A 69,757-nucleotide genomic window follows, 5' to 3' on the forward strand; every position below is an offset into this window, starting at 1 on the left:
GGCCGAATCAAGTTCAGAGATGTGCTTACAACTGGCCTGGACTACTGTCGGCTGCGAGACCGAATTCCGGACTCCAGTACGATTAATTTGAATGACTGGCTATTATATCCATTTGCCATCCAACCGTTCAAACTTTGGTGGGCCGAATGGAAGCAATTTCTATTCTGCAACTCAGCATCGGCATACTGCAACCTTCTAAATCCGGCCAACATTGATCCCAATGCCGAGGTATTTCTGATTACCGATTTTATTCTTTCCAACATGATTGAGCACTAATGATTTCATTGTTTCTTTAGGCTGAGAATCGGGCCCCTCCAACGCACAGTCGCAGCGGTCGGCTAATAGAGAGCTACCCGTACACCACCTATCCTCTTATCGGCTACGACGCTCCGTCAGTTGACATGATTGCTGGCCGATCGAAGAAGGTTCATAAGAAGGTCGTCAAGAAAACCAGTCGCCGAGTCCGGGCTCGTACGGAATCGGCGGATCCTCCTGTGCTCGTATCGGCAGAAACCTTGACTGCACCACCCCAGGCCACACAAAGTGCCGATACTCAAGCCATCACACAAGCTGGAGTGGCTGCCGCGTCATTATTGTTGGAAGCTATGCAGGTAAGTCCAAATTTTGCCATCTCCGATCGTCATTTAAATATTAACCTTTTCTTAACTCTGTATTTCCCAGAGCGCCGCTACGGAAATACCACAATCGGCGACAACTCGACAGGACGCCGACGCACCCTTGCCCTCATCCATTGAGGTACAGTACTTATCTTACGGATTTCTTTCAGGTATCCGTGTAATGTATTTGACCGATTTTTTGACGCAGGCCATCGGCACGCCGAGCGCTTCCCGACAACCGATTTCTTCCCAGGGAGTTGGTCCGAGCACCGCGCCGATTATTGTGGAGTCCTTTTCATCAGATGAACCCATGGCACAGGCCACTGAGCGAGACACAACGGCCTTACAAGCGCAGCGTGAAGAAATTCGTTTTAAAATGGTAAATTCCTAAACCAGCTTTCAACCAGCCGATTTACTCTGATCCCCTGCCGATTCACCCTTTTTCTTTATTTTCTCAGGAACAAGATTCCCCCAACAACAGCCTTTTCTCCTTCGCGGTCGCTCTTTCTGATGATGAGGAAATCGCATCCCGCCAAGTCGCTTTAAGCTCCGTTCCTGACGACGTCCGGGCTAAACTTACCAACATCCGATCCCTCCTACAAGGGGACATCGGCCGATTGGTAGAAGACGCTTCGCCGATTCGGCAGCTCTTTAGTGACGTCAGCGGACGAGTACCAGAGGAAGCGGAAGAGGCCTTGGTCCCGGCGGCCTTTATCGAGTCCATGAGGATTCCAGTTTTTAGGGCCCTTCGTCATATGGCCGATCGCACGAAGCTGGCCAAGACCCGTGAAGATGAAAATGCTTTTAAGCGTCAGGCTCAAGAAGCGAATCGACGTATCCATGTCCTGGAAGATTCACGGCCGGCGATCATTAGTGAAATAGATCGCCTCAAACGACGGAGGGCGGACCTTGCCAAAGAGATGGAGCAAGTGACCAAGGCAATCAGCGCCGAAGAGAATAAACTTCAAGAGTTACCCTCTGCTATCGCCGATTTGACACGGGAGAGGCAGCGTTTTGCTCAAGAGGCTCTGAGACTCCACCGCAACGCATCGGAGGTCCCTGGATCGGCAGAAAAAGACCAACGGATTCTTGACTCCGCCGATCAGATCCGGCGTCGGGCCATCACGGCTATCGATACCCTTTTGGGTAATCTGTAAAACACTGACCGTTTTGTACGAACATTTACTGCCTTCTTTGACCGACCCTTCGCGACGCCCTCTATTTACTGCCTTCCTTATTACCGATGGGACGTGGCCTCATCAGATTTCCACGTATTTCCCCCATAAATATCGACCTCGGCGCTTACTCCCGATAGCATCGATCTGGCTCCCATTTCGCCTTTCCTCTTCTTCTCATCGGCGCGACTGTTTCGTCATGGCCTCATCGTCATCCTCTTCTGTCAACCAGGTGAAACCCCGCCCTCTCCTTTCAGATCTTAGGAAACGAATGCTTCACCTTATTCATTCTTTGTTTCAGCCCCAACGCCTTGGTCCGGAGCTCGTGCGTGCCATCGAGTGCATCCATTCCGAAGACCCGTTGACCCCGGGGGACAAGGCTCTGATTCTGGCCCACCAAGAGGAGCTCCAAGACCACATTACTGCAGAGGCTCGTGCAGTCTTAGATGCCGTGGTGAATGAAAGCCGTCGCCGATCTCCAGTCATGAGGGGTCGTCATCGTGACGTTCCCGGAGATGACGTCACTTCGACAGCCCGCACGATCCTGGACTTCTTGGAAAGGAACGGCGGCCCGCGGCCTCCCGCCGATAGGGTCCGTCTGCTTCCTCGGCCCGTCATCCTGGCGGCGGCAGAGGTCTCGCGCCTTCGTGCTTTGGAGCGGAATGGGGGGGTCATCTCAGAAGAAGGATAATTAGTTTGTTTTTGTAATTTTTTGTTCTAAGGGCGACTTAATGTTTTGTCGGCCATGTAAGCTGTCACCCGTACCGAATGAATGTAATCGGCCACTCCGGTCGACTTTATGTGCTTGTTAAAACCGACTTGTATCGGCCATGTAGGATTGTGTTACGGCTGATTTCTTAGGCTCCAACCCATATACTTGGGTAATATCTTTTTAAGTACCTCCCATTCAGAGCTCTAGTGAATTCTTCTCCTTCTATTGTTTCCAAAATATAGGCATTCCCTGGAGCGCATCTGCCGATTTTATACGGCCCTTCCCAGGTAGGAGACCATTTGCCGAATTTAGGATCTTTCGACCCGATCGGTAGTACCAACTTCCATACCAAGTCTCCGGGGGAAAACTGCTTGACTTTGACCTTTTTATCGTACCACCTGGCCACTCTCTTTTTATTCTCTTCGATACTTATTAGGGCCCTCAGTCGTTGGCCGGCCAAATCATCAAGTTCTCCCTTCATCAGAGATGAGTAATCATCGGCTGACAACTGGTCCTGAAGTGAAATGCGCCTTGATCCTGCCCTCGACTCCCATGGCAGTACTGCATCGTGACCGTATACCAACTGATAGGGAGATAACTTGGTAGCCCCATGACAGGCCATTCTGTATGCCCACAGGGCTTCGGTCAAACATAGGTGCCACTTCTTCGGGTATTCTTCAATCTTTCTTTTGATCAACTTGATTATTCCTTTGTTGGAAGATTCTGCTTGACCATTGGCTTGAGCGTAATACGGAGAAGAATTTAACAATTTGATGCCCATATCGGTCGTAAATTCCTCAAATTTCCCCGATGTGAACATTGTTCCTTGATCGGTTGTTATAGTTTGAGGGATACCGAATCGGTAGACGATATGGTCTCTTACGAAATCGGCCATGATAGCCGAAGTCACAGTCCTTAATGGGATTGCCTCTACCCATTTGGTGAAGTAATCAGTAGCCACCAGAATAAACTTGTGCCCCTTGCTCGATGGTGGATAAATTTGGCCGATAAGGTCTATTCCCCACCCTCTGAACGGCCATGGTTTGATGATGAGATTCATGGCCGACGCGGGTGCACGTTGGACATTTCCAAACTTTTGACACTCCTGACAACCCTTATAATATTTGAAACAGTCTTCGAGGATCGTAGGCCAATAGTACCCGTTGTTTCTGATCATCCACTTCATCTTATGTGCCGATTGGTGAGCTCCGCATACCCCTTCATGGATTTCTCCCATTAGAGTCTTGGCTTCTTCTGTCCCAAGGCATTTAAGAAGAACACCGTCGATCGTCCGGTAGAACAGATCATCTTCGAGCAATACGTACTTGGTAGCGTGAAAGCGCACTCGTCGCTCCACCTTTTTAGACGGATCCTTCAAGTAATCGGCAATTTCTTTACGCCAATCGTCGGTTGCAAGTTCTAAGGCCATGGCGCCCGGAATCGGCCGATACCCAGATGCGTGTTGAGCGAGTTTGTTTGCTTCCTCATTACGGTCTCTTGGGACATGCTCGATTACTGCCGATCTGAATTCTTTTAAAAGCTGTAAGCAATCTTCGTGATGAATTCGTAATATGTCATCTTTGCACTCAGCCCTTCCGGTTAGTTGATCCACAATTAGCATCGAATCTCCGAAGACCTCAACAGAATCGGCCTTGACTTCTCTCAATAATCGTAAGCCTTTTAATACAGCTCTGTACTCCGCTTGATTGTTCGTGGCGGCGGTTTCTAACGGCAGAGAAAAATCATATCTTGCCCCCCGAGGCGATATGAGAACGATGCCGATTCCTGATCCGACCCCGCATGATGACCCATCAAAAAATAACTGCCAAGGCGCTAGTTCCACGAAGGCGATCTCCGGTCCACAGTGCTGGGCGACGAAATCGGCCATGACTTGACCCTTGACGGCTTTTGCCGATTCATACCGTAGGTCAAATTCTGATAAAGCTAAGATCCATTTACCGATTCATCCTTTCAATATCGGCAGTGACAGCATGTATTTCACTACATCATCTTTGCATACGACTATACATTCTGCCGACAGTAGATAGTGCCTGAGTTTGGTGCACGAGAAGTAAAGACACAAACACAAACGCTCCACCAGAGGATATCTTGTTTCGGCATCCAGGAGTCTCCTACTGACGTAATAAATGACCCGCTCCTTGCCTTCAAACTCTTGGACTAAAGCCGACCCAATAGCTTTTTCATCTGCTAATAAATACAGTTTAAACGGCTTACCAGTTTGAGGGGGAACCAAGACTGGGGGTGAGACCAAGTATCGCTTGATATCTTCTAACGCCTTGCGCTGTTCTTCTCCCCATATAACTTCCTGGTCTGGCTTCAACTTCAGAAGTGGCGTGAACGCCTGAATCCGTCCAGATAGATTAGATATGAACCTTCTGATGAAGTTTACCTTGCCGATTAGAGACTGTAGCTCAGTTTTGTTCTGTGGGGCGACGACTTTGTTGATGGCCGCTATGGTCTTCTGATTGACTTCTATACCTCGTTCGTGCACCATGAATCCTAAGAACTATCCAGCGGAGACGCCGAAAGCGCATTTGTTGGGATTCATCTTAAGACCATGCTTCTTGGTACACTCTAGCACCCTTCGCAAATCGGCTAGGTGTTCCTCGTGGCTTTTGGACTTGACCACAACGTCATCGATGTAGATCTCCACCAGGAGGCCAATGAGTTTGTGAAAAATGTAGTTCATGGCTCTCTGATATGTAGCACCAGCATTCTTCAAGCCGAAAGTCATCACCACCCACTCGAATAGACCAAGATGGCCTGGACATCTGAAAGACGTTTTGGGTATGTCTTCCTCGGCCATAAGTATTTGATTGTATCCAGCGTTCCCATCCATGAAGCTAATAATCTTGTGTCCCGCGGTGGCGTCGATCAGTACATCGGCCGTAGGCATGGGGTAACCATCCATCGGTGTGGCCTGATTAAGATTCCTGAAATCAACGCAAACGCGCAGCTTCCCGTTTTTCTTGTATACTGGCACGATATTAGAAATCCACCGGCATAACGGCATTGCCGAATAAATTTTGCTTCAATTAGCCGAGTTATTTCGGCTTTTATATCTGGTAAAATTTTAGGATTGCATCGCCGTGCGGGTTGTTGGTACGGCCGATACCCTGGCTTTATGGGCAGCCGATGTTCAACAATGGATCGATCTAAACCGGGCATCTCGTGATACTCCCAAGCAAAACAATCCTTGAATTCTCTTAATAAATTTGTCAATTTACACTTATACTCTGGATCTAATTTGCACTAATAAAAGTCGGCCTTGGTTTGGTCCCGTCACCTAAGTCTATCATCTCTAATGAATCGGTCGACGTGAATCCGTGTCCCAGCTTCCCGTCTTCTCGGGCGAACTGATCCATCTATTGCGCTTCTTCGGAGCCGACTGCTCGGATCGACTGTAGGCCAAAATCGGTGACCTTCAGGAAGTCGGTTTCCCACACCCTACCTGATATGCATCTGACGGTTTCGCAGCTCCATTGCTGTGCGTCGGCTGCTGCGATGTTGTACGCGGAGTCGGCTCTGACCACCTCGATGTTATCGCCGACCCATTGTACGAGGCACTGATGCATAGTTGACGGGATGCAGCAGTTTGCGTGTATCCAGTCTCGGCCAAGAAGCATATTATAGGACCCTTTGCCATTAATGACGAAAAACGTGGTAGGAAGGGTCTTACTGCCGATGGTGAGGTCAACGCAGAGAGCACCACGAGCGTTTGACACCTTGCCTTCGAAGTCCTTGAGCATCATGTCCGTCCTGGTTAGGTCGTCGTCGCTCTTTCCCAGCTTCCGGAGTACGGCGTACGGCATGATATTGACAGCAGCTCCTCCGTCGACCATCAGTCTAGTGAGGGGGCGACCGTCAACATGTCCTTTAAGGAACAACGCCTTCATGTGTTGTCGTTCGTCGTCTTCGGGTTTTTCGAACGTGGCCATCATTGGTTCTAAAGCCAACCGCGCTGTTTGTTCCTCTATTGCCGATACGTCCTGTTGATCGGCGGGGGTCATGAACTCCATCGGCAATATGAAAACCATACCGATTTCGGCTGCCGATTCATCACCCGCCGACTCATTGTTGCCCTTGTCGTTTCTTTTGGGGCGCCACACCCGAGGCCTCCCTTCCTTCTTGTCCATCGCGCTCTCTTCTTCTTGCTGTTCCCATTGGCCGAGGCGTTGGATTCTCCGTTTTTGTGATTTGGTTAAACCATCGGGGCACCACCTGGGGTTTATTGGCCTCCCTTCTTTCCCGGCGCGTTCCCATTCCGGTTCGCGTCCTAACGGGTTCTCGTCCGTCACCCGAGCATCGGCCATGTCTTCGAGCCGGCTATGAACGCTAGCTTTGTTATTTGACTGATCATGTCGATCAGCCCTGCCCCCCTGCCTATTATGGCTTCTATCTTCTGACCGATCATATCGGTCACTTCTGCCCCCCAGCCGATCACGTACGGGAGGGCGCTGGTCATCTGGGTTGCGCCAGTTCCTGCTGATCGGTTCTGGCCTTCCGTCTCTGGAGCGAGACCTGGTGAACGGCCGATTGCGTCGATAAGGACCGTTGCACTCTGGGCAGGTATCGGCCGATGGTAGCCTGAGGTTGTTTTCCCAACAATGAATGAAGAACGGGCATCTCCATTGTTCCTCGTGCCGACGCATCGCTTCCTCTCAGGACCTTGACCGTTCATGTTGGCGTTGGTACTTTTGGAGCAGGAACTGGGAAGTAATACGTGGTCCATCTGACTCACCATCATCGTCCTCCATTCGCCGCTTCCCCTTGACATCTTCAGGCGTAGCTTGATTCCTGGGATCGACAGAGCCACTCTTTTTGGCCGATTCGGATGTCAGCACTTTTGTTTGGAGCGAACTCTTCCCCGTATCAACCATGTTGGTAGGAAAGGGGTGTTGGTCGATCTTCATTGGTTTGGCCGATTTCGCCGGCACTTCGAATTTGAGTCTGCCTTGCTCAATGGCCGACTGTATTTGTTGCCTGAAGATTTTGCACTCGTTGGTATCATGTGATGTGGCATTGTGCCACTTGCAATACTTCATCTTCTTCAATTGTTCGGCAGAGGGTATTGTATGGTAAGGCGAGAGTTTAATCTGCCCTTCCTGGAGTAGCAGATCGAAGATTTTGTCAGCTTTAGTCGTATCGAAACCAAATGCTTCCGGCTCCTTCTTGCCGAATGGGCATGATATCGGCTTCTTTCCCTTAATCCACTCTGCAAGTCCGATTTCGGCATCTTCCTCGTCCTCTAATTCTTCCAGGAATGCCACTTTCTTCTGGAAATTCCTTCTTGGATCGAATGGACGTACTTCCTGTCCGGACAATCGGTGGACAATCTGGCTTAGGCTCTCGAACTCCTGTGAAGCATATTTCTCTTTAATGTGTGGCAGCAGGCCTTGGAAAGCTATATCGGCCAACTGCGCATTGGTTAGAGCCAGGGAGTAGCATTTGTTTCTGATTTCCCGAAACCTCTGTGTATACGAGGGTATCGGCTCATCACTTCTTTGCCGGAGGCTAGTCAAATCAGACAGTTTCATTTCGTGGACCCCAGCATAGAAGTACTTGTGGAACTGTCTTTCTAGATCGGCCCATGTGATAATCGAGTTTGGTGGCAAAGTTGTGAACCATTGGAAGGCCGATCCAGATAAGGATGACGAGAACAACCGTACCCGCAAGGCATCTTGCGTAGCTGCCTCCCCGCATTGGATGATGAATCTATTCACATGTTCCACGGTAGAGGTGTCATCCATCCCCGAAAATTTGGTAAAATCAGGAACTTTGTACCGATGGGGGAACGGCAACAAGTCATATGTAGATGGGTATGGTGTTCTATAGGTATAAGTTTGTACTTTCGGCTTCAAGCCGAATTGTTCTTGCATTACCTCTGCAATTTGTGCCGACCAATCTGGTTGTTGCTGGGGAACAGTTGGCTGCGGTATCGGCACGTGCTGATAAATCGGAGGCTGAACAAAAGGAGATTGATGAAAAGGTGGTATCTGAGTGTAAGCTGGCGGTGTAGTAAAAGTTGGTTGTTTGTATGAACCACTTGTTTCATCATATAGCATGAGCTCCGACGTCTTGTTGACCTCCGGAGCGAGAGGCTGGTATGGTGGTATGATCGGCCGAGTGGCCGTTTGGGAGTGTGTTTGGAATGGAGGATTTCCTTGACTGGCCGATTGGTTCAGACCGGCCGCGTTTAAAGGTGCCCCCCAGGGTGAAGGACTGATTGGAGGGAATGGCGCAGAAGACAGTTGGGTAGAACCATATCCCAAAGGAGTCGATGACGCAGAAGCACCGGACCCTCCAACAGAAGACTGGATCGGCTGTGAAGCCGGATAAGCCTGATTTGGTGGAATCGGCTGAAAATACGTAGGTCCCCTGTACCCTTGAGGTATGCCTCCGGCGAAGGAGTTGACCACGGCATTGTGCACCATGTTTGAAAGTACCGGGGATTGATTGATGAAGGCGTGATGAAGAGATTGTTGAATCATATCGGACATTTTATCCGAATCCTCGGAAATTGTAATCTGACGGGGAGTAGGAAAGGAGTCTTTTTAATAGTCTCCCCGCTCCTGGAACGACTGAAGGATTTTAAGCAAGTTTTCCGGACCTGCTCCAAATACTTGTTCAGATCTTCCTTTTGGTCGTCCTTTAGATCTGCTTCCGTCACTTCGATGACGTTATCTTCGGAGACGTCAGCAGCCTTAGACATGACAGCGGTTGTATTGGTCCCACCGGGCGTGCCAAAAGTGTGTTGGCGCTAGAAATCGGTCAACCGAATCCCAGCGACCGACACACGACCCGGGAGAATCTGCTTAGCTCCTGTTCGGGTGAATGCCCTGGTGCGGTTCGCGCGGCGTGCCAGCTAATCTGACCTGTTGATTGGCAAGGAAGAACACGTGTCAAATTCAGAAACCACGATCGGCTAAGTTTCCGATCGAGAGAGTTTATCGGCGAATCGACCGATTTACTGTGATAATGAAATCGGCTATAAGACAGCACGATCCCTGTAGCCTTGTAAACAGAGAAATACTAAAGTAATCGGTACAAAGCTTATGAAGACAGCGCTAGGAAAAGATCTAATCAGCAATGAATAGATTTAACGACAGAAAATAATGAAAGCCGATACTACCGATTCCTAGCGGGATAACTGGTGATAAAAACTAGGAAAACAGGTAAAAAACCTATGAATCTAGTTGATATCGATAACTGATGAATAAATCTAAACGAAACAACAGCGATGCGCCGGAAGTTAAGGCTTAGATGTTACTCGATAAACGGAACTTACAGAATCGGCCGGAGATCAAGATGATGCAGCCCTGCCAACCCGCACGAACTCGTGAGAAGAAAAAGTGATGGCGAAGTCGCCTGCTCGAAAGTAAGTACGAAGAAGAAAGTAACTTGTTGTATTGATTGATTGTTGTTACAGATTTACAAAGGTAGCTATTTATAGCCCCGTACAAATAATCTTCTTAACCGACTAGAACTCTATCTCTAATTCAAACAGAAAACAAATATCTACAAGCACAACTCGTGCTAAACTAGTTACCCCACGCTTCGTGGGCTGACCTCCACCTTATCCTTCCATCTTTCCAAGCCCATACAGGCCCAACTAGTCCATCTTCCTGATCGGCCGATTTCTTATCGGCAAAGGATTGCCGATTGGGAGTCTGGCGCATTCACCCTGAAGCAAAGCAAAAGCTGCCGGCCGATTCCGCATTATAGCACCATTTGACCGATTCCCAACTGTACTTCCTCGACTTCTTTTCTCCTTGGCGCCGATTCTACTGGTGACGAAATCCGGCGTCAACAAATATATTTTAACATAAAAATCTATATTCTCATCACTTCTTTCTATATATTTATACATGGTGACACACATCATGTATATTCTTTAACTATTATTTTCTATGCCAATAATGTAAGAATAGACAATTTAAAATCATATATTGATGCACCTCTAGGTTAATGGAGGTGATTTCTATTCAAATTTTTAATAATGGCACATGTAATTTAGATATAATTATTTTTTATAATGCTAGTGTGGGCAATTTAGATGTAAAGTAAGGGATTATTTTAAATTTTTTTATAATGTATAGGTGGGTAATTTAGATGAAGATTAGAGGATTACTTTAATTTATTTTATATAATGTCAGGGTTGGGTAATTTAATATAGATTTAGGGGTTACTTTAGAATGTTTTCATAATAACATAGGTCGGTTATTTTTTAGAAAATATAATAGATACAATGGTTATGATGATTTAGCCTACCAAATTGATGACTAGATGCTTTGCTTTTTTGAGAGAATTTCTAGGATTTCTCTTTTTTAGATTGTCCACCTAGAATTTCTAGGTGGTTTCATGTGGAGGCTTCAAAAAGAGTCTCCAATTAGTAATAGTAAGATACATAGATAGCTTTATGAGATGATTTGTGATTATTATGATGGAATGCCCCATTTTTATTTAGGAAAAATGTAATATACACTTTTTTTTACAAAATGTATCCTAGTGCATTTTATACCCAAATTATATTAAGGAAAATTATAACTAAAACTAAAAGTTAAAGTCTATGGAAAAAAAATAAAATTTAAACAAAAGTCTTCTTGTCTACTGCAATCATGACCATTATGTGTTGTTCCTATCACTGTCAATCCTACTACCGGGGGAAGAGGGAATATATAAAGAAAAAAAAGAATTGGATGAACCATACTCCCTCCATTTTTGTTTATAAGACGCATACGCATATCAAGACTCAAACTTTATAATATTTGACCAATACTTTAACTATGATTTTTTATTTTTATAATGTAAACTTTATATTATTGGATTCGTAATCAAATATAGTCTACAATGGTCATAAGTTTATAAGTATAAATAATATATTGTATAATAAATGAATGATTAAAATATAATTTAGAAAATTATTCCAAGTCATAACGTGCCTTGTAAACATAAACGGACCACAGTTGTCTTTGAAGATTACAATAGCCTTTGTCCTCGAGAACGGCTCCATAGAACCGTTATTAGAGAAACATTGACGAGGCCCCGCTCTAAACCCGATCTATCTGCCGCTAAAAATAGACACAGGAGGGCTGGGTCGATGCGAACACACGACTTATAGCTTTTGAGGTCAAATCCTTACAATCACGCCACTTTACAGTTTTTGTGTTAGCTATGAAATACAGATATATTTAGACCATTTTGAACCAACAGTCCAATCGGTTGGAGTTGTTCTAATGAACCATCAAATCGAGGATTTGAGCAGTTCAATCGCTGGTTTTTATTTGGATGTAAAGTTGAAAACCTAAACAACACTCGTTGGAGAGGAAAGAGGGATGGGACGAGAAAGAAGCCGGCGCTAAATTTTCTAATGCAATACGCGTTAAAGAAAAAAAATGTAGACAGGATATTGCGATGAATCTAGCCCATGGGCTTTATAGAGTCCAAATGAAACCTATGGATCTGGCCCGTGGCCCAAACATGATAGAGCAATCTTCCGTCCACGGCTGCTCCCGTGCGTGCAGCGATGGTTCGAGTCGGACTGTCAGACTCGCGGGTCGCCGCTCCCCCTCCCTCCCCCGTCCGAACGGACACGCCTCCCGGACTCCCGCGCCGCCATGGACGGGGGAAGAGAGCAGCAGGGGCCGCCGGAGCGGCAGCCCGGCAAGAACCTGATCAAGATCCCGTCCTACCAGGAGGTCTTCGGCACTGGCGCCTCCTCCTCCTCCTCGACGCCGCCCTCCTACAACCCTCCTCTAGCCAGCGCCGGCGCCCCCGCCGCTTCATCCTCCTCTTCGTCATCGGGATCGTTCTCGCAGGCTTTCTCCTTCCTCAAGTCCTCCGAGTTCTACTCGCCTCCGCCGCCGCCTCCCCAACCCACCTCCACCCCGAGGTATGTCTACTGCCCTCCCCTTCCTTCTTGTTCCCAATCCCTGCGACGCCGGCCTCGACTCTGACGAGTTCGGTTTCCTGGCGCAGGCCGCCTCAGGCTAGCTCCTCCGCACCGGCACCCCAGAGCAAGAACGCCATTCTCGTCAGTCATAGGCAGGTACTGGGACGCGATTACTGGCACCATGACACTTTGACTTCTTTTTTGAGAATTCTTCTCCCCCTCTTGTATGGCAAATTTCGAGTCTTTGTTCATTCTTGTTACACAGAGAGGGAACCCTCTGCTGAAGCACATCAGAAATGCTAGGTGGACGTTCGCTGATGTCGTGCCGGACTATGTGCTCGGGCAATCGTCATGTGCGTTGTACTTAAGGTTCTTCTAAATCTCTGCATCTTGTTGTGTATTCAGTTCAACTTTAGAAACTCTGAATTGGACTTTTATACATTATTAGTTGACCGTGCATCTACCATGAGACATTTTTCTTCCTGCCTGATGCCCACAACACTGTATCTTAGCTATGGGATGATTCTTTTGTTGTAAGAATAGATTCTCTAGTTTTACTCCTTTCTGCTATACAGTGTCTTGCCAATTTCCAGTGTTGCATATCATGACATGATATGGTGCTACAGAGTGTGTCCTTTAAGGTTCTCCTGTGATTTCTAATGCTCAGTTTCTGTTGTTGTGGATGTAGTATCAGGTACCATCTTCTACATCCAGATTACTTGTATTACCGGATAAGGGAACTGCAGAAGAATTTCAGGCTCCGTGTCATCTTGTGCCATGTCGATGTTGTAAGTTTCAACCAAGTGACCAACATATTTGCTTTTTCATAGATTCAGCATTTTAAAACATATAACTTAAGAAATTTAGTAATCACACTGTTCATAGGAAGATGTAGTCAAGCCTTTGCATGAAATTACAAGAACAGCACTGCTGCATGACTGCACCCTCCTGTGCGGTTGGAGGTATTATTACATAACTTCCTAATGTGCTTGGATTCATTAATATTCTTGTTCCTGTTCTCTGTGCTCCATCCTGGATTGTTATATCAATTCTACGCAAGTATGAATATAGTTCTGCAATCACCTTGTGTTGGATCTTATGTATTGCGGTATTGGTTGTGAAGTATAGTTCTGTTAGAGTAATGTTATTTAGCATCCCAATATACAAATTCTAAAACAGTTGCCCGTGTTTGCCTTCATTTAGTGGTCCTCCATCACACGAATCATTGAATTTTTATAAGAACTTATTGATGTAAAGACATGGTTGCACTGATATGTTTGTAAAGATTCAAGAGTAAGTTGTCTGAGCAAACTGTTCGTGTAGCCTGGAGGAATGTGGTCGGTACTTGGAAACTATCAAAGTGTATGAAAACAAGCCAGCTGACAGTATTCGTGAGCACACGGATAGTGACTATCTATCAAGGGTATGTATGCTTCCTAGGCACCCTAGCAGGAATAACATAGTTTGATGATGATGGTCCCTAGCTTCCTTACTGGTGTTTATTTTCAATAGCATGTTTCTAGCATTGTAAGTGGTTTCAATATTGTTTTGGATATTGAGATCACTTGCAATGCTGGAAATATGTACGGATATTGTCACACTTTCAATAGTATTTATATATATTCTTTTGGATATTGTTTTGCAGTTGACACATGCACTTACATCCATTCGGCATGTTAATAAAACAGATGTTGTCACACTCGGTTCATCTTTTGGGGTAAGTTGGACAAAGAATCACTTTGACATGGAATCCTTGCAACTTCATATACAGTATAGTTGCTTGACAATGCATTCTGTTTTGGTACTTTAATATAGCAGTAGCATTCACACAATAAATCGAGCAACAAAGCATGCATGATATAAAATGTATTTGTTACTTTCAGTCACTCTCACAAGTTATGAATGCTTCTATGGAGGAACTGGCTCGTTGCCCAGGAATTGGTGAGCGGAAGGTAAACATTGGTTATCCCTTTGACAGAAACTGCAAAGACACTATTTGGACTGCTTTGCTTCTCTGCTTGATAGCATGATGGACCTTATTTCCTTTAATTGATGTGTACATAATTTGCTCCACTATTGTAGGTAAAACAACTTTATGATACTTTCCACGAGCCATTCAAACGGGTTTCTGCTCGCCCAAACCTTGTAGTGCCTGATACTCCCGACAGGGAGAAAGCATCAGGCCAACCTCCATCGACGAATGATAGCTCAGAAAATACAGCAGAGAAATCAGAGACATCCAAGAAGAAGAAAGGTTCCGACGTAAGGTCGGCCCTTACCACTGCCTTTGCCAAGTATTCGGAGAAGATCCGCAGCCAGAATGGTGACGCCGCAAACGAGGCTGGTGAAGGTGCTAGCAGCTCAAACATGGAAGATGGCAAGACCAAAGACTAGATCAGCAGTAGGATTCTAACAGCAGTGTACTATTGCTAGTCTGCTCTTCATGCCAGGCAGTTTATTGTTGTTGTAATTGCAAAAATTTTCGCTGTATGTTTTCCCCTGTGCTAACCGTCAGACAACATTCGTGCCTTCTCACTCCCTTTGTAACCTAACAATGTAGATGAGCTTTCACCTGTTGCATAACCCTTGTCTTTCTGAATGAGGATTAGAAGTCTAAATTACCGAGGAAAATATGGGCATTGTTGTCATCCTTTGCACCTCTTGTGAGAGATGGCAACTGTGTCTTTCAGCACGTGCTGCTCGGTCGTGATTCTCTGCCCTCGAGACACATGGTTCTTAAGCAATAGCTGTGTCATTATTTCTGGCAATTAAACAATACCATAATCAGGATTGCCGTTTAAGTTAAATCGATTGAAAAAACGCTCCGCGTAATACGTGACAGAGGGAGTAATGAAAGGTATACTTTATTAGACATGCAAACTCTGTTTGGAGGTTTGCAAATAAACCATGCATGACAATATCAACGAATGCACCAATCAGAAATATACAACCTACTGCTACAGAAAATACATTTTATTATGCAGTCTTCTGCTATGCTGCATGGAGAGCCAACCGGCAATCTGCTAACTACATAATCACAGCTACTCCAATGATATGTATAGCCGAAATAGCGGAATGCACCATGCCGCAACCGCAATCTTGTGACCACCAAAAACCCGTTGAACCAACGGAAAATAAAGGTAACTGAAAAGAAAGATGGATATACACAACGATGGCAGCCGGCCAACGGCACTACAACCTTCAAAAAAGAAAAAGAATTCCATAAGCGCCGCAGCTGTAAGAGCTAGTCTCCGGATCAGGCATATATTTGCGAATCAGAAGCACTGCTGGCATCAAATTCCTTCTCCTGTTAAGACTCCATTAACCTCAATGTTAAAAGCCAGGGCAGCTAATTCCACAGCATGGATCCTCCTGATGTTATGTTTCTTCATTGTCCTCATCCCTAATGTCTTCGATTTCTTCCCGGCAGTACAATGCATTCAGCTCCTGCTGCAACTGTAAATGGAGTGGGGGAGGAAAAAAGGAATCAGAATTCAAATGCCAGGATCATGATTATTTTTGTCATGAGCTTATTCCAGCTTCTTTATTAAATAAAATGTAACAATGATACTGACCTGCGCATGTTTTAGCTTAGCGGCAATTAGTTCGTCAGTCAGTGTTATCATCCTGCAGGGAGGAAAAAAAACATCCATAAGAAAATTCTAGGAATACACAAAAGTGGTCCCTACAAATAGTATGAATGTTCAAAATAACATAAACAAAATGTACTTAATATCCGGTTCAGTTCGATAGTGGAAGTGTATTTCTAAGTTCAAAACAACTAAACCGTGGTTGTCAAAACAGAACATAAATGGTGCCATTCCAACGAATAATCTGTGGTATGGAGTCGTAAATTTGCTATAACTGTTGCGCTGATGTTTAAGTGGAATTTTTTGTAATATCACCTGTGCAGAAGTGGACATACCTAGACTGTAATTCTGAAATTTTAACAAGTAATGACCGTTCCTTCTCAGAGTTAGCTGTCTCAGCCTGCTAAAAAAGTGAAATGACACATTTTAGTGATATTTAACAAAATATTGAAGGAAGTGCTACGATTGGCAACTCATTTGTCAATGCTTGAAATCATAAAATAGGTTGATGCTTACCTCTTTATCACTCTCCATAGTTCGGACTTGAGAAGATATTCCAGGCTCTGATCCTGAAGAGAGAGTTTTTAACTTGCTATCATAGAAATAAATTGAACTTCAGAGCCCAAAACGGAAATGGCACTTACCATCAGCTTTCTCATTTTGTTGCAAACTACTTAGTAGGTTCATGATCAGATCCTAATTTCAGAGATACAATAATTAGCTAAAGTCTTATGGAATAACTTAACATGTGTTGTGCATCAAAGCTTCCTCCATACCTGCTGAAACATGGTCTGTTGCACAAGGTTATTAAGGTGAGGAATTAATATTGACGATGAAACTGAACTATTGCAGAGTTCCTTCAGCTGATTAGGATTACACTGCAACATCAAAGAAATGTTCTTTATTAAAAGAAAAAAGTGAATTCGCCTTAAAAACTCATAAGAAAATAGGTACTTTTACTCAATCTATGACCAACATTGCTCGCTTATCACATAGAATGACAGAAATAAATAATGGACCTCATGCAATAATGCCAGTGTTCCGAAGGGTTAGGAAATTGTTTATTGACTCTTAAACTGAACTATAAGGAGCTTACAATTACCGATGACATCAAGAAAACAATGGTTAATGCAGAGTGAAGGAACTCAACAATGCTAGAGCTCTTTAAGTATCCATCAACATAGAGCTCTTAAGTATCCATCAACATAGAGCTCTTGAGTATCCATCAACATATATGATGTATCAAAATCAAATAGTACACAATTAACAATCAGTCTACAGAAGTGGCAGAAGAGCAATAATCAGTAGGTATAAGATTTAACGCCATTCATACTGGTAATTCTAGGGCTTGTATCCCATCTCAAAAATCAAAATATGCTAGCCTGAATGTGTGTACTTTTCTTTTCTCCACTAAAATGGAAAATGTTTCACTACAATTTCAGGGGTTTAGAAAAAGCAATCATGAGGAAAGAAGGCCATACCATCAGCTTAGCATTGACCAAACAATCACTAGCGCTAGCAGATTTTCTTAGCAGTGAACCCTGAGAAAACCAAGAGTTAACCATGAATTTGTGACTGTAACATTGTGAAATTGTTACTGCATTCTAAATAACAACGACCTCACCTCTGGTGATTTACGGGAGAGACAGCTGACTGGAACTGGAACTTCCTGAACCTGGAAAGTAGAGATTTATTAAATTTTCTGGATGAAATACTACTCAATTGAAGCCTGCTAACATTAATTGTATCCAGCATCCACCCAATTCACTTACCTTTGCAAGATCGACATTCTCAGATGTCACCGAAAAGCGGCCTTTAATCTCCACTACGTTGCGTTTGGACTTGTCAACTGATGAATCTACATAAACTACAATGAGCAAAAGAAAATCAGCATTCAAATGCCACAATACATATAGAAAACCTAGTGTGAGATTGCCCGTGCATGTTTTGTTTGTACGCTAGTGAAAACAATGAACATGTGCCGTGATAATCAGATGGACCCTCCCTCATACCTCCTGAAGATCGAATAGGAGCCGACAGACTATTTGCAGAAGCACGAGTTGGCAGTGAAAGTGGGCCACTAAGGCTTGCTGTTTTTCTCATATCACTTCTTTGTTTGTCAGATATCATTTGCACAGCTACATCCCTGGTACCAAACAGTAATAACAATTAACCTTCAAGCATCAGGCATAAAAAAATGTTAACACTCCAATAAACAAGTTCAATACTTTAGGCCTCAGGAATAAAAATGCGACAATGTTATTATATTCTTCAAGAGGAATATGCCTTGTATACAAACAGGTACCATAGTAAACAACTAATTCAGAAAAGGAAGGAAACCATAATTATTGAGGACATAAAGACATTAATTGGGATTTCCATTTCATCTGCTGCACATTCATAAAAAATAGGTTAAATTTACAAAGAAATTTACTCAAGTTTACCTAAAAGCACGCACATTATAATAACTAAATTACAAATTAGAGATAAAAAAAACTCTCTAAAATCACTAGCTAGCTATGATCCCATTAAAGTCACTCCATTCAGTCATTAGCATCACATGCGATAGAATAAAAACAAAAACTTAAAAAATCTCTTAAAGAACAAAAAACTCAGAGCAGAACACTACATCCTCTGATCACAAATATATGTCCATCAATGTTCGTCCTAAATCAATATTTCTTAACTTTGAACATCAATATCTAAAATTTTGTATAAATACTACAGAGATAACACAAGATTGACATTACTGGATTCACTATGAAAAATGCTTCCATACTATATAACTCATTTCATTAAAGATGATATATTTTTACAGGTATTGCTAGCCAAAGTTCAAAAGTTTGACTTAGGACGAACCTCGATGGACTTATATTTGTGATCAGAGTTAGTAGGAACCAATGAATAGATAATGCACCTCTCACCTCTCAAAACTATGGCCCCTTTCAGCAGCCACTGAGCTATTGTTCCCACCAAAAGTCTGTTGTCTCTGCCCAACATCACTTGTCCAATGATTCGACTCTGGTTCCCGCTTTGATGTAGAGGGCAATGAATCATTCTCTCTCGTGTTGTTTTCACATCCATCAGCCTTCTTTTTAGGATCGGTGTCATTAAAATCGAAATCAAAATCAAAAACCTCGTTCGTAATAGGGCTGTTTCCACGTGAATTTACTGTGGTTGCAAAGGTTCGCTCCCTGAAATATATCAAGAGAGTACATTTCACTACAAAATAATTAAAAAATTATAATAACCAGGATCGATAATACTCATTCGTCCCTATCTCTAGCATCCTACTTAGGTCCATGGAATTGAAGCGGAACTTCTACAGCTGCAAATCACTAGAAGATGCTAAATAATACTGGTTTGACCTGGAGTCACAATCATTTGAAGATGACTTCCCGAAATGGTTCCTGGAAGATGAATCCTGTTTAAGGATCAAAAAGTGACAGTTATATACAAAATACTTAAGAGTTCTACTGCAAAGATGAGCACATACGAACTCCGCGACATATTTTGCAGAAAAATTCTCTTCAAAATAATCTTAAGCTTCCTTAAGATAATTATCAAATAACTTCCCTAGAAAATAAAAATAAAAATGTATTAGACCTTTTCAACTTCGATGCTTCTTGCAGTGTCATCATCTTCTTTTATTTCTGGTGGCTCGTCATCATGAATCTGGAAATTCAGCCAGATTAATGACAACTTTGAATGGATAGAAGGCCGAATAGAAAGAAAGTTTATATTGGAGAAGAGAACAAGAGTAGAAGGTTTACCAACGATGCTTGAGCCTTGAGATCCTCAATATCGAAATTCCACGCACTAACACCTCGTTGATACTCACTCTGTATGAATGCATTCAATTTTATGATAAGCAACCTTTCAAACTAATTGCAGCATTTACCCAATTGTACAGCAAAAAAATTGCTAAAACAATTGTATGACTATTTATGGAACAGAATATAGGGGCAATTATTCAGCATTACACATCTGTATGCAAGATTTGATATCACAGGGTAAGTTGTTAAAGCAGAGTTGCCGAACCCTGGTTACTAAGTATTTGTAAGTCTAATGTCTAATCTGGCCTGTTCAAAGCATCACAATGATTATGGATTTATGGTAACTGGATATAGAAACGAATCTCGCGGAATCAAGAATGGTACAGAACATAGCATAAAAATGAGTTAAGTGCATGTCACAAACCAGGGAGAGGGCCTCCTGTTCAGAAGAAGGCATTTTCTTCAAAGCCAATTGTGCTGCATCTTTAAGCTGGAGGTACACATAAACTTCAGCTACATTTCGCACGAAGAGGGTGTTTCATGATAATAACATGAAGGCTTCATACCTGGAGAGCCTTTACACGGTCCCAGAGAGGAGGTAAATCAGATAAGATACTCTTGATGGTCAAGTCTGGAGGCTTCGCATTTTTGAAAAATGAATGCTTTAGCAACTTCTCAGCTGTTGGCCTCTTTGTTTGATCTTTGACCAAGCACATGGCAACCATCTCTTTAAATGACTGATCACAACTGAAAATGCCTACTTAGAAAGGTAAAACTAGAACACAATCTATGGTAGTTAACCACAGAAATGGTTCATATATGATGATCAGCTGAAAGGATCGGTACTACCTTTGAGAATCTTTTGTCACGTTCATAGTCAAGACCAGGTGGTGCATTCTGGAGGGTCATGAGAAGAACCTACAACCGAAGCACACGTTTAATATATATGATTGTCCATGTTGCTAGGTTGCCAACACAACTATACAATTAGGACTAATCTGACCATCTACCATCAGCATCCCACAAATGAAAAGGTTGGGCTGGGTAATACAGGGTTAAGAGGTAACATTTATAACAACGTGGAAGTCATTGCAATTTGCAACATGCCAAAGGGCATTTGAAACATTTATTGCAACAGTTATTAACACAACATTAAAACAGCAGAACTAAAGAAATTCTGCGCAGGCAGAAGCATTACCTTCATAGGGGGGTATTTTGAAAACGGAGCATGGCCATGCGCTAGTTCAAGAGCAGTTATTCCAAATGACCATATGTCAGCTCTGTACAAGACGAGACTTGATGAGAATTCCTATTGACTTCTTAACATACAAAAATAGAGAACCCTGGCACAGCAGGTACATCTTTTTTTTTATAATAATAGCCATGAAAGAAAGAAAAAAGAAAAAAACAGTGAAGACACAATCCAAGAGGCAGGCCAGCTATTAAGCAATTCATTATGAATACATGGTGATTTTTTGGCATCAATGTAAGAAAGAGGTATGGTCTGAGGATGTATCCAGGCATGAGTTACACGGAAAATAAATTACAAATATATACAAAGTTTAACATACTTGAAATTATATCCAGTGCCAGGCTGGAGCACTTCTGGAGCCATCCTAGACAGAAAATTTGGAACAAAAAAAATTATATCAAACATGATAAACTCATACAAAATATTTATAAAATTTAGGTTAAGCAGTTACCAGCATGGCGTTCCTACAAATGTATTCCTAGATCTTTGCCTATCACCTCTATCAAACATGCAAGCAGAAACACCAAAGTCTCCAAGCTTCACTACACCGGCACCGTCGATAAGAATATTACCTGCCTGCAAGTGCCAAATGGAAAAAATGACTAAATACATCGAACGGCTACAGTTTTTACCCAGAAATATTCAGCTGAAACTAACCTTGACGTCACGATGTATTTGACCTTGCCTGTGGAGGTATTCCAGAGCTTTAAGAGTTTCCTTTAGAATGGAACCAATGACGGGTTCATCGAAACCATCCTGGTATGAGATCTTCATTAAATGTAAACATGAACCCTCTGTCATGAATGGCATTATCACCCAAAGGCTGTGCTCCACGACAAATGAGCAGTAAGCCCTGATGACATTAGGATGGTCGATCAAGCTCATTATTTGAGCCTCCCTTTGTATCTCATCCTACAAATAACACAGTGGAAAGAATTGAATCCATTTATGCTTCCATAAGAAAAAGGAAGAAACAAGAGTCAGTAAGACATCGACACCAAGAAGTGAGGACACTGCACCATCATTTTGCCTCAGAAAAACATGACTTTGGCATTCCAAAAGCTAGTAGTACTGTTGATTAGGTTCCCCTTTAGATTGCATCAGAGAATTTATAGATGCCACTTCAAAGCTACGTTACAGTTACACCACCACAGAGGAAGTTTTGAAACAGATGTAAAAATGCCAAACTTGAGCCTACCGCAATTTGCTAGAGATGAATACTAACATGAGCCACAAAACGAGGATAACATAAAAAATATGAACTCCATACACTGAAAAATTTCCCTACTCAAATGAGATTGGCAAGTCTTATTAGTCAAAGAAACCAAATTCTTGGAGTCCATAGTAGCTCCAGAAATATTGGAGCTGAAGCTGTGGCAGATCGAGGATATTTAATTAGGCTTTATTTGTTCTTATTTTTGGATTAAACAAACTTTAATTCATCATACAAAGTCCAAATTCTGCATGGATCTTGAAGCTGGAGCTCTGCCAAACAAGCCTAAAACACTCCAACAAGAAAGACGTGGAGAATTATGCACACTATTGCCAGATCAAGATCTGCAAGTGACCATGAAGTGGCTGGCTTCCAATGGTGAAGGCAGTAGGCCAATCATGGGTGCTGTCCAAGTAATGGGACGCTAGCCAATGGAATGTTGGGAAGAAACTATGGTCGTATTAGTAAAAGAAACATGTCCGTCTAATTTTCTAGTGAGCCAATAGCTAAAAATAGAAGACAATGACATTAAAAAGGTGTTTTAGGGATATTTTACAAATTATTTTCTTTTCCAAAAAAAATTTATCATCTGACGTCTTGAGAAGGTTTCGATAGAAGAAAACAGCCTATACTAAAACACACATCCAACTAGTAACATTTGGATCATGATCGCTTTACCATCATCAGTTCATCATGTCAATTAATTGTAAACCGTCAAAAGAAAATAGAATCAGTTTCTAGCTGTACTGCCTTGAATTTGTGAGCCCAGTGCACTTTGCAGAAAATGATCCCATGTAAAATGCAAACATACCAGAAACTAAAGAAACAATCTAGTAGAATGGAGCCAACCAGTCAAAAACAAATGGTCAACCACTTCTGGGGAAAGAAGACTGGTTTATTCATTTATTCATTGAATTCCAAAAAAAAAACACAGACTGTAAGTTCCCTGTGGTCAATGTAGGACGCCTGAACTAGTACGGCTCTTTGGTCCGCGTCTTCTCAAACTCCTAGGGAAATGAGGCTGATTGATTCACTAAATTCAAAAAATCAGAGACTGTAAGTTCTCTGCAGTCTATGCAGGACGCCTAAACTCATATGGCTCTTTGGTCTGCGTCTTCTAAAAACTACCAAGCCACCAGAAAAGCCCATACTCACGCCAAGTAAAAGAGTCCCGACAGAATATTTTAACTCACCGTCTAAACCGGAAGCACCCACAAATAAACCATGCAAAACAATAAATGCGCTAAAAAAAAGCTAAAATGCAGGTACATGCATGACTCAGTTGGTCTTTCCAACTGAGCCTCAGACTAAGCAACGACTAGTAACAGAACAAGCAGTAAATACGAAATTGCTATCAACATGATGTCAAAGCAAGGTCCGAATTGATCTGGTAGGGCGTTACACGGATCAAAATTCCGCCGCAAATTGCCAAGCTACCAAATGAATAAAATCCACTCGAATCGGCGAACGGATCTCTCGCCAGCTAGATCAACGGCAGATGGCACCCGCAACCAGACCGCAGCCGAAAACCCAGGGAATTGTATGAAGGGGGGAAGAGGTGTCGCAGGTGCTCACGATGTTGTTATTGAGCTGATCGAGATCCAGGCACTTGACCGCCACGACCTCGTTCCTGGGCAGGAAGATCGCGCGGTACACGACGGCGTGCGCGCCGTACCCCACCTCCTCCATCAGCCGGTAGTCGGCGGGGTTCACCGTGAACGTCGGCGGCCCCGCGGCGTGCCCCGAGCCGCCAGCGGACCCCGAGCGCTTGACGCTCCCGTTCCTCCCCATGGAGCCCGAGCGCCGGAAGGCAGCGCCGCGCCGCGCCGCGCCGCGTTCTTCCGGGGCGATCGACGGAGCTAGCCCCAACACCCGCACGGCCGCCGCCCTGCCACCACCCCGGCCGTTGACCAGTGTCTCGCGCAGTCGCGTGTGGACGGCGAGGGAAGGAGAGGGAGGGAGGGAGGGAGAAGGGGGAGAGGGGGGTGGGGGGAGGGAGAAGAAGAGGAGAGGAGATAGCGAACGGAAATTAATTATTTCGGCGGTGACGTGGCGGGGGCGCGGGAGAGAGGTGCGGAGCGGGACCGAGCGGCGGCGATGTGGGGGAGGACCTGCCGGTGGGTGTGGCTCTATGACGAGCGGGCCCGGTGGAGATGGGTCCCTTCTGGCAGTGGGGGGCACGGGGCGGTGACTGCGAGGTGAGCCGCGTGCAGCCGACTGCCGAGTAGATCTCCGCCTCCCGATGCTGGTCTCCGGGTGGGATTGTCTGCGGGAGGCAGTTGTACGACTTGTCAGCGTTAGTTGGCAATTTTGGGAAGAGAATGTTTCTTTTGTGCTCGGTGGTAAACGAGAATTCCGAGAGACGATTTTGACCAATTTTGCAATGTGGAAGACGTGCTTCTATCAATAATATTTTTTAAAATAAATAATAACTAAGCAAGTGAAATCATGTTTCGGACCTGGTTTTCGTATCCCAAAATTGATTCGTGATAAAGCGTATCCGGAAACGATTCGACTATTTATGAGTATTTTTACCATATTTTTTCGAACGATTGTGGGCGTATCTACACTCATCCCGATTAAGAGATTTCCATTAGAATATATCGCAACATTAATTCATATATTAAATAACAATTCTTCATTAAATGGTTAAGATAGTGCATTAGCGCGTGTATTAAAATGGTCAGTGCAGTTTACCTGTATTAGTCTTCTTTTTTCTATATAATATTTTGAAACAGGCGTATAATCTTACTAATTTGTAGTGTTGCAATAAATGATATATGTTCTAGACTCGTTTCTAACTATAAGCACTTGCCCTTAGCATAAATACCTTAGATATGACATAAAATCTTTCTTGAAAATAAATAAGACAAATGCATGGCCGGTACCATCCATCCGTGAAAAGCTTGACAAAACTTTTCTATCTTTTGAGTCGCTTGTAAATATTTGATTCACTCGTACCAGAAAATGTGAAAGTTTGTGGAGCTTCAAGCTACATGGAATACTTAGCTAGTAGCCACCATCGAGAAGAACTAAATACACATGATAATACTTTCTTTCAAATGTTCAAGCAATGTCCTCTCTTTTCTTATAATAAAAAAATATCCAGCAATTTTAACGAATAAACAGTAAATTCGTGTGTAGAACAGCTACTCAGAAACGATTCTTTGTTAGCCACCGGAGACGGGAATTTCAGCGTCAGGCGTAACCTTGCTATACCCTAACAGGACCAGCAATTTGTTCTAGTAACACTGTACAACCGCAACATACGTAGGTGTAGCCATCCGCTCGAGTCAACAGAAACACGGCGTGCCCAACTCCCATCTGCCAGAGAGAATCTGCATGCGGTCCCCCGGGCCCTCCGGGCGCGCGTTTCTGTTCGCCCCGCGACGCAACCTGCCAAGCGGCTGGGCGGCTACATAGCCGCGGGCGGCCGGGTACCACGGCCGAGGACGTACGCGCGTACGAACGAAACGGACGAACACGAGCCCAGGCCAGGCCAGCAGCAGGGCGCCAGGGCGCACGCCGCTCTCGTGGCTCCGCGCCCCCGCCCGCGTGGTCTCGCGCTCGCGGCGCCCCCACTGCCTCCGAGGCCGCGCCCGCGCGCGTGCTCCTGCTCGGGCTCGCGGGAACCGACGGAACCGAGCCTTTCGGCTCCGTGACCGCGCGCAGCAGCGCAGGGGCACGCGAGCGGCTGCGGGGTGGCGCCGCGCGGGGCGATGGGCTCCCTCCCCTACCTGTTCCCGTGGAGGGGAGCGCGCCCATGTGCGGGGGAGGGGGGCTCTAGGCGAAGCTTTTGCGTGGGTGCGGGGAATAATTGCGTAGGCTGGCTGGCTCCGTGTCTACGTGTGGGGTGCGGGAGCCGGGAGCCGGTGCCGGTGGGCTGGTTGGTGGGATTGACCCGCGGATGTGGGGCTTCGATCGAACGGCAGATTTGTAGAATCGAAGGATTCGAGGGGGTACGGGGAAATCTGAGCAAATCGCGCATGCGTTTCGTTGAAGCGAAGAGAGATTGTGAGATGAGCGCGCAAGTAAAGCTTGTCTACGGTTTGTCCACGCTATTTTGTTTTGTGAGAAAAGAGGATGGGTATGGCCTTGTACGTACAATATTGTTGGAATCGTACAAGATATTGGAGGACGTGCCCCTTTCGGTTTTGTACGTTGCGTGATATTTGACCGGTGGGACAAGTGTTCGCTTCCGCCAGGAGGTTGGTCAAGGGATGCTCATGTTATCATTTTTTCTGACCACCTGGATGTTTCACCTAGATGGTCTCGTACTTCCGTAAGATGGATGCTGTGCCGTCGTCCAACGATCGACGAAGATGCGTAGTTCTTTTGATATCGCACAAATTTGACCAAAGTGTACCACATAATCTCCTCGATTTGAACAAAAAAAACGAAAATAATCCATACATTCAGAAAAAATGTTACATATGATCACATCTTTTTTTAACTTTCAAAATAAGTGTACCAAAACAAGCTCATGAGATAGAAATATAGATAGACAACATGAGATTAATGTTACTAAGAGTCGTTATAATATTTTTTCCTACTTGAAATAGTATGTTTTCGTAATTTTTTTTATAGTTAAAGTGATATGCTAAATTAGAACCTATTTGGCAAAACTCATCCATAGTAATATATATATATATATATATATATATATATATATATATATATATATATATATATATATATATATAGAGAGAGAGAGAGAGAGAGAGAGAGAGAGAGTTTCTATATGATAATTAGAGTGGGTTAAATTGGTCTAGTTGACACTACAAAATAGGAACGAAATGGCTATGCTCCAGCCCTGAATATATATACCACAGCGGCACAGCCTTAGCTCCAATATTTTCAGAAGCAAGAGATGACCAGCTCAAAGTAATCTTGACAAAAAAAAAATAGAGCTTGCCGTTGTATATCCAGGGTTAGAGGAAGTAGGATCATACGCACTCTAGGTGCAGATAATCCAGCCTTCTTCCCTGGTTTTGCCTGTTGCTTTCGTAATGATTATTATTATTGTTGTTTGGCGGACTGGCGGGGGTGCCCTAAACTAATGTTAACTTGTTTGCACCTAGGAGAAGATGAAGTGAAAGCAACATTGCATTCAAATCTGGCCAAGTACAGTTTATGGTTGCCATCAACGAACAACGACTGCCGATTTATCCGTACATCTAGGATAACCAACCACCAACGGTGATCGTTCGTACGAGATCTTCAGGGAGATTCATCTTCGGATGAAATCTAGGCGCACCAAGTGTTGCAGTCTACCTGTCCAGTGTCCACGCACGCCGTAGCATGGAGATCCCAGCGGCGGCGTGCAGAACAAAGTGTTTTGTCTCCACACGGATGAAGGGGTGTTTCCATGTTTAGTCTGGATTAAAATTTATATTGCAACCAATATTTGAAGGTTAATTAGGAGGACTAAACATGAGCTAATTATAAAACTAATTACACAGATGGAGGCTAATTCCCGAGACGAATCTATTAAGCCTAATTAATCCATCATTAGCACATGTTTACTGTAGCACCACATTATCAAATCATGAACTAATTAGGTTTAATGGATTCATCTCGTAAATTAGCCTTCATCTGTATAATTAATTTTGTAATTAATCTATATTTAATACTCCTAATTAGTATCTAAACATTCGTGACTGTGACAGGAATTTTATTCTAGAAATGGGCCGAAAACTTCTTTGTTCAGGTCACTTCATTCGATGGGGCATCGTCTCGGACGCACGAACTGACGTCTCTGCATTATCGCTTTCGTAAATCGTGATCAGCTGATCATGATAGCGTGCGTTAACACGTTTTACATCACCGTCATCGTGATGGCGGTCACGAAAAACCGGGTCAGCTAGCTGGATCGGATAAAACAGGGCTTAAAGAGGGTTTGGAAGCATGCGGCGGCTCGATCATTTGTTCAGCGAGGTACTCACGGGCCGTAAGAGAGTATGCATGGGTATCCGTGCCCATCTTATGTGGGCAAACGTCTCGTCAGTCGTACAATAGGATTAGATCGGATGTTCGGATACTAATTAGAAGAATTAAACATGAGCTAATTATAAAACTAATTGCAAAATCCATGTGCTAATTCGCGAGACGAATCTATTAAACCTAATTAATCCATCATTAGCAAATGGTTACTGTAGTACCACATTATCAAATCATGGATTAATTAGAATCTAGCGAATTAGACTCCATCTGTGCAATTAATTTTGTAATTAACTTATATTTAATACTCCTAATTAGTATCAAACATCCGATGTGTAGGTGCTAAATTTTAGTATAGGTATCTAAACGGGACCTTCGTCGATGGTATCCAGGGGAGAAAAGATGATGGACAACATCAACATATATTTCGTCTTCAGTGACCAGCGTCTATCTGGTAGTTGCTGCTGCCTCTGCATGGTGGGTATTTTTGACACGCAAAATGGGTAGAATATTGCTGGAAGATTTGGCCATCGTCTTTATAGCTGAAAAAGGCAGAGCTTTTGCAACAGCATGCAACAGAGGGTTCCGCGCGGCTAGCTAGTTAGTCGTAGGCTCTCGTGGCACCCAACCTCTTCTTAAGGCCACAAATAATTCATGCACTAGGCTGCAGCTGCTATTAGGAGACATGAATCAGGATTCTAGAGCTGGGTCTGGGTGGTACGCCTTTGTATTTTTCTGTATTTTGTATGCTATATATTGCTCCACCCTACAGCGACTGGTCTGGATATATACGGACTTTGCTTTATGTCGATGTCTTGAGTCCATGATTTGGCTTCCACTCCATGCTTTGTTTAGGTCAGTTGATAGGAGGGCTACTACGATTAGGTCATGAAGGTATGACTTCGGCAGCACAATCATAATACCAAATACTGCAACGTTGGAACCTGCAAGCTGGTGGTAAAATGGTAAATGGTGTTGACATGAAAGCAATTAAACCTGCAGAATTAGCTGAGCCAGTAAACGATGCATGATGTGCGCACGGTAGAATAGAATAATCGTCGATGACGAATGCGCAGTGTTTAGCAGTCGTTGGATCGACGGCTTCCTTCGTTGGCATTCACATACACTCCATCCATTTCTTTTGGTACGCAGTTCAAGACTTCCACGTAATTTCAACCAACAATTAGTGAAACAAAATGTAGTGTTTGTGTACAAAAGTTATACCAGTAGATTCGTGTGTGAAAGTACAATTTTATGGTTATATATAATTTCGTTGCTACAAACATTGCATTATAAAGGGAAGGGAGATTATGGGTCAAAATCTAATTTTAGAGACCGTGACACTTATAGAATTATTATGCACTTAGACATACACTATATCTAGGTGTATAATAATATTTATAAATATAGAAAAGTCAAACGACCTACAATTAGATTCACGTGTAAATTTGCCTACGTAGGTAGCTTATATATTGATGGAGAAAAAAAAGTTTTGACGGAAAGGCTCAGAGGGTTTGGCCTTAGGTAATGTACTAATGTGTAACGGGAAAGATTAAGCACAACTCCATATATCGTCCGCACCTTTACACTGCCCATGGAATCTCAACTCTCACCTACAATCAACATGTTGAAAATCAAGTCGATTATACCATCTAGAATTCCCCCCTCTCTTGGCTTCAACTTTTTTTTATTTTATTTTAAATCTAATCAATTATGTGAACGAGAAACATATTCCTTGTTTTTATATTATTTCATTTCACCTCTAAAAATGAATATTTTTCATAGAATATATATTTTTAAATATTTTGCAACATTGTATGGCCAAAAATTTAGTCTTGGATAGGAGTGCTTGGAAAATAGTTATTCATATACCCGAACCCTGATTTGTGGCTCTTGTTTGAGTTTCAACTCTAGTCTACCCCAACTTGCTTGGGACTAAAAGGCTAGAGTGTTGTTGTTGATTGTATGGGAAAAAAGTCCTCATCAACTTAAATAAATTGTAATATAAGTAAGGATTTTTTTAAAAAAAACATCAGCTAACATGTAATCTGCCTATATGGCAATTTTTTGTCCATGTGTCATTCCGGTGATTTGTACGTACCTCACCTGCTAAGCTGTTATTTTCAAATGAGCAATTTGATAGATGATGTACCTAAACACACCGACTCACTTTGTTTATATACTAATGATGTATTTAACTCCTTAAAAAATTATAGCACGATTAACCAATGCTTTGCAATGAACCATAGGTCCTTAGTGTTCATGCTATGAGCCCGGTCTGGACTACGGAATACACGAGGGCGGCGGGGCCGCGGCAGAGGCCACAGGGTCTTCCAGCAGTAAACTTGATACATCGTTACAGAGAAATAAAACCACAAACTAAAGGATGTCCGATGCATCTGCTGTGAATACACAATAGTGACACGGCCATTTTTACAAACGAAAATGGACACATCACCAATCAGTGGAAAGTATGAGTTACAATTCAACATATATAATATACCCTACATCTAGAAAAACTGTGCGATAAATCACAGATGGGGAGACATAACAAATCAAAGGAGGGCATTGAACTGATAAGGTTGCAGCAGAATCTCCAAAACTTCACGCCTCTATCCAGTGGCTGTTTTGCACTTGCAGCCAACCAATTTAACCAGTGATAATACCGGCAAGGACATCGCTCTTTCCTCTTGCAAAAATAGTGTAGACTAGGCGTATAGCGTCTAGCCAGCCGTCAAGAGCCTCCCAACTATCGGCGACCTGTCAGTGAGAATAAGGGCACGAATTATGTACTCCACGCCATTAATTTTCAATAGCAATAGCCAAAGTGGTTATATAGACGTTGCATTGCGTTTGCTGCCCATTAATTTTAAAAGGATCCAGTCAATGTACCGATGAACAGGAGAAATTAGATGTGTCATCTGCATCTAACATTGAACACATTTCAACAGAAGAAAATAACATATAAAAAATGAACAGTAATAATAAGCTGGCAGGCACATACCAAGAATGTAGGTCCATGAATTGTTTCTATACAAAGGCCAGCACCACTTGGCAGCGTTAGATCAGCACATGCTGATACCGAAACAATATCTGAAACATTTATTCTGACAGGCTTTCTGCCTCTGTCCATGTGCCCAGGGGATTGTGATGGAGGCTGGTCAGAAGCATCAGCCTACAATTTTCAGCAACACTTATAAGTTATTCCCTCTAATTTGTCCTAAACATCATGACTGAAGATACAAGAGACGCAAGTAACTTCAAACAGCATGCAAAAAGAAAAAGAATGAACGTTGGCAAAGTTACCTGCTGGAGTCCCTCATGATTCAAAATAAACTGCGACCTCTCCCAATCCTTGTGTGGTGCAATGGCGTTGTTTGCTGGAGGAGCAGTCAGATACCCCACTTTGAGATATGGCAAAGGCAACTGCATGGTATACAATACGAATAAGAACAAAGTTACACTGACATAATGAAGAATTAGACAGGAGAAACATCTAAAAAGCAGAAAAATGTGTGAAAAAGAAGACTAGCAGTGTTAATCAGAGAAACAAGTTTAACAAAGGTTTAAAGCTCTGGAGGGCTGACAGTTATTTTCCCTCAAGAATATGGCTTTGCAAAAGTAGTTCAATATACACATGGACAGCTTCACCGAGAAAAGAAAACCATCATATCCCCAGCCACATGAAGTTTTAACATAGAGTTGCATGCACCAACTAGTTCAACCCAAAAGCTTAAGCTGATGGGGAGAGGTGGGCAATTCACTTATACTCCAACACTCTCCCTCACGTGCAGGCTCCCTCAGGCTGCGTACGTGGAGATTGGAGCAGGCTGCAATTATTTTATTTAATCACACCCGCCAGAATTCGAACTCGAGACCTCTGGCTGATACCACATAGAGTTGTGTGCACCAACCAGTTCAACCCAAAAGCTTAAGCTGATGGGGAGAGGTGGGCAATTCACTTATACTCCAACAGGTAACAGTACCAGACAAAATAAACTAAAAGAGTTTTTTGGAAATAGGACAAATGAATCATACCATTGAGCGGACTAATCGTAAAGCACTGCGATAGACCTGCATTAAACAAAAGGGCACACTATCAGCATAGTTTCTAGGAAAAAAAACAAGAAAGCATAAAGGCATGTGAGAGGAGAAAGTAGAAGTCCAACATATAGATTTGATAGATACCGAGTAATTTGGCTTCAGAGCATGAGCAGCTGCAACATAGATAGCAGATTGACTGTAAAGCTCGTTCGGGGAGACATCTGGTTTCCCAGATCTCATGGTATCCTCAGCTAAACCGTACTGCAGCATCATAAAAGGAGATGTATTCTTGTTATTGTCATGAAACTTAATCAGATTAAATCTATTGCAATTTTATCTATAAGTTACTAAAAATAAAATCATTATTTTAGTTGATGAAAATAATATATAATTATCAGGTGAGTCATAAGGTTGGAAGCGCACCAAGACAGTTCCGAGGTTGTATATTGCCCGATGGAAATCAAATTGCAGCTGAATTGCAGCACGGAACTACAAAGAGAGCAGAAGTTGTCAGTGGTTTATCACAGAAACGACTTTTAGTGAGCATACCATAAAAATTAATCCTAGGCACAGTTATCGGAGAGTGTATCTACCTTACTTATAGCTGTTTTTATGATGGTTTGTTTATCCCGGGCAGGAACAATTGCACTGAGCTCCTGCATTGCAAATTCATACTCTTAAAACAAACTAAGAGCTCATGCAGGTCCAACTCAAGAGCAAATAGGTAGGCCAACTTCAGGAAAGAAGGCTAAGAAAACAAAAAATTCACAAGATATTGTACCTGTAGCCCAAGACCCCAGTTATTGAGAGCCTGCAATAAAAAAGAAAAGCAAGTAAAGAAAGCAGCAGCACTGGCTATTAACAAGATTAAATTTGAAGCTGAAATGATATGAAAACATCTCATTTAGCTTTGGCCAAATGTTGGAGAAAATAAACCCAAAAAAGGGTCAATAAGGATAAGCCAGTGCGCTCTGGTTTCTTGAGCAACAAGTTTTTTTTCTTGAATGGATATATTAGAACAAGAAAAAATAGCTACGAAAATCATAATTCTCTAAACCAGTAAACCTTGATGGTCTTTGTATCAGTTACATGGCACATATTTATCATCCCCTTAACTCAAACTGGAGCCTTTTATTTTTTTTATTTTATCATATAATTTGCAATCAGATACATTTAATTACCGCTGACCTGTGGGCTATTCCAATTAAGCTGAACAGCCTTCTCATAGTTCAGTATTGCCTGTCAAAAAAAGAGACAAGGTTAATAATGGATACAACCAAAGTTCACTCATAAACTTCAAGCAACACAGAAGTCTATTTGGTTAGAAATAGGGATAACTTTTCAAGTTAATTACGAAACCCTAGTTATCAAAAAAAGAGAACAGGTATGGCATCTATCAAGGATGAGGGACAGCAGAAAAATGCACTATTGAAAGGGTGAAATGTCACTTTCCATTTATTTAGCACAGCTAAAAAATGAAGGCGTCAATTGAAGTAAATTAATCCTTGATTATAATGCTAGCCCAGAGGCTGCTTTATAGAATCTTTTATGATACCAAACTAAGCCTTTACAAGGAAAAAGGAGGCGTGTGGATTGTTTCTAAACCCTTGGGATTTATTGTTGCCCCCAAACACTAAAGTGAAAATGTGAAAGTTCTAGATGAAATTAAATCTTGAGCAGAGTTGGATCATTGCCCTAGTAGAGCATGTACCAAAGTTTTCAAGAAAAGGCAAGAAAAGGTGTCATCACATAGCACAGAAAGTTCACGAGCTATCAGGGAAATAAAAAATTGTGATGAAACATGTTGCTTTCTATCTGATTTGCTATTGGACAATTTGTCTGCTCTTATTTATCCATCAAGATTTACAAAAGAGCAACCAAGTATTACATACAGAAAAATAGATAGAACAAAAACAACTTAATATGTGCAGGATATATAGCAAGCCTAAAATTTGAGTTAATAATACGTCAAGAAAAGTTGTGCAATTTAATCATATAAACAACATAAACGATAGAAATTGCACAGGTGAATAAGCACCACGGGGAAACTAAACTAGATTCAAATATTGTATCTTGATTTGCTTGCATTGATTGCACGATAAAAGTTTGTCGTTCAACATAAACAAGCTTATAGACGTGAGAGGCATATTGACTAAACCTGCTTCCAGAGTTCTTCAGCTTCTTTTGTCCGACCTCGCATTTTAGCCCGATCAGCAATTGCAATAGCCCAGTTATAATATGCCTAACAAAAAAGAGAATGTCTCAAAGGAATAGCAATATTAAAAAGGTTGATAGCTGAGACAATAAGAATGATCAACATTGAGCAAGATACATTAGAACCATGAAATCACATTCTGCAGGATAATCTCGAATTCTCACTGCTTTTCACAGACTAACTGAAAATTGTGATTCCTTTTCTTTTTTATTTCGTTTTTGCAAGGGCGAAAAGCACTGAAAATACTGTAAATTCGAATTCTTCTGATCAAACAATGTAACAAATAAGAACTTACATCATAAAGAGTTGGACAAAGTCGAGTAGCTTCAGCATACTTTTTGCAAGCCTCCTCAAGCAACGCATCTTTGGAGGAGCTAGAATTGGGATCCACATTGTCTGCACTCTCCTGAAAATTATTTCAAAAGAATAAGATACAAGCTCTCCTGAAATCTAAATAACAATTTTACAGTGTACATTTAACATGCATGATATGAATAACAAATTAATTATGCTTTGGTCACTGTTACGTCTTCACAATATATTAACATGTACAAAAGGAATGTAGATGTGTACCTGGAGGACTAGAGCCCAATTATAATATGCATCAGGGTCATCAGGATTCCTTTCGATTGCATTCACATACCTGCATAACAGAGCCTTAAAACTTGGCAATAACAAGTAGTTGCAGATGAAGTTCTCTGAAAGATGTAGGCTGATTGTAATGTTAAGAAAGAGAGCTTAATCAGGCAATATAAGCAAACCTTTTGGCAGCAAAAGAAAGAATCCTTTGGCGCGAGCGGCCTTCCTCATCAACTCCAGTTACACTATTTATCAAGTCCATCGCTACATCATGGTGGGATGAAAACTGCTGTGTGCTATCTTGGCTGAAATGGATTGAAGAAATAAATAAAACTCTTACCACTAGGACCATTTCATTAGAAATTTGTGTTTATGCCAAGAAAATAAATGGTCAACTAGCTACATTGCAGCAGTTGTGTAACGCCAAGAAAATAAATGGTTAACTAGTTATGTTGAAGCAGATATAATGATTAATGCATCTACTGAGAGGTAAGAACCATCTGTATCCATTATCCAGTATTACAGCCAAGGAAATTGTTCACAAGTTCCATAAACAGCAATGCGGCGGGAAGAGAAGTGCTTCCATATCTATACCTAACAATACAACAATCCAACTGGAAGATGATAGGTCTAGTAGGTTTGCAGGAACAGCGATTTTGCTTTGTTGAAGTAAGATCACTGACTACTGCCATTCATAGAAACAATTATGCCAACTTTCTAATGCAACCAACAGCACAATTCAAGTTGTTAAGGTAGACCCAAATATGATCATACAACTCTACTAACTTACTAAGCCAGCACCTAATCACCAAAATTAAGCAGCAGCGGCATAATTCACGTAGCCGAAGCAGATCCAACGCGAAGTGGGCTAAAAACCCAATGCCGCAGACCTAACCACGTCACAGTGATCCAGTACACGGACCGAGATCTAAAATGACGCGGCAGCGGGGCGCGAAGAAGCACAGACCTGTAGGACGAGCCCTCGGCATCAGCGGATCCGATCCCGTTCCCATCCCCGAACGCAGATCTCGCGCTGCCGCCGCCGGACCCCACGGCCGCCGCCTCGCCGTCCTCCTTGAGCTCGCCGAGGAGCTCCCGCATGGTGAACGGGCGGGACCCCTCCGCGCCCAGCGCCGCCTTCGCCTCCTCCTGCTTCGCCGTCGCCGATCGCGGCGGCTCCTCCTCCGCCTCCTCCTCCTCGACCTCCGGCGCGGGCTCCTCCGGCTCCCGCGCGCCGTTCGCGAGGCCCTCGGCGCCCGCGGGCCTAGCCTCCGTGGGCTCCTCCATGATCACTCCTCGGGGCTCGCGCGCGCGCGCCGCGGCGGGATCTGGGAGCGGAGCGGAGCCGCGAGCGCGTGGTGGTCACTGGTCTCTCTCGTCTCGTCTCGTCTCGCTCCGCGCGGCCGCGTCGTGGTCAGTCACTTCGCGGACGGGAACCAGCAGGGCCGAGGCGGGCGCGCGTCAGCGGTGGAGGGGGCCGAGGTGGGGGAGGGGGAAGCTTACGTGTCAACGCAGTAACAGCCTCACATGGCACTACGGGCCGGGCCGGGCCTGGAAGTCCAACACGAGATGTCCAGCAGCTAGCTCTCGAGGGCATTTTGGGAACGCCACCGCTTTGGCCGCCTGCGGTGCAGACGGGGTAGGGGTAGGGGGACGGGGCCGGGCGCACCGGGCTCACATGCCGGCGCCACGGAGGCTGTCTAAATCTCGTGATCCTCTCCGCATCCCTGCGCGAGCGCGACGCAGGCACACGCTTGACCTCCCCGACGGCCTCCGCCTCCGTCTCGACGCGCGGCGCAGGTGAGCCAACGCCCATCGGCCAACCACTAGCAACCCGACCGCTGTGGGTTCAACGCTCCATGGCTCGATTCCGTGCGGTTTGGGGCTTTTGGCTGCAAAGCGCTAACTCTTTCGGAGGGGAATTTTGGCTCAGGTGCGTAGGACGGTAGGAGTCTGCTATGGCCGACGAGAAGAAGGTGTTTGGGTTCGAGGAGGTCGCCAAGCACAACGTCACCAAGGACTGCTGGATCATCATCGCCGGCAAGGTGCGGCTTTTCTGCTTCCCCTCCCCGACTCCCCCTTTGGTCCCGTATACGGTTCTTCCCCTCCCCGACTCCCCTTTGGTCCCGTATACGGTTCTGGATGGCTGGTGACCCCTGCCTGTGGTTTTTCCGTACCCTTGTGTGGTTTGGTTTGTGAAATTGTTTAGTGTTCTTGTTGTTGAACGGTGATTGCTTTCGTTTCCATCCGGTTGCAAAGGTTTTTAGAGTTAGCGAGAGCTTCCGACGCAATCTGTTCGGTGATAAGGTTTTTTGGAGGATAATTGATGGTGTAGGATGGGTTTTTTGCGGCATCAGAATTGAGTCAGTTGTGCTGGCATCGATCTCTGCGACTATTGCAGAGTTTCACGAATCAGATCCGCTCATTTGCTGAAACTAAACTGGCATACTAGCAAGCAAGGATGTTTCTGGATTCATCAGTGGGTGACTCAATCTAGGTACGGAAACCGACTTTTAGATCCACTTCATGTTGTTCCATGATCAGTATTTACTGGGATCGATCCATTCCAGGTCCAGTAACCACTCCATATGATTGGATGATTATAAGACAATAACGTATCACAGGGCTTATAAAAATCCACTGATGTCGTCACATGGTCAGAATTGACCACAAAGGATGCTGCTTTAAACTGAGCACTTTTCTGTCTCACGAAATGACAATGTATCACAACAAAAAAAGCTGGTATGTTCATATTTTGCTTTTCTTCTTGGACATGGCAGAATAAAATGAATCAGTTAATATGTATGTCCTCAAAAAAGTCAATAAAAATATAACATAAATGAATGATGCTTCATGCTTGATCCATATCCCAACAAAATGGTGTGTTTGTATCATGTGTGGCCTGTATCTTTTTATTCCATTTTCAATTATATGTCCTTGGATGTACTAGTACGCCCTTAATATAGGTTTCTCCTGCACCCAGAAAAATAAAATTTGTTACTCTGTTTCTAACTCTCTTCTGTTTCTCCTAAATACAAATTCTTTTAAGTTATTATTATCTTCAAACATTCTGCTGGAAAAATGTGTGATATGTACTAGTTTCCATTTATCTTGAACTTAAAAAAAAGGAAAACAAAAACATGCCTTCCATTTGCGTTTGACGAATGTTTTGCTATTTTTAGTGAAGGTAACACTTAATGGCCATGCTATTTTGAAAGTAGGATTTGGTCCTGAGCTACCTAATGGAGTCAACAACTATTCTCTCCCTAGTATTGTTGTCACAAGAGGTGTTATCCGCAGAGCTTCCCGACATAGTTGAACTTCCTAGAAACAAAAAACAATGCTGGTACAAAGGTGTGATGCCTATTATTAGTCTAACTGTGCTGGCTTGCTTCCTCACCTTTTCCACAAATTATTGGTAAAGTATAAGTAGATGTGGTGGTGTAAGATACTGAAACATCAAAACATTTGCTTCTGCTGTCTATAATGTTCCGTGTTTCTTCTCATTTACTTAAAAAATGGATTAAATGACTGGAAATTTCTGTCATCTGTGCTGCAACGTGTAATTTCAGGTTTATGATGTCACTCCCTTTATGGATGAGCATCCTGGTGGAGATGAGGTTTTGCTAGCTGTAACTGGTGAGCCATACTTCTCTTTACTTCATAGTTCAGCCTTCAACCCTGCAAGTATTAATACTAAAAGCCAATCCTTGCTCTTGATTCTTGAATGCCCCAGGGAAAGATGCTACGGCTGATTTTGAAGATATTGGCCACAGTGATTCAGCAAGGGAAATGATGGAGAAGTACCACATTGGGCAGATTGATGCTTCAACCATCCCAGCAAAGCGTACTTATGTGAATCCCCAGCAAGTGCCCCGCAACGTGGACAACGATAGCGACCTCCTCATCAAGATATTGCAGTTCCTCGTTCCCATTCTGATCCTGGGCCTTGCGTTTGGTATCCGGCAATACACCAAATCAGAGTAGCATTGCTCTTAGTGATTTACTTATGTGAAATGATTTGTATGAAAGCAGTTCAATAATTTTGTGGTGTATTTGTCAGGTTGAAGAATGTTATCGATCATAAGGTACTCTGTGTTATGAACATCCATATTTGTGGCCAAGTGTGTTACCCCGAGATGATATCTGAAGCTTCCTTGAAAGCCGACATCATAGTTGCAATTTTCTTCTATTTAACGTCTGTGTGGGCACTAAGGGTATCGCAATATTTATTTATTTATTGAATGGTAAAAATTATATAATAACCATAATGCCAGACAGGTCCCTGTCCGCTAGATCCTGAACAAAATCCAGAGCCCCATCAACAGATAGATCGGACCAACAACATCCAGAGCCCCATCAACAAACAGGTCGACTTGTTGAGCATTCCTGTGGTTGAGCTAGAGTAAAGATACACGGCCACACGTTTCGTGCCAAAGAATTGTTTGCGTTAGTGATGTCATATGGATCAGTTGAGGTCCATAGATCTGCCTCTCCTGGAGTGATACTGAGGCAGATTCCGTCCTGAACATGTTGTTCTTAGCACAGACGCAGCTCGCTAAACTTCTTATCACACCAGGAACAGGTAGCAGAGGTGTTCTCCGCATACAGAGTCGAAAACTAGATCCACCAATTTCTCCCACCATATATATTACAGTCACATGAATGAGCGGAGGCAGTGAGGGGCACACGGATAAACAGAACGAAAATTGTAATGCGTCAGACCATCACTGTAAGTGTGTAACAGATGAATGACTCTTAAGGCCTCAAGGGACTATCCACCGCATCCAGTATGCGTTCAGTAAAAAAGTTGCTGGCATCTCCAACAAGCTAGCTACCTCCATCACCGTGCTTCTATCCATTACTGGTATCGAGTTACCATACAAAGAAATTCGGTGTAACAAAACTATGGAAGCATGATAACGTGAAACTAATACAACAAATAGTGCAAGCAACAAAGATCACAGCTATTCGATCCTATTGTGAAGCGTGACCACCAGATCATGCGCATCATCCAGGAGCTTCCAAATGTCAAGCTGCCCAGCCATGCTGTTACACTCCCTAATGATCTCATCCATGCTGCTGTAGCTTTCTATGATCAGTTTACGCTTCTGCAACACGCTCGCTGCAATCGCATATAGTAGTAGGTCATCTGTTGGAGGGGCTCCCAACCGCATTCTTCGCCAGGACGACTTTGCAATCCCAGCGCGGTTTGCTGCCTGATCAGCCCACATCACCTCCCAGAGACATAGGGTCTGCTCGAAGGTGAGCTCCCTCCGGAACATTACGACCACCATTCTGTAAACAAAAAAGCAGTCTTCAGCTTGGAGCATCTCCAAATGTCTATAGAGATGGAAGTCCTTGTATTTGATTATCCTGGCCACCATGTTGAGTTGCCGACGAATACCCACTTCATCAAGCCTGAAATTGTGGCGGGCTTTCCTCATGAAACCAGCAAAGCACCAGAAGGCTTCATCATCTTCCTCTAGAACAGAAAGGAGAGGCGCAAGGAGGTCGCTCATGCCCTGGCAATATCCAATTTCTTGGTCATAAATTGCATAGGCCTCAAGTATAGCAACAAGGCGTGACGCGTGATGGATCCGACATGGTTCCAAGTGTTCGTAGTCTTTGAGACAAACAGCTTTAGCAGATTCAACCGCCTTCTCCCTGGAAACTGAAGCTTGAGATGGAGAGTAGGAAACCCATTCATCGTTAGCACGGACTGCATCCAAACGAATAATGCGTTGCCACGTCTCAAAATCCTCAGTTGCCCGTGCAGACTTCACAGGACGGGCAGCCTTAGATACCTCAATATCATCCATATTTCCTCCTGTGTTGGAATATCTGGGGATACTTTCTTGTTCATCCTCTAATGAAGGCTCACAAACTGAGGCCAAGTCCTTATGAGATGCTTCTACATGAGTTACATTGCTTCTCTCACTATCTTCGTCATTAGAGGAACTAGATGAAGATTGGTTTTCATCCATCTTCTCAGGCTTTGTTTCAGATGTGTCATCCTGCAATTCTTGCTCTGTACTGAGACATGGATTTCCTTCCTCGGTTGAGATAGCCTCTTCCACAATAGCATTTTCAGGAACTTCTACGGATTCAACAGGACTGGCACAACCAGATTCTTCACCTTTTTCAGAACTAATGCTCTCTTCAGGGTTGACTCCAGCTGTTTTATTTGTTGATTGCTTGCTCCCTTCCATGCTGTATGCAGATTTTCGCAGGCAATGCTTCCTCAGTAACAGATATCCCTTCCTACAGAAGATCATCCACTGTTGTCAAGTTCAGCTAAAGGCTAGACAGATAGATAACATCTAATGAAATAGCATTCTTTAGTCGTCAATGTGTTTCTGCATCTGTAATCTGTAAATAAAAGAAAAAATAGCGAAACACCATAGTGGACTATGGAAAGCCCCTCTGGCAATTTGTTTTGATCAAATTCATTCCAAAACATGCAGACATGAAGAACAGATGCAAGATAAAGAGATAAAATTTCATGCTTAAGTTTGTACCTGTTCTGGGCCTTAACAGCATCTCTTTCCGCTTCAGAACTGTCAAGGCTATAACTGCATGGGAGCCGAAATTCAGATTACTTGGGCTATCATCCTGAACACAAGTATGCACGCTACAGAGCTTATAATCTTGTCAGCATATTGTTTCTTACTATAAAAATAGATCTTGTTGAGTTTTGCCCATTGAAAGGGATTGTACAAAATAATACTCGCTTAAGAATTAGTCTTATGTATCACAAGCATATTTATGAACCTTGTTCAGCCTGTTTAACCAGCCCAATAGTCTGTAACTGTTAAACTGTATAAGTTCAGATTGATACTTACTACAGTTCTTCCAAAATGCATGGATAAGGTTAAAACAGTTGAATCCTTTGCTAGAGAACAAAAAAAAAATCTTAGCATGGATATCTCGTGTTCAAGCATATTGTGAATCTAATATGCATCGAGACCAACATTCAGAGTTTCTAGGTTACTTACACTCCCAGAAGGAATGGCCAGACCAGTGCTCTGATACTCGGTTCAATCCCCTGTAACAGAAGCACATGAATTTATAACTTCAGAAGGCTGCATTAGCCTCATACGTCGTGAGTTGCCGCAACTTACTCCGCTCCGAACTTTCTTCACAAGCTTCACTCCGCCGTCCTGAAGCTTCCCCTCCGGCGTGAACAGGCCGCGCCACTCCTCGGCCGTGAGCGGCGCCTTCCTCCTCCGCCGCCACCACGGAGATTTGAGCCCGCCTCTGCATCGAAGCACGCGTTGAGGCAGGCAGGCAGGCAGCGGCATAAACGATTTCAAAAAGGGTGTGGGAAGAGGGGACGCGGTGGGGTCCGGCTGACCTGCGGGAGGAGACGACGATGGCGACGACCGCGAGGCCGGCGGCGGCCGTGACCCCGACGGCGACGGCGGTGTTCCAGCGGCCCCCGCCGGCGAGGGGGCCGCCGAGGAGGCCGGCGGCCACGCGCTGGACGCAGCCCCACGCCCACATCGGGCGCAGATGCCCGGCGGATCGCTCCACGGCTCCCCCCTCCTGTGCTATCCCCGGCGCCGCCGGTGGTGCCCTCGATCGGAAGATTCCGGCCTCCCGGTTACCTTTTCCTTTCCGCTGTCGGGTGGCATCACAGAGATTTCGAGGAAGCGGCGGGTGGGTGCGTGGCTGCGTGCCGCGGCCGTGCGTCGACGGGCCAAGGCCACGGGCCCGGTCGGGTGCGGGTGCGGGTGCGGCACGTCGTGGGTCGGTTCGGCGTCGAGCAACAGGGCTGCTCGCTTGGGGCCTCTCCGTGAAACGTGACGTGATTTTTTATTTTTTTCAGAGGTGAATAATTTTTCGGTGATGTAATTAGCCAACTGATTCGGTGAGGCTGCAAGCTTCTAAATTTGGACCAGATTTAGGGGCTTGGCGGGGTTGCTATTTAAAATTTGAGAATTGCCGGCGATCTTTTTCTTTTTTCCCGATCTGGCTTCAAATACCGAAATGCGAATTGTTCACTCACTTTATGAACCACAGACTGGTATGTGTTGAGTTCCAGGAGGTGCAGACAGAGCCTATGCACTTGAGGTCTGGGATATCCAGAAGAACAAATATACCCATCAGGATGTCCTGCAGCAACTCTAGCAGGTTTGGTTTTTGCAAACCCCATATGATGCCTGGACATATTATTATGAATAAAAAATAAGTTATTTTCCAGAAATACTATAGCTCTAAGCTGTAAAAAAGAACTTATTCCTAAACCAAGATTCTCCACACACATGGCAAGAAAGCCTTTTCTTTTATAGTACTACCCAAATACCCATCCTGCTGTTTCCTCAGATGTCAATGAGTCGGTACTACATATTGGGTGGCAAAACTGTAATAGTCCCTTGGTTGATATTTGATACTCTCAGAAGTAGGTAACTATTTAGTGCCCATCTTATTTCCAGTTGGTGACAAACCAAGAATGCCTTGTTGATATAAGACTCTGCGTGCACCTCATACATCGATAATAGTGCTATAGGGTTATTGGCTTTGTAGTTAAAATGGTACTTTATAATTTGTAGGATAACAAGGATATCTCTGTTCTATTTTTTCTTTAAACGTTAATGGTATCTTTGCCATAGAAGCGAATGCTACAATCATCTGGTTCATGGCCTTTCCTTTCCCTCAAATGTTGTTGTTGGTGTACTCCGCAACTAACAGTTAAGCACACTACTGACCTTGTTGTTCATTGGTGTTATCTTTCAGGTTATCTTGTATCTATATAGATATCGCTGTAAGGTTTCTGGCCTCTGGAGGCTCGACAATGCCCGGTCGGCCTCCAGACGACTACTTGCTTCATTTCATGCTGCCTTTGTTGTTTGGGCCGGCCCCTGCCTCATCCGTGTCTGCTCATTATTTTGAACTCATCCTGGTTGTTGCAGCTTATAATAATTTGATCCATAGCACGTAGATAGGGATGGAAAAGGACTCTCTAATTTAGCCTAGCAAATTTAAGGATCGGGCTCAATAAGAGTTGGGCCATATTATTATATGATTTTAAACTAAAATAGATAGGGCTGAGTTGGATTGTGAGCCATATTATTATATGATTTTAAACTAAAATAGATAGGGCTGAGTTGGATTGTGAAGGAGGCATGAGGGTCATGATCCATTACCACCCCTACACGTAGGAAAAGTAGGTCCACGAGAGCCTTAGTGCCGTTTCAGCCGGTGTTCGTGTGCCTCGCGAGTGCCTGACGTTGCCACACTGATACTTCACGTGGTCCGGCCATCAATTGATAGTTAGAGGTACATCGCTTCAAGGATCGCCAACCTCCAAAGGCATCGCGTTACTATATGCAAGTGCTAAAAAATTACCGATCGCTACATGCTGTTTTGAAAAGTGATACGTGATATCCCGCCGCGTATACGCTGCATGTCGCTAGCTTCAGTCACGTCCTGTACGCAGTAGACGCATGGCATTTCCAGCTCAGCGCTTGCTTAGGGGCGTGGCCCCAACCTTGACGACGTGCATCCTACACGGAGGATTCCAGGAATCGTCCTTGCCTCGCGATTGTTTCGGCACGCTTTCGCTCGCCGCCCTGTTCCATCTTCGCCTACGGGCCTCGCCCCGATGCTCGCATGCACCGTCGTTGTCACCCATGCTACCACCCTTTCTCCGTTGCCGCCCGCGCTGGCTGGGCCGCTCCAACCCACTGTTGTTGCAACTCAACAAACTCGACCTCCCTAAGCTATTCACTCCTAATGCCCATCCCTTTGTCTCTTCCGTCATGGTGTTCCCCACCCCCAATTTCTGTCCGATCCGCGCCATTGCGGCAACAACCGTTTCATTGGTTTCCAACGCGAGCAATGTTCCCCTTTTTGGTCCCCTGCCCTATTGATGTGGCCATCTTGGAGGCATTTGTGCAACCGCACGTAGCTCTGCAGTTAACTCCCCATGACGTTCTCCCGCCTACGATGACCGTTTCGAGGCGTCCCTCTCTGACAGCCTCTCCTCCAATGGATATGTCATATCTGATGTTAATGACGAGCACTCAGGATGCCATCATCAACCATGCCAATGCTATCTCCTCCACCAAGTATAAGTTTTTGAATGCTCATGAGCCGTCCTCCCTAAAGGGACCGTGACACCCTAAGAGGGGGGGGTTAATTGTGTGTTCTAAAAACTAAGGCTCCAAGCACATATAAAAATCTATATCAATTTTATCTAGATGTACACTAGGTTTTTCTATGTGTTGCTATCTCTACTGCAAAAGAGTTTTGCACCCTATGTTCCGATCTTATAAACTACACATGGCAATTCTAGGAAAAGTAAACACGGAATTGTAAGTGCAATAAGAAATGCGGAAGGTAAATGAGGTAGAGAAGGCAAACTCCCGGCGTGGTGACACGGCAATTTTTACCGAGGTATCGAAAAGCAAAGCTTTCCACTAGTCCTCGTTGTTGGAGCCCCTCTCAAAGGGGATGCCCGCAAAAGGGCATAAACTCCTCGATCAAGTAACTCTGTAGGATAGACGATAGGCCTTCCCCACGCGCAAGTGGGTCTCCGCGCTAGCTTCTGTCGGATGCTCCTTGCTGCTCTTCACTTGGTTGAGTTTCGGCAAAACGCCGAGGGCCTCTCCTCCTTCTCACAAGCACCGACGGCCACTCCACAAATGCGGTTGGAGGGTCTTGCAAGACTTACAAGCCCCGGATTTATAACTCTTGGTGCACGCAAGCACCGATACAAAGGAGGTGTGCAAACCTCGCCTAACTCTAGGCTAAACCCTAAAGCAATGCGCTAATAGGCCTAAACTAGCACTAATCAAGACCTAAGCCTTATGCTAATTGCCTTAATCTTCTCTTTAGCACTTTGGTGGATAGAGCACTCGTGTGTATGTGAGAACCAAGCCTATAGCTTCTCCAAACTCTAACACACCTCAAATGGTCGGGCAATAGGGTATATATAGCCCTAACTCCAAGAAATAGCCGTTGTAACTTTCTGCGTATCACCGACTCATTCGCTGCCATGGTTACTGTAGTAGCCATATGAATCGGTGAGGCCCAAATTATACTCCAGACCTTCCGGAGCCGATTTTGAGCTGATGTTGAGCCAAGCCGATGATCACCGACTGATTTGGTGATGTTTATTATTACCAGAGTATGAATCGGTGGTAATAGTGCACGCGCCTACCTTGGTCCTGCCTGTGGTCACTGACTGAATCGGTGACGGTTACTGTTACCAGAGTATGAATCAATGGTAGCAGTGCACACGCTTACCTTGGCCCTGTCTGTGGTCACCTACTGAATCGGTGATGGTTACTGTTACCAGAGTATGAATCAGTGGTAACGGTGCACGCGCCTACCTTGGCCTTGCCTGTGGTCACCGACTGAATCGGTGCTGGTTACTGTTACCAGTGTATGAGTCGGTGGAATGTGTCGGTGCATATTTTTAGCAAGATTTGCTTCAAATCTTCACGTGTCTTTGTCCCAGCTTCATTACCATTATTTGTAAGCCTTAGAATAAGACTATGTCTAGATTTTTTACTATCATTTGGATGTCGTAGAATTCTTCTAAGTCTTTCTTTTTCTTCTCATTTTGATGGTTTTGCAATTCATCCTTAGGACCTATAAAACACCTACAAAGATACATCTTGCAAACACATTAGTCCAATAACTATATTGTCATTAATCACCAAAATCATTATGGCCTAGAGCTATTTTCCTTAATCTCCCCCTTTTCGGTGATTGATGACAACACAATCAAAGCAAGAGATAATATAGAAATTAAGTGCAACTACTTGCTTAAATGCAATGCAAGAGCAAGAATCATATGCAAATTGAAATATGCAATGAATATCAAATTGAAGTAAACCATACCTTGCTCTTACCAATTTAAAAACTAACTTGAAATCCCCCTCATGTGGTCATAAGGCTCCTCCTTATTCCAATGCCTTTTTTTCTCCCTTTCTTGGACCAAATTCTTGCAATCTCCCCCAAGCTTGAAATGTACAATCTCCCCTACACTTGAGGTTCTTGCTTTCTTGCATGCTCCCCCTTAAGGGTGGCTCCCTCTTCAAGGTCTACTTGCTTTGGTCGCTAAAATTCTCCTCCTTTGGAATCAAACACCAAAAAAGGAAGACATTAAAAGCACAAGGGAGAGTTTCATAGATCATGATTTTTTGAGTGTGGAAGGTAAATAAGGTGGAAGGTAAATAAGATCATGAACATGAAACTCACATAATATAGACTAACCTCCCCTAAGTGTGTGCATACATATAGTGGATGGCAAACCATATGCACAACTAGTCAATTAAGATAAGATGAGGAGTTTAATCTATATTATGCATGGAGATAGCTTTATATGAATTGAAATGCATGATATCAATGTAGATAAAGATACCAAGTGAATATTTGAGCACTATTTGAAGGATAAAACTTGCATATCTCCGGGGATTGATTTCTTGCAACATGAGACTACACACATGACAAGCTTGCAAATAATGTTAGTCTCAAAACCACAAACCATAAGATAGCTCCCCCTAGATATGTGCATACAAGTATTTGAAATACTTGTGAGAGACATGCAGTAGTCAATAACGACATTGAGAAGTTATCCTATGACTTGGACTTGGCACATAAGATATGAAATAAGCACTAGTGCTATTTTCCTACAACTAATAAACCATGTAGGTTGCTCATGGCTTAGAGAGAAGAACAAGCAACCTACCATATGAAATTGCACACTAGGTAATGCAAAGAAATTTAAATATGCTCATGCAATTCTAGACAATCATAGGAACTAGATGCTAATTAAAAGTGCATGAAAGTACATCTAGTTACTTAATTACCTTTGAGGATTTGGGTATTGGATTCATCAATAATTTGGAACTTGCTTCAAATCTTGATTAAGTTGACACTTGCATGGAATGCTCTTCTCTTGTGGCCAAGTCTCCAAATCCTCCCGAGTCCTGTGGACTCTAAGTCACCTTTGGAACCCAAACCTTCTTGGAGCAATTTATGGTAGTGATGATTTCCTTGGGCACCCAAATAGGTTTGTTCCACCCCTTTCCTTGCTTGTTGATCAAGTGAGCCACCACTTTGTCATCTTTCTTCTTTAGGAGGTAGGGTGTGCTGTTCTTCTTGTCAACCTTCAAGTAAGGTTTGGTGTTGGAGTTGATTTTATTCTTATTCTTTTCTTCCCCCTTCTTATTGTTCTTCCACTCATAGGACTTGTGTCCTTCTTGATGGCATGAGTACACTAGTGGAAATCATAGCTTCGGTAACAAACGGTTTTCGTCACCATGAAGGCCAAATTTGTCACTATGAATGTTTTCTGATCAATTTCAGTTCGTCAAAAACTGAGCATCAAGTTTGTACTTCCGTGACAAACTGACCAAAAGTGTCACAGAACTGGTTTTTTCTGTGACAAAAAAACTTTCATCACGGAACCATTTTTCGTTCTATGATGCGTCGCAAAAACGTCACTAAACTTCGAGATCCACGTGTCCCCGTGTAACATCCGTAAAATTTACTAACTCAAATCACCCGCTAAAAAATTGTTTCAAAATTTTTCGACCGTTGAGCTCCCGAAAATCTTTTCCTTCCCGGCGGCCCCGCCATCCCGGCACCCAACACCGACAGCCATCTTTTCCTCCCTCCGCAAATTTTGCCGCATGCGCGTCAAAATCTGTCACGCGTGCTCGACCGCTTTCCACAATTTTCGTCGACTCTCCCTCTCTCTCCTCTTTTCCTTTTTCTTTTTTTTTTCTCTTCCCCTTTTTCCCTTTTCTTTTCCTTCTTTTTCCCTTCTCCTTCTTCCTTCCTCCTCCTTCTCTCTCCTTCCTTCTTCCTCCGCCTCCCTTTCTTTTGGCACCTAGTGCCTGGTGCCTGGCCGCCCACGCCTGCGCCTGGCCCATGCCGGCCCCCGCACCGCACGTCGCCGCCCGCGCCCAGCCCCGAGCCCGTGCGCCGATCGCCGCTCGCCACCGTACGCCACGCTGGCCACCGTCCGTGTTGCCCCTGTGCTCCTCGTCGGCTGAGCCGACCCCACCATGCCCTGCACGCGGAGCTCCACTCCGGCACGCCACTGGCCGGCATTCCCAGCCTCCATTAAAGGCCGCCAGCCATCGAGCCCCCGCCACCCCCTGTGCGCCGCTCACCCCACCCCCCTCCCGCCGGCTATAAAAGCCGCTCGAGGCTGGCCTCCTCCTCCACCAAGAGCTCGCCGCCCACCTGCATACCGCCAGCACTGCCCCGGCTCCCTGTGCACTGCCGCCCCCGCGGCATTCCGCCGCCGCCCCCTCGCCACACGCCCGGCGCCCCCCCCTCCTCCATCACCATCCGCCCGAGGTGAGGCCTCAAATGGGTCCCCCACGACCCCCTCTCCCTTTTCCCGCCGTGGGTCTCACCGCCGGCGAGCTCGGCCCACCGCCGGACTTGCCCCCTGGCTCCCTGTGCTCATGTGCCAGGAAGAAGAAGGGGAAAAATCTTCTCCAAATTTCGATCTAACCCCCTGTTCTTCCATATTTACAAACTAGCCCTCCCACCTCTCTCAAGGATATCTCACGAATACGCCCTTCCACCTTCTAGAAATAATTACAAATAGGCTCCTGGTTCTCGCAGTTTAGTCCTAACCCTGTTTTAAGCCTCTAACACTCCGTTAACTCGTCATTTCATGCGCCAAAGTTCCTCCAATTAATCCCAAATTCGACCATGACATCCTCCAATATACTTCCGCCGAGGCATCTCCAAATTTCATGAAAATACTCATTCCACCTATTTTCCGTTCGCATTCTCTGTTCGAAGCTCAACGGGTAAAACTTTAACTTTCTTTTATTTATTGTGTGCTCGATTGTGTGTGCCGTAGATCGCGGAGTACCCGAGGAGGAGCACGAGGAGGATTTTGACCGCGAGCCCGAGCCTGAAGACCAGTACCGCGAGCAGAAACTCCTGGATGGCTTTGAGAACGGCAAGTCCAATCTCACCCTTTGATGCATATTTATCCTAAATTTTCAAACACAACCTATTGGCCTATTTTAAAAATTGCATATTGTTTTACCGCTGAAACATGGTTGGATAGCCACCCCTTGGTTGTTATGATCATTCCTTGCTTGTCCTATAATTATCTCTAAATATGACTTGCTCTGTTTGGATGATAATTACTGCTAGAATGCTGATGACCTTGTTACTCAATTCAACCATGACTACAATGTGTTTTGTCAAAGAATAAATGTGTGAGTGTTTTTAAAAGGGAAATTGGGTTTTTGGGAATAAAGGGAAGAAATGCTTAGATGAGATGGATGGGTGTTTCTTGTGTGAAATACCAATAAGTTGGGCTCGTACCTTGGTGGTTGAGCAAGGTTGGGAGATATCCATCTTATCATGGTCAAGGACCAAGTTGATGTGTCATCTTGCCTAACCCAACCGTCGTGCAATCACTTGACCGTTGTATGCGGCAATGACTTAGCATAAACCCCACTAGCTAGTCTGTTAGTCATCAGGAGAGCTGGTGAGCAACGGGAGACCATGGAAAAGGTGTAAGATCTTTGTGACTTAGATCCCGGTTAAGACCTCGTTGGTAGGTCGTTAACCCCTTGGTTGCTTCCGTGTTGACTAGTCAGTCTTAGCTAAGGTGGGTAATGGCTTTGTTAGGGATCTGCACCGACACCAAGGTGATCGTGTTGCGGTACCCTACTTGTAGGAAAAGTGTACAACCTCTGCAGAGTTAAAACCTATCCGGGTAGCCGTGTTCATGGCATTGGACGAGTTACAGCTTGGTCACGTAACTAGTACTTAGAGATGGATGATTTTTATGGCGTGCGTTGGATTTTGGAAGTGTCCGGCAGTTGTGCCGTGGGCTACTGCGGACGGGGAGTCAGGTAGCATTAAAAGTTGGATCCTTTGGGTAGGATCAACCCCACTTAATGATTCGGTTAGTAAAAGAAATGCTTTGCGAAAAATCTTTTAAAAATGAACACCTGCATGTGTTGAAAATCTAGCTTTATTGCAAATAAACCTTAACCTTATCCTTGTTATATCCTGTGCATATTCTTGATTATTTCCCCCTCCATAGATGGGGTTGGACTTGTTGAGTACTTTTGTACTCACCCTTGTTTTGCTGCTTCAGAGGAGGACCCGGACTTCGTCGCCGAGGATTTTGAGTAGGAGGTCGCTTCCGCACCCAACGCTGCCTGTGGTGTTGGCCTTTGCAGAATGCTTCCGCTGAGGCTTAGTTCCGATTGCAGCCCGGAGTCCGACTGGACTACAACTTGGATTTGTATCGTTGTTGGTTTAGTTCTTCTTTGGGTGTGGCTTGCCCGCCCGCTCCTTCGGGAGTTGTACGGTTTTTGAACCATCTATTGAATAAATGTGTTATCAGCCTCCTGGGACTGATATTTGTATCACATTTGGTCTCTACTTATGTGGGGACGCCCCGTCCATGCAGGAAGGTGACGTGGCGCTGTCCACACTGGCACGTGACGTGGTCTGGACACGGTGGCATGTGACGTGGCTTCATCCAGGCTGGCAGGTGACGTGTTGGCCAGCATGCGCGCAAAAAGGATAGCCATGTGGCTAGCTAGCATAAGGCCACGTGTCGAGATGACATAAGTCCACGTGTCATTATTCTATTCAGCCACATGTCATACACTCGACACATGTGGTCTTTTTATCGGTCCACGTGTCATTTTCCCATTTGTCCATGTGTCATTTTCCAGTTTGTCCATGTGTCATTTTCCAGTTTGCCCAAGTGTCCTTTCCTGGGTTGTCCACATGTCATTTTCCTATTGGTCCACGTGTATTTTTTTCTTCTACGGTTCCACGTGTCAATTCCTTAGTGTTCCACGTGTCATTTCACGGTTGCTTCGCGTGTCTTTTTCTTATTGTTCCACGTGTCAATTTCTGATCAGTCCACGTTTCCATTTCTGTTATGACATGTGTTCTTTTCTGATTGGTCCATGTGTTAGTTCCCCCATTAGTACATGTGACAGTTTCTTATTGGACCACGTGTCGTTTTTGGATGTTACACGTGTCCATATCATGCGTGTCCATGTTCATACAGATCTATTTCATCACATAACACCAAATGATACAATAGAATTCATAGAAAGTTCACCATAATTAAGTTATAACCTATTCATGACACCACCATTAGTTAACTAATAGTTCAGAGCCACATAAGTTCATAACACAAGCACCAGAGGTCACGACGGAATGCCAAGTAGTGCTGAAAACAGTTCCACACACATAGGATGAGGGATGAGAAGAGGTACCAGGGGTGTTCAGGTTCAAGATCTTCATAAGGATGACATTGCTCTCATCTTGTTGCTTCTTGAGCTCCACGTACTGTCTTTGAGTTCTCACCAGCGCTTTCTCTGCTGCTTCAGTCTTCTTCTTTAGTTCTTCCACTTGTTGATGTAGAACAGCTTGTTGACGCCAGATTTTGACACGTATGGAATCGGCGTCAAGGGAAGAAAGGATTGGCCGATGCGGCAGATTAAAAGGTCACGACTGGGAATCGGCCGATTGGTGCTATAGTTGGGGATCGACCGATTAGTGCTACAGTGTTTTGGCGGATGGAGTTGGTGGAGATCGGTCGATTGGAAAGCTGGAGCGATTAGGCCAATATGGGCCTAAAGTAGGTCAGATAAAGAAGATAGATTGGCCCGTGGGAGTATAATAACCAACTCCGATACGAGTTGTGTTTGTAAATATTCGTTTTCGTTTAAGATTAGAGATAGATCCTAGTCGGTTAGGAAATTGGTTGTAACATGCTATAAATAGCCATCTTCAGATATTTGTAAACAACACGTCAATCAATACAAACAAATCTACTTTTTCATCGTACTTTACTTTCAAGTCGGCGACTTCGCCAATACTTTTCTTCTTTCACGAGTTCGTACGGGTTGGCAGGGCTACATCGACACGATCTCCGACCGATTCTGTAAGTTCCGTTTATCGAGTAATATCTAAGCTTTAATTTCGGGCGCATCGCTGTCATTTTGTTTAGGTTTATTCACCAGTTATCGATATTTACTAGAATCGTAGGATTTATCTATCGTTCTAGTTTTATCACCAGTTATCCAGTTTGAGATCTGAACTATCAGCTCCGTTTCTGTTATTTTCATTCATCATTATCGCATAGCCGATTAGATCTATTTCAAGTGTTGCCTTCGTAGCCTTGTCTAGTTTACTCTAATAGTTTTCTTCGCAATCGCTATGTGATTGTCGGCTGTATCATAGCTGATCATCTTTTTATAGCAAATCGGCCGATTTGCTGATACGCTTTTCGAGATCGGAACCTTAGCCGATCGGAGCCCTTGGAATTTGACACGTTTTCTTCCTTGCCAATCAACAGGTCAGATTGGCTGGCACGCCGTGCGAATCGCACCAGGGCGATCACCCAAACAGGAGCTAAGCAGATTCTCCCGGGTCGTGTGTCCGACACTGAGGGTCAATCGGCTGACTTTTAGCGCCAACACAGCTGAACCTTATTTTTCAAGAAGCAAGTTCTTGACGAAGCGCTTCTTCACCAGCTGACTGAGACTTGGAGGAGCTTGTGGGTATACCAGCATTCTTCAAGAATGTGGTGTTGGAGCTGTTCTGCGAGAGGACCTTGGAAACCACATCAGCACTAGGCAATGATGGTTGTCCATCAGCAACAGGTTCTGCCCTCATAGTTTCCATTGACGCCTGTGAAATGCAAAGATGAACTATTAGTATACTGATTATAGTAAAAAAAAGGTTTATATTAAACAAACTGGTAACAAAGACATATTGGATAACTGCTACTAAATAGTGTTAATATAACACACCATTGAAAGACAGGGGCAGCCATGAATGTTACAACTATATGATGCAACATGTACAGAGAAGTGTTGGAGAAAGAAGAACAAAAGTCTAGAAGAAGGATTTGATAAATGGTTTACAAATCATGTAAGTTAATGGTATATTATCATTTATGGAAGTGACTGACGTAACAATACACTCAACTTTATATGTTTGGCTGTAGATCGTGAAGCTAACCTAATGAAGATGGACATAATTGTAGGAAAACATGTGTATTATAGGGATGCAGGTGAAATGAACACGTAGAGATTCAATGCTGGTACTGACTTGTTGAGCATGGCAACCAACAGAAATAAAAATTCTAAATGTCCAGCAAATTAGCTAATTCCTGGAAAAGCAAATAAGCATGTACAGGGACTTACAACTGCTTCTCTAGCCGCGTCACTCATACCCTTCTTGCGGCTGGTATGGCAGACCTTGAAGGCTTCCACTGCATCGACTTCTTTGTCAGCTTCATCAACTTGTTCCTGGGGTTCATCCTCGTTGACTTCAGCGGGTTATGCATCCTTGTTCTTGTACTAATGTACCAAAATGGAGGTTAGACAAACAGCAAAACCACTTAACTTATTCAAGAAACTAGAACAATGAAAAGGGAACATTAGAAGACTGTTGACACTTACATATGAATGTAATTGTGCAACGTAGCAGCGAGATCCTGTTGCTTGAGGCCACCTGACTCTAGTCCGGTTTTGCTTGTTCTGATTAGAAACTGCCTGCAAGATATGTATGTGTTAGTATCTATCACAAGTACATACTTGAAAGCACAGAGCGATTCTATGAACTTTTGTTGAGTTCGATTATGTCTGAGTGCATGTACACTCTACATCACAGAGCGTTGTTATCTACATTTTATCTCTTCATCATCAATTGCACTGAAGTTCATGCTCCGCAGGCGCGGGGTAGCGTGCCAATCTTGCTAGTTATTTAGGTTTGTTAAGGCTTTAAGGCGCTCCTAAGGTTAACTGTCATGTTTTTTTTTCTCACAGTATCTTCACACAGCTGAATTTGCAATGTGTGAAGGGTTGTTTCCTACACATGATCTTTCAACAAGGTCTTAATCATGGAAGGAGTAAGCAAGGGCAGATCCAGCGTAGGGGCTGGGGGGCTGAAACCCCCCTACCCCATGAATCCATGGAGCCCCCCAAAGCCCCTCCTACAAATTTCAGCCATAGTTGAAGGAGGAAGAAAAGGTGGAAGAAGAAGGGAAAGAGAGGAGGGAGGAAGATGTTAGCCGGGTGGGTGCAGTGAGTTCAGCCTCGCAATCTTGGGCCATTTGTGGTTGCTGGCCGGATCTTCCCCGAGTCAACCAAGGGCGTAATTGGATGGCTGGGCCTTCCCAGCCCGCGCCGCATCCATGATTAGTTGCATGCAATGGTTGCATGCATGTATGGATACAGGTTGTTGCAAGCTGTTGTTTGGTTTGCTGCATAGCTAGCGTCCCAACAACTTTTCTTCTCTGTACGCTTCCCCAAACGGCTCGTTTTTGCACACGCGAGCCAAGCTTGCTGGAAACAGCCGATTCTCACATTTCAAGGAGCCTCACCGCGAGGACCTCTTTGCATGCCGAGAGCCTGGCTCGGTGGCCGGAGCAGCCGAGCAGGCAACCAAACTGCCACTCCCTACATCTCGTGAGTCTGGTTCACCTGCGTGCAGGGAACCAATCAGGTCCCAAGCTATCCGCCCAGCCTTTTCCCCTCGTCTCCTTCTTCCTTCCTCCTCTACCCGTATAATCAGCATTGGGCCGCGCCGCATACTTGCTCGGCCCCCTTGTCGTCGCAGCATGCGGTAACTTGTTTTCACCGCACTGAGCTTTTTTTGCTGGAGGCAAGCGGTGGGAATACCGGAACAGGAGGTGTACAGTTTTTTTGACCCTAGTGACAATCCTATCCATCTTACGTCAGCAGCGCAAGGCGTGCGGCTTTGGGGTGTTTGGGAGGAGGGGGCTAAATTTTAGCCCCCGTCACGTCGAATGTTTGGACACTAATTAGGAGTATTAAACCTAGACTAATTACAAAACTAATTACACAACCTCTAGGCTAAATCGCGAGACGAATCTATTAAGCCTAATTAGTCCATGATTTGACAATGTGGTGCTACAGTAACCATTCGCTAATGATGAATTAATTAGGGTTAATAGATTCGTCTCGCGATTTAGCATAGGGGTTCTGCAATTAGTTTTGTAATTAGCTTATGTTTAGTCCTTCTAATAAGTATCCGAACATCCGATGTGACAGGGCTAAAATTTAGCTCCTGGTATCCAAACGCCCCTAGCCATAGATCATTGCCTCGTTGGCATCGGCCAGGAAGCCTCCGACAGCACCGGCAATCATCTATGCTGATTTGTTCGATTTCGTGCAGCACAAGAAGTCCGAGAGAGAGAGAGTATCAAAGAGTGATTCGGTGGAACTCGGTGAAAACCGAATACCAAAATGCTCGACTTTTTTTATTCTGATTCACACCGACCGGCTTCTGATTTTTGCACACTGAATCAACTGAACCCAACTGTCGATTTTACCCGATGCCCAGCCCTGATCACAACAGCAGAGCAACATACACACAACGACGGTGCAGCCTAGACTCAAAGGAAACCTGGTGAACAAAACAAGGCTACCAAACCCGGAAGAACAACAGAAAATGGACAAGAGGACACTACAAAAGATCGTTCATCGGAGAGCTGCGCCTCGGGGACTTATGAACTCCTCCACCCAAGCTCTGGTTTTGATCTCCGTCCTCAGCTCATCCATGTGGTGTTGATCTCCGGCCTTCAACCGCATGCACCGTTTCTGCAAGCAAAGCAAATATTTTGGACATGATCTTAGTTGGTGATCAAATCAAAAGTTCAAAACCCTCCCAATCGAATTTATTTCTGGAAGCCCACGTGACTCAGCACACATGGTCGAAATTGAAGTTATATCTGTCACACCTCAACGGGATCTAGCTAGGCCTCAAGGAAATCTTGCATACTAGGGCGTCCTGTCCCAGCCTAACGCTTCTTTAATGTTACAGTTAAAAAGATATGATTCACGCCATTAGGTTAGCCGCATAGAGAACATCTATAATCCCCCTTTCACTCTTTCAGTGCTTTCTTCTTCAAAGCAGTTTCCGTCTGCAACCTGTTTTGAAAGGCAAGCCACATAAAGGATTTCAGCTTCATGGGCATCCTCTTGTTTTCCACAACTTCCTCATGCGGCTTTGTAACCCCTATTGAACGACATGTACCTTTACATTGACATGGATGATAGAGAAATCTGGGACGTACTTTTTTTAATATATGATATTGTTCCCCATTCAAGTTCACCCCTTCGAGTAGCAGAAGCAGGTTATCCATTAATTCTTCCATTTCTTCAGGGGCCAGATGTTCTGCGGAATTCCACGGTTCATTCCCTCTATTTTATCCAGCAGCCACATACCAAGACTTATTTATTTCTGCAGTAGTCGTGGATTTTAGGGAAGAGGAGTTTTTTTCTTGTGAGTATGTAAAAACTGTCAGGTTCATAAGTGGAGTTTGGCTCCTTCAATCATGAAAGGTTGGATGCTGGCTAGCAATAGCGATGTGGTTGGGGGCAGCTACTGGTCACACGTCAGTTCTTAAGGATGCTAGCTTTTCCAAGCTGAATCTTGCATGTGTCCCAAATCGTGTGATCGTGGTGTTCCAGCTAATGCCGCGCGCGCGCGCCGCATTGAAGTCGAAAGGGAAACGGCAACGGGTGCACGCACAGCTCTTGCGTTGGAGAGACCATCGTATCCGGTGAGCATGTCAAACTGCAGGACACTTCCATGTGTTAGGCCTCTAGGTGCACCCATTCGGCGCCAAACGTCTTCCTGGCTGCTTGCGCTTGGTGAGCTAACCAAAAACCGCCTCCATGGACAGCTAACTCCATTGACCAGTAGCTCAACGGCCAACCAACCTCTTCACTCCTGCACTTGCATTGCCGCCGTCTCCTCCTATAAAAACACCCCTCCTGCAACCCTCACTTCGCACCACGCAAAACACATTCCGACGATCCAACACAGAACATAAAGCTATCAGCAGCATCAGCTCGCTAGCTCGACCAGATGGCTTCGTCCCTGACCGTGTCGACGACGACGGCGACCGGGGCGGCGGCCGGCACCGCCGCGGCCAACAAGCAGCGCGAGGGCGCGGAGGTCATCACAGGCGCGGAGGCGTGCTTCGCGCACTCCAAGGAGATGCTCAAGGCGCTGGGGTTCCCGGGCGGGGTGATGCCGCTGCGGGGGCTGGAGGAGTGCGGGTGGGTGAAGGAGACCGGGTTCGTGTGGATGCGGCAGAAGGCGCCCTACGAGCACTACTTCCGGGGCACGGGCACCCGGGTGCGCTACGACGCCGAGGTCACCGCGTACGTGGAGGAGGGCCGGATGAAGCGCATGACGGGGGTGCGCAGCAAGCAGGTCCTGCTCTGGGTGCCCATCGTCGAGATGAGCCTCGACGGCGAGAAGCGCGACAAGATCTACTTCAAGTCCAACGTCGGGATCGGCCGATCGTTCCCCGCCTCCGCGTTCGCCGACGAGGAGGAGAAGGAAGAGAAGAAGGAGGAGGGCGGCGACAAGCCCGCCGGTGCCGACGAGGAGAAGAAGGGGGAGGTGGGCGGCGACAAGCCCGCTGATGCCGACGCCGCCACCAAGTGAGAGCGCGGGGCGTACGCACCCGTGCGGGTGTTGTGACGCACGCGCGGGGCGTGCGCGATCACGCGTGAAGATGCATGTATCTTTCTATGCGAGTTTGTTGTTTGCGTCATTCTCTATATTCGCCAATGTTTAATTATCTGGTTGATATATAAATGAAGAACAATAATTGCATTGAGAAATTCTGATGTGACACCAAAAAGGGATGTTAGGCGTGCATGGGTGGCGCCCGCAGGAGAGTAGTTGAGCAACCAGCCAGTGACGATCCAAAGCGTAAGGGTGAAATTAAGCGTAAGATTTGCGTATATGTAATGCAGACATTTACATATAGGCAAAAATGTACATCTAGCTCTATGGACATTTTTAAAACAACTAAGACGATATATCTTGATATTGGCGATTGGCGAGGTCACAACAAGAATCTCAATATCAACAAAGAAAAAAAACATCGGTAATGTTGTGGAGTGGGCGTCCGGACACGCAGCTCTCCCGGACGGTTACGTGGCCTATTCTCGTCCAAGTATCTCTCAATCCTTATCTTCTTCACCACCATTCAGACTCCCACCATCTCACACGCCTCTCTCTCTTCGAGGCTCCACCTCTCTCTCGTGCTCGATCGCCTCCTCCTCCCATGGCCTCGGCCAACAACGGGGCTGTTGGGATGGCAGCGGGGGCGCCGGTCCCCTCAACAATGCAGCGCGGTGGCGGCAGCGGGCCCAGGGTGCTGGTGGCGTGGCTGCTGCTGGCCGAGTACCTCCAGTTCGATCTCAGGCGGTGGGCGCTCTTCCTGCTGCTCTCCGTGCTCACCGCCGCCGCCCATGTCACGACGAGCCTCGACGGGCGCCCCGTGCCCGTGCACTCGTGGGCGCTCGACGCCGTCTCGGTGGTCGCGGCTGTGGTTCTGCTATGCGCCGTGCTCTTAGGCGGGAGGGAGGAAGGTGGCTCTATTGCCGAGGAGCCTCTGCTGAACGACGTGCATGAGATGGCCGATGAGAACAATCGCAGCGCTGTCAGGCGTCCAAGTTCACCAGGGCGGGCTTCCTCAGCGTGCTCACCTTCTCGTGGATGGGGCCCTGCTCGCCGTCAGCCATAAGAAGACCCTTGGAATTAATGATGTCCCGGGCCTCGATTCCAGCGACAGCGTCGTCGGCCTGCTCCTGACATTCGAAGCCAACCTCGAGGCGGTTGTGGGCGGCATCTCCAGCTCCAGCCGGAAGGCCGTCACGACGTTCAAGCTGTTTGTAGATCCAAAGATAGTTCTCTTCCAAATGGCCATGTTGCAATAGGTACCTCCTGGTGTTGCAGTAAAGATTTTTGGATGTTGCAACAGTTGACTTTTGATTTGCATATGTTTGCAACAGTCCGACTTGCTAGCAATCGGGTGTTGCACCAACTTGTTCACGATGTTGCATATAGTTATTTTCTTTGTTTCGACCTCTTCTTTTTTCGTTGTTGCAATTTTGTAAGAGATGCTTTTTTTGTTGTTGCAATGTGTCTAATTTGAATGTTGCATGAAACGGTTCGAGATGTTTCATGCACGTAAATGTGTTGCAATCCTCGTTGTTGCAAGTGTTGATTTTTGATGTTTCGATAGTTATTTTTCAATGTTGCGACGGAGCGTCCGATAAAAAGAATTATCGGATGTCCGGGCCCTAGCACGTTCGAAAAAACATTGATTAATAAACAATATACAACGACCTATCTTTATATTTCGGGACCCGGCATGCACACGCAGAGAAAACTAACATCTGCCCCCCTGCATCCATCTCAAGTCTGATATGTTGAGACCCATAGGTGCAAGCTGGTACCTACTCCTTTGTAGATACGACACGCGCGTGTCTTTTTTTGAAACGAACAGGGTCGGGTAGGATAGCTACCGATTATATTAAAAAGTAGAAGTAAACTTAGATTGAGCAATACAAAGAAAAAACTACCACGTCAACCACTCGCGAACAACAACTAACAACAGATAGCGAGTTGGATTGGGGCCTCAACCGATGCTGCACGACACCACAAACAACACTCCGCATCACGCTGCACCACCAAACCCTGGAGATTATGCTAATAAGTCATCTTCACCACAAACGTCGTCGTCCCCGACGATGTCCCACGCCGAACCAGCCACCGCCATGCAGTGTTAGCCGCCGCACTCCGCCGCAAGCCGTGTAAGCCACCACGCCTCCTCCACCATGACGCCATGCCGTTGTAGTCCTCAGGTCACGCCCACGCAATCGTCGATCTCCCAATCATGACCCCACGTCAGCAAAAGTCAAAAGAAGGGCACACCGCACCACGCCGAAAAGGCCACTGCCATGCAGGACCTATTGCCAAAATGTCGCTGCAGCACCGAACACACCAAACGACCAAAGCACCACACTGGATCCTGGACCCTCCAAGGCTAACTCAAACGTGGGGCCTCAGCACATCCACCGCCTCACACCTCCTTGGACACATCACCTTAAAGCGAACGGGGGACTCACCACTTCCGTCGCTAGACTCCACGCCAAAGATCAGCACTAGCTTTGCCACCTGGGGTGACATAGAGCTACTGAGCCGCTCCATGAACTCCACCTTCGCCTTGCCGCCATCTGAATCCTGGCAAAATCACATGGGCAGACCAAAAGCTTCCAAAGACTATGGCCCATCTCCTTGGTGGGATCTATCAGATATCGGTTAGAGAAGGGTTGCGGGAAACACAAAGATAATGCCTCCAAGGAGGAGACCGGCACCTGAGGGTGGCGCCATCATCGTAGCCGGTATAACCAGCTAGGATTTCGCTGGTGCTTCCGCACAGCCCAGCTTCACCAACGGCGTTGACAGGAACGCCAACCCGCCACCGATGTAGATCCTCTTCAGCATCGTTGGACAACCTCCTGCAGGCTTCCTCTGCACATGACCACCACCCGCCTTGCCTTGCGCACGCCGTTTCATTGTCGTCGTGCCTTCATGCATGTAGCTGCTATGGCATCACCATGGCCACTCCTCGCGCTAACTGCTAGCTTTGCCGATGTGTCTCCTCCATGCCGTACGTCGGCTGCGCACAGCTTGCCCCGTTGTTGTGCAGCCTCCACATGCCACCTCTAGCCACGACTGCGCCATGCACCACGCTAGCTAGATCCAGTTGCAGGGATGCTAGGAATGGTTCAGGTGGAGCCGGATTCGTCATCCCAGCACCAGCCGTGCATCCCGCAGCCTCACCCGCGCCCATGACTATTGGGCCCGCGACCTTCGTTGTAGACACCGCGTGCAGCTGGGCCTCCCGTGAGCTAGAACGCTGACCACACAAGTTAGTCATATTGCCTTGAAAGGGGAAGGAGAAAGATGCGAGACCTAGAGGTCAGCACATGAGGGAAACCCCTGAGCTTGAGAGTGAGCGGTCTGTCGAACAGGTCGGACAGCCCCCAAGCGTCAGGAACAGCTCGGGCAAAGTAACGGGAAGGTCGTAGGTACGCAAAGAACCTCGGAGGTTTTATTTATTCAGTTAAAAGGGGAAAGTAGAATACATAGCTTTTAGGCCTTAAGGGTAGAAGCGCCGCAGGTGCTCGATGTTCCATGGATTGGGGACGCATGAGCCGTCCGCCCATTGGAGTCGATAAGTGCCTGACTGGATGACTTTTTGACAGTGAAGGGGCCCTCCCAGGGGGTGGCTAGCTTCTGCATGTCCTTGGTGGACTGGATTCGGTGAAGCACCAAATCGCCGATGTTGAACGAGCATTCTTTGACATTCCAATCATGGTAGCGCCGTATCTGCTGCTTGTGGCGTGCATGCTGGATGAGGGCTGCCACTCGGTGCTCCTCGAGGCTACCAATGTCAACCCATCGACTTGTTTCTGCTTCTCCTTCATCGTAGTATTGGATGCGTGGGGCGCCAAAGGCTACGTCGAATGGCAGGACGGCCTCTGAGCTGTACACCATGAAGAAAGGGGTGTAGCCGGTAGCCTGGCTTTTCTAGGTTCGTTGGCCCCAGATGACATGGGGTAGCTCGCATAGCCACTTGGTGGCGTACTTGGGCGCGTTGTCAAAGATGCGAGACTTGAGGAACTGGAGGACTATCCTATTCATATGTTCAACCTGTCCGTTGCAGCACGGGTGCGCTATTGAGGAGTGGTACACATCGATGAGGTTGTCCTAGCAAAAATCCCAGAACTCAGAGCCTATGAACTGCTTGCCAAGGTCCGTGATGATCCTGTTTGGCACTCCAAAGCGGTGTGTAATCTCCTCCATGAACTAGGCAGCTTTAGCTGACTTGATGCTGGTGACAGCCTTGACCTCGATCCATTTGGTGAGTTTGTCAACTACTATGAAGATATGGGTGTAGCCGCCCGGAGCAGTTTTGAAAGGTCCGACCATATCCAGCCCCTAGCATGCGAAGGGCCAGGATGGTGGGATGGTGCACAGGGCTTAAGCTGATAGGTGTTGTTGCTTGGAGAAGAACTAACACCCTTTGCACCTTTGGATGAGCTCCTTTGCATCAGCTACCGTTGTTGGCCAATAGAAGCTAGAGCGAAACGTCTTGCCAACAAAAGTTCCTGAAGTAGCATGGTTCCCGCATGTTCCCGAGTGGATCTCGTGAAGAAGGTCAATGCCCTCGTTGCACAAAATGCACTTCATCCAGATGCCTGTGAATGCGACCTTTTTGTAGAGTTCCTTTCCGATGACGAAGTAGTTTGTACTGCGTCGAGCTAGTTTTTCGTGTTCTATTTTTTTCCTCTAGTGCCATCTGGTCAGTGATCAAGGCTATGAATGTAGTGCACCAGTCTTCTTCTGTCTCAATCATCATGACATCAGTGGGAGATGGGTCGTCGGCCGGAGCCTCAGCACTGTCATTGACCTGGTTCGGGTCCAGTATCTTGATGGAAGGTTTCCGGAGATCTTGTATAAAGACGCTGATCGAGACTTGTGCACGCTTGGAGCCAAGCTTGGAAAGGATGTCGGCGGCGACATTCCCTAGGAACATGGTGGAACTCGAGACCATCGAAGTAGACCTCAAGTTTGTGGATTTCCATGCAGTAAGCATCCATGGTCTCCTTGGTGTAGTCCTAGTTCTTATTGACCTGCTGGATGATGACCATGGAGATGGCGATGCGGAGGCCGTGGATGAGAGCCTCGTATTCAGCACCGTTGTTTTGTGGCCTTGTAGTGGATTTGGAGGACGTACTTGAGCTGCTCGCCTTTGGGAGGTATGACGAGGACCCTTGTGCCGGCTCCTTCGAGGTTGATGGTGTCGTCAAAGTACATTGTCCAATGTTTCGGCCTCTCCAGGGAGGGCAGCTTCTGGATCTCTGTCCACTCGGCCACGAAGTTGGCTAGGATCTGTGACTTGATCGCATGACATTGGCAGAAATCAAGGTCGAAGTTGCTAAGCTCTACATACCACCTAACAACTCGGCCGTTAACATCCCTGTTGTGCCAGATTTTGCCGATTGGGTATGAGGATACTACCGGATCTTGTGCGCCTGGAAATAATGGCATGGCTTGCGACACGAGATCAGAACTGCGTAGAGCAATTTCTGAACCTATGTGTAACGAACCTTGGAGTCACTGAGGACCTCGCTAACATAGTACACCAGTCATTGCACCATGTGTGCATGGCCGGGCTCTTCGCGTTCCACAGCTAGCACAGTGCTGACAACGTGCATCGTTGCAGAGATGTAGAGATGTAGCGTTTCTTGGTTAACCGAGGCCATCATGATGGGGGAGTGGTAAGGAAGGCTTTGAGTTCTTCAAGTGCCTTGCTAGCCTCATCATCCCACTCAAACTTGTCCGCCTTTTTGACTAGTTTGAAGAAGGGCAGACCCTTTTCCCCGAGTTTGCTGATGAAGCGGCTAAGGGCTGCCATCATGTAAGAAGCTTCATGTTTTTGATTGCGTCAACCTTGGCGGGATTGGCTTCGATGCCACGCGACTGACCATGAAGCCCAGGAGCTTTCCAGATAGGACACCGAAGACACACAGTAGGCCCGGTGTTTGTTGAAGGTTTCAACGAGATTGGCTATGAAGCTCTCCTCATCCTTAGTCTTGACAATCACATCATTGACGTAGGCCTCGACGTTCTTGTGTAGCTGTGTCACGAGGCAACCCTGGATTGTCTTCTGGTAGGTGGCGTCGGTGTTTTTTAACCCAAAGGTCATAGGCAGTAGCAGTAGATGCTGAAGGGCGTTATGAACGTCATCTTGTCTTGGTCGGCAGGATTGAGGACGATTTTATGATAGCCCAAGTAACAGTCGAGGAAGCACACCAGGGTGCTCCCAGCCATAGAGTCTATGACTTGGTCGATGCGCGGAAGAGGGAAGAGGTTCATAGGGCAGTGCTTGTTGAGGTTGGTGTAGTCGATACACATTCTCCATTCACCGGTTTTCTTTTTACAAGGATTGGATTTGCTAACCAGTTTGGGGCTTACATTCATGGATGAATCTGGCAGCCAAGAGCTTATTGAGTTCTACCCTAATGGACTCCTTGTGATCTTGGGTGAAACGGCGAAACTTTTGCTTAACTGGTCTTGCTATCTTGCTCAAGTCCAAGGAGTGCTCAGCCAGCTCCCATGGGACACCAGGCATACGGGATGGCTTCCATGTGAATATGTTCGAGTTTTCCCGGAGGAAACTGGTGAGCGTGAGTTCCTATTTGGCGGAGGGGTCAGACCCTATGAGGACCATCTTGGTCGGGTCTTCCAGGCCAAGGCAGATCTTCTTGACCTTCAGGTCGGGCTGCAGCGCTATGGGTGTCCACTCTGTCTCTAGGATTGTGAGCTGGGTTTGGTCCATCTTCTGGGCCTTGACGAGCATGGTGGTAGTCTTGGCTGAGTACTCCAGAGCTTCAGTGAGCTGCACCGCCTTCATATCGCACTCGTATGACGTCTCAACATCACCGTAGACGGAGAGGACACCGTTTGGGGGGGGGGCAGCATCTTGAGGATGAGGTAGGTGTGATGCGGAATCGCCATGAACCTCGCCAGCATGGGCCTGCCAAAGATGGCACAGTAGGAAGTCTTGAAGTTGGCCACCTCGAAGGTGAGGTGCTTAGTATGGTTGTTGTCGGGCATGCCAAAGGTGACTGGCAAAACGAGTGAGCCAATAGGATAGGATCCTTTGTCGGGCACGATGCCGTAGAAGGGGTCTTCACAGGGCTGGAGCCGCTCGAAATTGAAGTCCATGCGGTTCAGGATTTTGGTGAAGATGTTGTTGAGCCCGTTGCCGCCGACAATCAGCACTTTGGGGAGGAGAGCACAGTCTATGGTCGGGCAGACCACCAACGGGTAGGACCCGGGATCTGGAATGTGTACCCAGTGATATTCCATGGAGAAGGTTATGGTCATTTCTGACCAGTGCAGATAGTAGACTGGCCGTATGGAGACAAAGTGCACCTCTCGCTGGTGCAGCTTGTGTTTGAGATTATTGCAGAACGCCTTGGGCTCATCCACAATGATACTAATTTCACGGTTCGGTTGCTGGAACTCCCCGTTCTGGTCAGCGCTAGCCCGGTGGGCGTCCGGGTTTGGCTGGTCGTGACGCTCCTCTCTATGGTGATCATCACGGTTGTCGCGGTCATCATAGTCATTGTGGTAGCAGTCACAGACAACACGATCATCACGGTGGTGGTCGCGGTCGTCGCGGTAGTGGTCGTCGCATCGACGGTCGCTACGGTATTTACGGTCATCTCGGGGGTGGTAGTCGTGATGATTGTCGTCTCTGCGGTAGTTGTTGCGGCAGGGTTGCTTGCACTCCACTTGAGGGCCGAGCTCTTTCTTGAGGATTGTGCAGTCCCGAAGATTGTGATGTGCATCCTTGTGTAAGGTGCACGGAGCGTTCAGGGTGTCGTCAAACTCTTCCCGGAGGAAGGTGGTCGGCCTGGTGGGGTCGGCTGTAGTAGTCAGGACCTCGGGGGGCCCTTTTTCGAAGTTAGGAAGACTCCGGTCGTGCTTGGTGTTCCTCGTAGGTCGGCACTTCGTGGACGTAATTCTGGTGATGCTTGCCGCCCTGGAGCTGTACTTGCGCCGCCTCCATTGTGTCAGCCTGAATGTTGACGAGCTGCATCATCTGTCCGACCGTCTTGGGGGTAGCCTCATACAGCTTGCGGAACATTTTGTGGTTCGACAGGCCGAAGCGAAACTACCAGATGATGTTGCGATCCTCGACGCTGACCAGCCTATTGCGGTTCTCAAAGAAGTGGTTCATGTACTCTCGAAGAGTTTCATTCTTCCGCTGGCGGACTTGCCCAAGATTCTCCGTGTTACCCGGTCGGCTGTAGGTATCCCGATAGTTTTGGGTGAAAGCTCTAGCGAGCTGACACCAGCTATCGATGCTGCTCAGTGGGAGGTTTTCTAGCCAGAGGAGAAGGGCGGGACCCATCACCACTGAGAAGTAGGCGGCTATCTGGTCGTTGGTGCCGTTGGCAGCTTTCACCGCGGTGTTGTACATCTTGAGCCGTATGGTAGGGTCAGAGCGACCGTCGTACTTTTCATTAATGGCTGGCTTGAATGAGGCAGGCCATCCAACGGCCCTGAGGCGGGGAGTGAAGGTGGCGAAACTGTCGATCGCCGTGTCGTCGTCATCCTCGAGGTTGTACATGACAGGTGGTGCCCTGGAGCGTCCATCGTTGTTGCGCCTGGGTGGGACGTAGGCGTCTTCAGGGGCGCTGTACATGCAGTCGTAGTCGGCGCGACGATGCATCTCATCTTCTTGGCATCGGCGGTCCTCCCATTCTGCGTTGCGGTCATGTCCAGGAGCGTCATAGTCGCGGTCGTACTCGGCGTGGCGGCGGAGGTTGACCTCTTACCCGCTCTTGGTTGTTGAGGTCAGCGTGGAAGTCATGGCGGTCGCATAGCTCTTCACGGAGGTCACGTTGCCAACCTTGTCTGCCGCGGTTCTCGCCATCGCCTCTCCTGCCACCAAGGCGGTTGTCGTGGTTGTCGTTGTTGGCTGGTGAGTTGGTAGGTTGCTCCACCTCCTCTTCACGGACAGGCTCTAGCCGACCTCTCGTGTAGTTACCATGGTCGCCTCAGTGGTAGCCGGATCTGCTGTGAGCAGATCAACTATGAGAGTGCCGGGTAGCTGTGGACCGGGAGTATACTAGTTGGTTGTGGGTCCGCTCTTTCATCTGGGGTTGGCAACGCGGATACGTGCCCGGATTCGTCGGAGTGGCTCCGAGTCTGGAAGGTTTTCCAGGTTGGCGAAGGCAGCCCCCAGGTTAGCCTGGGGTGTGGTGAAGACGTTGTGGCTGGCCTTCTCAAGGTTGGCTTGTAGATTGCGGGCGAGTAGAGGGCACCTGCGTCTGCCCCGGGCATCGACCTGATCGGTGTTGTCACCGTCGTTGGCACGTAGTGGGTCCGTGCTGACGACGGGCAGAGGTCGGCGCTGGTTTCCTGCTACCTCAGCTCCCATGTCAACAGTAGGCTGATGGCATTGCTGGGCATCGGCTTGCTACCGTTGGCTCCGTATTGCACAGTCCCAGTTCTTGGCATTGCAGCCTGCTTCTTGAGAAGAGGTTTCGCCATCCCTGGGTGGATCATCGGCGGAGACTATGAACACTTCATGATATGGCGTGGAGGAGTTGCTCTTGTCATCGCTTCCATAGGGATTTGGAGTCAGGACGATGCAGGGGACCTAGAACTCACCACAATTTGGAAACTGGATGGGTGCGAGTGGACCTCCAGATTGGATCTGAATTGATTGCGTGAGTTTCGCAGAAAACATGGCAGCCGAGTTCCTCAGACTGAAGGGCGCAAAGGAAGGACCCTGCATTGACCTCGTTGAGCGTAGCGCCGCATCGCAGAGATCGATGCACTCAGCGATGGTGTTGCTGATGCAATCTAGCCCCGCGATCAGGTCGGAGGGTGTGGGTGGGCGGGTTGCGACAAGGATGTTTGGAATCCTCTCAGAGAGAGGGAGAGAGAGATCGCCGACCTGCAGGGCAAGCAGTGTAATGATTCTCAGGTGAAGACCTTACTCATTCGAAGTAGATCCAATGAATGCTAAGCTGGCGGCGAACGCCAAGTCGGTGGAGGAGGCAGTGGAGTCAGAGCCCACTAGCATGCTCCCGAAGCGGAGCTGGATCGGGTTGGCAAGGAAGTCCTTCTTACTCTCAGGGAAGATGACATCAGGGCGAGATGCCATCGAGCTCGCTAGGGAGCATCTCACATTCACCCCTACCTGGCACGCCAACTATCAAATTTAGTAGCCTGGCAGTCCACCGGGGGGTTACCCAAGTGGATTTGTAGGCAGAGGGGATTGCGAGACCAAGAACTCGAAGGTAATCACAAGAACACGAAGGTTTTAGATAGGTTCAGGCCTCCGGAGAGTAATACCCTACGTCTTGTATTTTGGTTGATTGGATTGGGATACCCTTGGGAGGCACCCTTGGACGCCTTATATAGGCTGATGACATAGGGTTACAAGTTAGTTTGAATCTAATCTAGCCGGTTATTACAAGGAAAGAAATCTGAGTTGGATTACAATGAGTATCCCGCAATATCCAGGCTGATTTGAATTGCCTGGCCTCCTTGACTTATCCTCCAAGTATCTTGATCATGTCCTTGGTCCACACATTTTGGTCGGGCGGGCCTACTTGTTAGGACCGGCCAGTATCCTGGTCGGTGGGGACCCATGAGGTACCCATATCCCTTAGTGATCAATGTTGAAGATGATTCAGAGCCTTTTGTTAGCAATGACAACTCCTCTAGAGATGCGGTGATCCCTGTTGGCGTAGAGATGACATAGGCAGCGGGGGCGGTAACTAAGGCTGGCCAGGATCAGGTTGCGACTTCTCAGGCTACGCCAAAAGGCACCATCTCTAGCTATTAAGCCACTGCACTTGATGGGAGAACCCAAATTGAAACTAAGGAGATCTTCAAGGTATCCTCTATTATTCTTTCAAGTACTTATTATGACTCGTAAGTAAGTTTCTTGTGACAGAAATATGTGCCCTTCTGCAGGAAATCCTCGGACATAGATTTGGCTTGGCCTGACTCCAATCCTGTGACTGATGGAGGCAGCCACTTAGCTTAAGACATCATCCAGGCTCAAGCAGTACTTTCTCCACAGGAGCAAATTGTGGAATAGCCATCTAGTCCAAGGGCTATGACTGTTGTGGAGGCTCTTATGCATGGGGTGTTGGCATAGTCAACCGATGTTGCGCCGCAAGCCCCCGAGCGACAAGTACTCAAAGATGTGGCGGTGACTACTTCTGGCACCGTGGCTACTCCCGTAGCCCCCGAGCCAGAGGTGGAAATTGAAGCGGCGACAGTTTTGGAAGTCATGGCCACCGATGCGTC

General features: G+C 45.9%; 6 protein-coding genes across 7 annotated transcripts; 3 read left to right on the plus strand and 3 right to left on the minus strand.

The window, feature by feature from the left end:
* The first annotated feature begins 12,060 nt into the window (after positions 1-12,060).
* LOC101755670 (DNA excision repair protein ERCC-1) lies at positions 12,061-15,019 on the plus strand. The gene is made up of 9 exons (XM_004982534.3): positions 12,061-12,417; positions 12,504-12,573; positions 12,683-12,786; positions 13,106-13,205; positions 13,303-13,379; positions 13,741-13,840; positions 14,063-14,134; positions 14,301-14,369; positions 14,500-15,019. Exons 1-9 carry the CDS (start codon positions 12,143-12,145, stop codon positions 14,809-14,811), a joined length of 1,179 nt encoding a protein of 392 aa, XP_004982591.1. The 5' UTR covers positions 12,061-12,142; the 3' UTR covers positions 14,812-15,019.
* Positions 15,020-15,265: 246 nt separating this feature from the next.
* LOC101756069 (serine/threonine-protein kinase fray2) lies at positions 15,266-24,232 on the minus strand. 2 transcript variants are annotated; one of them, XM_004982536.3, is made up of 22 exons: positions 23,824-24,232; positions 21,693-21,947; positions 21,487-21,611; positions 21,355-21,399; positions 20,982-21,063; positions 20,633-20,701; positions 20,350-20,520; positions 20,208-20,273; positions 19,781-19,849; positions 19,614-19,682; positions 19,376-19,431; positions 18,932-19,201; positions 18,020-18,153; positions 17,780-17,874; positions 17,632-17,682; positions 17,489-17,548; positions 16,784-16,885; positions 16,652-16,703; positions 16,524-16,576; positions 16,343-16,407; positions 15,993-16,044; positions 15,266-15,873 (listed from the first exon to the last, which is right to left on the minus strand). In XM_004982536.3, exons 1-22 carry the CDS (start codon positions 24,037-24,039, stop codon positions 15,796-15,798), a joined length of 2,235 nt encoding a protein of 744 aa, XP_004982593.1. In that variant the 5' UTR covers positions 24,040-24,232; the 3' UTR covers positions 15,266-15,795. The 2 variants fall into 2 exon arrangements, with proteins under 2 accessions (XP_004982593.1, XP_004982592.1); XM_004982535.3 differs by having other exon boundaries at positions 16,343-16,410.
* Positions 24,233-30,519: 6,287 nt separating this feature from the next.
* LOC101756750 (protein HLB1) lies at positions 30,520-36,475 on the minus strand. Its single transcript, XM_004982538.3, has 14 exons — positions 35,994-36,475; positions 35,209-35,331; positions 35,021-35,090; positions 34,743-34,853; positions 34,391-34,474; positions 33,421-33,471; positions 33,014-33,043; positions 32,826-32,888; positions 32,656-32,721; positions 32,377-32,493; positions 32,227-32,262; positions 31,495-31,614; positions 31,193-31,363; positions 30,520-30,948 (listed from the first exon to the last, which is right to left on the minus strand). The coding sequence occupies exons 1-14, from the start codon at positions 36,311-36,313 to the stop codon at positions 30,838-30,840; spliced, it is 1,473 nt and encodes a 490-aa protein (XP_004982595.1). The 5' UTR covers positions 36,314-36,475; the 3' UTR covers positions 30,520-30,837.
* Positions 36,476-36,668: 193 nt separating this feature from the next.
* Positions 36,669-39,208, plus strand: LOC101757420 (cytochrome b5). The gene is made up of 4 exons (XM_004982539.4): positions 36,669-36,826; positions 36,960-37,071; positions 38,599-38,665; positions 38,763-39,208. Exons 2-4 carry the CDS (start codon positions 36,985-36,987, stop codon positions 39,011-39,013), a joined length of 405 nt encoding a protein of 134 aa, XP_004982596.1. The 5' UTR covers positions 36,669-36,826; positions 36,960-36,984; the 3' UTR covers positions 39,014-39,208.
* Positions 39,209-39,720: 512 nt separating this feature from the next.
* On the minus strand, positions 39,721-42,702 carry LOC101758087 (small G protein signaling modulator 1). Its single transcript, XM_004982541.4, has 5 exons — positions 42,384-42,702; positions 42,151-42,286; positions 42,025-42,074; positions 41,548-41,601; positions 39,721-41,290 (listed from the first exon to the last, which is right to left on the minus strand). Exons 1-5 carry the CDS (start codon positions 42,530-42,532, stop codon positions 39,994-39,996), a joined length of 1,686 nt encoding a protein of 561 aa, XP_004982598.1. The 5' UTR covers positions 42,533-42,702; the 3' UTR covers positions 39,721-39,993.
* Positions 42,703-57,807: 15,105 nt separating this feature from the next.
* Positions 57,808-58,671, plus strand: LOC101758500. The gene has a single exon (XM_004982542.3). It carries the CDS (start codon positions 57,905-57,907, stop codon positions 58,490-58,492), a length of 588 nt encoding a protein of 195 aa, XP_004982599.1. The 5' UTR covers positions 57,808-57,904; the 3' UTR covers positions 58,493-58,671.
* The last annotated feature ends 11,086 nt before the right edge of the window (positions 58,672-69,757 follow it).

This window comes from Setaria italica, chromosome IX, assembly GCF_000263155.2.
Source record: "Setaria italica strain Yugu1 chromosome IX, Setaria_italica_v2.0, whole genome shotgun sequence".
NCBI classification, from domain to species: domain Eukaryota; kingdom Viridiplantae; phylum Streptophyta; class Magnoliopsida; order Poales; family Poaceae; genus Setaria; species Setaria italica.

Excerpts from the sequence above, each read along its gene's own strand:
- LOC101755670 (XM_004982534.3), top strand. The coding sequence starts at position 12,143 with ATGGACGGGGGAAGAGAGCAGCAGGGGCCGCCGGAGCGGCAGCCCGGC. Across the intron at positions 13,380-13,740 it reads ACCCTCCTGTGCGGTTGGAG|CCTGGAGGAATGTGGTCGGT; the intron begins GTATTATTACAT and ends CTGTTCGTGTAG. Across the intron at positions 14,135-14,300 it reads CACTCGGTTCATCTTTTGGG|TCACTCTCACAAGTTATGAA; the intron begins GTAAGTTGGACA and ends TGTTACTTTCAG.
- LOC101756069 (XM_004982535.3), bottom strand. The coding sequence starts at position 24,039 with ATGGGGAGGAACGGGAGCGTCAAGCGCTCGGGGTCCGCTGGCGGCTCG. Across the intron at positions 17,683-17,779 it reads AGAATGTCGATCTTGCAAAG|GTTCAGGAAGTTCCAGTTCC; the intron begins GTAAGTGAATTG and ends TCTACTTTCCAG. Across the intron at positions 16,411-16,523 it reads CTATGGAGAGTGATAAAGAG|CAGGCTGAGACAGCTAACTC; the intron begins GTAAGCATCAAC and ends TCACTTTTTTAG.
- LOC101756750 (XM_004982538.3), bottom strand. The coding sequence starts at position 36,313 with ATGGAGGAGCCCACGGAGGCTAGGCCCGCGGGCGCCGAGGGCCTCGCG. Across the intron at positions 33,044-33,420 it reads TTAATTGGAATAGCCCACAG|GCTCTCAATAACTGGGGTCT; the intron begins GTCAGCGGTAAT and ends TTTTTATTGCAG. Across the intron at positions 31,615-32,226 it reads TACGATTAGTCCGCTCAATG|TTGCCTTTGCCATATCTCAA; the intron begins GTATGATTCATT and ends TATACCATGCAG.
- LOC101757420 (XM_004982539.4), top strand. The coding sequence starts at position 36,985 with ATGGCCGACGAGAAGAAGGTGTTTGGGTTCGAGGAGGTCGCCAAGCAC. Across the intron at positions 37,072-38,598 it reads GGATCATCATCGCCGGCAAG|GTTTATGATGTCACTCCCTT; the intron begins GTGCGGCTTTTC and ends GTGTAATTTCAG. Across the intron at positions 38,666-38,762 it reads GGTTTTGCTAGCTGTAACTG|GGAAAGATGCTACGGCTGAT; the intron begins GTGAGCCATACT and ends TGAATGCCCCAG.
- LOC101758087 (XM_004982541.4), bottom strand. The coding sequence starts at position 42,532 with ATGTGGGCGTGGGGCTGCGTCCAGCGCGTGGCCGCCGGCCTCCTCGGC. Across the intron at positions 42,075-42,150 it reads TGAAGAAAGTTCGGAGCGGA|GGGATTGAACCGAGTATCAG; the intron begins GTAAGTTGCGGC and ends CTTCTGTTACAG. Across the intron at positions 41,602-42,024 it reads TGGCCATTCCTTCTGGGAGT|TTATAGCCTTGACAGTTCTG; the intron begins GTAAGTAACCTA and ends GCTCCCATGCAG.
- LOC101758500 (XM_004982542.3), top strand. The coding sequence starts at position 57,905 with ATGGCTTCGTCCCTGACCGTGTCGACGACGACGGCGACCGGGGCGGCG.